This window comes from Ranitomeya imitator, chromosome 2, assembly GCF_032444005.1.
Source record: "Ranitomeya imitator isolate aRanImi1 chromosome 2, aRanImi1.pri, whole genome shotgun sequence".
In the NCBI taxonomy this organism is placed as follows: domain Eukaryota; kingdom Metazoa; phylum Chordata; class Amphibia; order Anura; family Dendrobatidae; genus Ranitomeya; species Ranitomeya imitator.
In genome coordinates, this window is record NC_091283.1 from 800885446 (window position 1) to 800957534 (window position 72089).

Sequence of the window (72089 nt, forward strand, 5' to 3'; positions counted from 1 at the left end):
GTGGAGGAAAGAGGAGACTCTTAAAGAAGAAGTTACAGGTCTGTGAGAGCCAGAAATCTTGATTGTTTGTTTCTGACCAAATACTTATTTTCCACCATAATATGCAAATAAATTGTTAAAAAAACAGACAATGTGATTTTCTGGATTTTTTTTTCTCAGTTTGTCTCCCATAGTTGAGGTCTACCTATGATGTAAATTACAGACGCCTCTCATCTTTTTAAGTGGTGGAACTTGCACTATTGCTGACTGACTAAATACTTTTTTGCCCCACTGTATATATATATATATATGTCAGTAGACACATATATGTATATATATTATTACTTCATACAGCGCTAGACAGCTTTAAAGCTGGTAATTCAATTGCCGGCTTTTGCTATCTCCTTCCTAAACCCGACATGATATGAGACCTGGTTTACATACAGTAAACCATCTCATATCCCCATTTTTTTGCATATTCCACACTAATAATGTTAGTAGTGTGTATATGCAAAATTTGGCCGTTCTAGCTATTAAAGTAAAGGGTTAAATGGCAAAAAAAATTGGCGTAGGCTCCTGCGCAATTTTCTCCGCCAGAGTAGTAAAGCCAGTGACTGAGGGCAGATATTAATAGCCTGGAGAGGGTCCACAGTTATTGGCCCCCCCTGGCTAAAAACATCTGCCCCCAGCCACCCCAGAAAAGGCACATCTGGAAGATGCGCCTATTCTGGTACTTGGCCACTCTCTTCCCATTCCCGTGTAGCGGTGGGATATGGGGTAATGAAGGGTTAATGCCACCTTGCTATTGTAAGGTGAAATTAAGCCAAATTAATAATGGAGAGGCGTCAATTATGACACCTATCCATTATTACTCCAATACTAGTAAAGGGTTAAAAAAAACACACACACATTATTATAAATTATTTTATTGAAATAAAAACAAAGGTTGTTGTAATAATTTATTCTACGTTCAATCCTTCTGAAGACCCTCGCTCTGTAACAAAGAAAAAATAATAAACCAACAATATACATACCTTCCGAAGATCTGCAAGGCCCCACGATGTAAATCCATCTGAAGGGGTTAAAACATTTTGCAGTCAGGAGCTCTGCTAATGCAGCGCTGCTCGTGGCTGCAAAACCCCGGAGAATGAAGGTAAAGTAGGTCAATGACCTATATTTACCTTCATTTGCGGTGAGGCGCCCTCTGCTGGTTGTTCCTGGAGCGTGTGAACTTTCCTACAAAGCTCCCAGGCTCGAGTTCATATGAGGACAACCAGCATATAATGGGAAGAGAGTGGCCAAGTGCCAGAATAGGCGCATCTTCCAGATGTGCCTTTTCTGGGGTGGCTGGGGGCAGATGTTTTTAGCCAGGGGGGGGCAATAACCATGGACCCTCTCCAGGCTATTAATATCTGCCCTCAGTCACTGGCTTTACTACTCTGGCGGAGAAAATTGCGTGGAGCCCACGCCAATTTTTTCCGCCATTTAACCATTTAATTTAATAGCTAGAACGGCCAAATTTTGCACATACACACTACTAACATTAGTAGTGTGGAATATGCAAAAAAATGGGGATATGAGATGGTTTACTGTATGTAAATCAGGTCTCATATCATGTCGGGTTTAGGAAGGAGATAGCAAAAGCCGGTAATTGAATTACCAGCTTTAAAGCTATCTAGCGCTGTATGAAATATTAATATATTATTATTATTATTATTATTTATTTATATAGCACTATTGATTCCATGGTGCTGTACATGAGAAGAGGTTACATACAAGTTACAAATATCACATACAGTAAACAAACTAACAATGACGGACTGATACAGAGGGGCGAGGACCCTGCCCTTGCGGGCTTACATTCTACAGGATTATGGGGAAGGAGACAGTAGGTTGAGGGTTGCAGGAGCTCCGGTGTTGGTGAGGCGGTAGCTCCGGTGTTGGTGAGGCGGTAGCTCCGGTGTTGGTGAGGCGGTAGCTTCGATAGTGATGAGGCAGCAGCAGTGTCAGTGCAGGCTGTAGGCTTTCCTGAAGAGATGAGTTTTCAGGTTCCGTCTGAAGGATCCGACTGTGGTTGATAGTCGGACGTGTTGGGGCAGAGAGTTCCAGAGGATGGAACAACAATTCATTGACTTGTTATTTTTCCGTAGGGTAAAAAGAATTGTGATGGAACCCCTCTCTCTCTCTATCCGAAACAATGGATGTGAGGCAGCGCAACCTGGTACTCGCTGGCTGGTGAAGCAGCATGGCAGCCATCTGGGATGGCATTTGTAGGCAGCAATGTGTATTTACAGGTTACTTATTCTATAACGGATGAGTCTGGTTTAGTAAACTAAAGTCTGGAGTAAACACTGGTTATAAAGAGGGTCTCTAACCTGGAAGAGCCAGCTAGTCCAAGAAGTATGTGAAGTCAGACATCTGCATTACGCGTGAGGATCGCATCGTAGTCCTTGGACTGGCTGGAGCCTCTCCCTACCCGAGTGTGACAGCATGCATTTCTACGCAGCTGTCACGCTCAAGTCAGGAGAGCAGATGGCCAGTCCGAGGACTGCGATACGATCCTTGCGCGAGCAATACAGCCGTCCTTACAGTTGAGCAAAATATTTAGCCAGACCAGAGATCTGCGAGCCTCCTCCTTCCTGCCAGTATCCCTGGGGCCTCTGCTGATTAGTAGACCCGATACGACATTATGCAAGTGTTGCGCCGCAACAAAGAAACTGCACCACCATGCCTACTAATCAGAGGACGCACACAAAAAATGGAGCACACTCAATGTCCCACCAATCATGACAAAAAGGTCATTCCATCGAAATAAATCAAATGTACAAACAAACCAATATACACATTACAATATATATACATATATGTGTCTCACTGACATATATATATATATATATATGTATATATATATATATATCTATTCTATGTGTACACATTTATTCTACCTATTCTATTGTAAGCTGTCAGTGTGATTTTACTGTACACCGCGCTGAATTGCCGGCTTTTCTCTCTAACACCGCTGCGTATTTCTCGCAAGTCACACTGCTGGTCCGTGTGTAATCCGTATTTTTGGGGCTTCCATAGACTTTCATTGGCGTTATTTTTGCGCAATACGGTGACAAACGCAGCATGCTGCAATTTTCTACGGCCGTAGCAAGCCGTACAATACAGATCAGTAAAATACGGCAGATAGGAGCAGGGGCATAGAGAAGCATTGGGCCGTGTGTAATGCGTGTTTTACGGATGTATTTTATGCGCTCATACGTCCGTAAAACTCGCTAGTGTGACGCCGGCCTAAGGCTGTTATTTAACCATGAAATGCCATGGCAAACATCAGGACTAGAGATGAGTGAACATTGTCGGCTCCCTCCTTATTTGGCAAGCTATAGAGCTTACCGAAGAAGCCGCATCGGGAGCCTGGATACTTGGAGCGCTCCGATAATCAGCTGTTCGGCACCTAAGCTGCTTGTGTCGCAGGTGTGTGACAGTCATAACACACAGGCTCTCCATGCCAAAAAGCTAATTATCAGAGCGCTCCATGCATCCGGGATCCCTGTGCGGCTTCTTCGGTAAGCGCTATAGCTTGCTGAATAAGGAGGGAACCGACAATGTTAACTCATCTCTAATCAGGACCACATGGTCAAGATCTGAGGGTGCAAATGGGGTAAAAGAGGAAGCCACCACACTCTGTTAACCATTTAGATACCATAGTCACTATTGACAGTAGCATTAAAGGGATTAAATGGCCGTAATCAGTTCCAAAATTGATCGTGGCTGATGCAGCAAGTTGTCAGTTATAGTGTACAGCTGACAGCTGATGGATTTTCACCCATTGGGGATGCTAGTTTTTTATATCACAGGTCAGTAAAAAGATGTAATGGTAGTCGCTAGGGGGTTAAGAAACTATACTAGAAGCCAAGAAATCTATGCAATTAAAAATATAAGACCCCTTACCTTTTCAAGTTATTTTCTTTTTTTTCTTTCCAATAAGAATTGTCAAGATAGGCTTCCTTGTATTCCAATAACCTCTAACTTGGAAATAAGGAACATATGCAGCCAGAGATAACAACAAGCAGACACAGAAGAGTAAGGTGTAAGTATAAGGGGTTCTTCAAACTTTATTGACTTACACAAGCTTTTCTAACAAAAAAGGTGCATAGCTAATTTTATGATGCACAAATGCAAAGGAAAAAAAACTTTATTATTGTATCTATCTGCCCATAAGTCGATGTTTCTGCATCTTTGTTTATAGCTTTGAATATTAGCTGTTCTCAAGAAGATAAGAGTGGGGATGTTAGGTGTCGAGTTCCCACCTCTGCACAGGGGGAATCTCAAACCATCTCCACTGTGGTCTCCCATTCTTCTCCAGCCGCAGTGAAGTATGCTCAGCAGAGACGTCAGTCCCAGAGTCTATCTCAGACTGATACTGGACAACTGGTTACTACTGCCCTTCCAGACTCTGTCATTGTAGCCAGCAATGTTCCGCAGTGAGCAGGTCTTTCTGGGACTAAGTCCTGCTTTTCCCATACTGAGCATATCCAAGGGATGACCTCCCATTGGCGGTCGGGGGTCACATGCTCAGGTCCTGTTGCGGCTCCTATTGGTCCATCTGGAAGGTCTTGTAGCACTGCCGCTATAAAAGGTTCACATGGCCACTCGGCCACGCGCTAGGGTACATTTGAAAACGTGTGTGTGTGTTGATGAGTGCAAGTCGTTCTTTAATCATTCCCTCCCTTGTGTATGACTGCTCATGTAAGGTGGATGTCTGCTATCTAGCGCCCGGCTGAGCTATCAGCACAAAAACACACAAAGCAGCGTCTAATTGCTGTGACCGCCAGTGCGGCGCCGGGCACTATTAGAGCGCTTTCCTGACCCAAGTCTGGGTGGTTAGTGGGGTCTGCCAGAGTGACACAGCACGCACTCTCATGCATATAAAGTTACTTTTTGAGTTACTCTGATACCCCAATTGTGGTGTCAAGCGCAAAAGGTCTACACAAACTCTAATCTTGTGTCCTGGGATAGAGTTCTGTGATTCCTTGCTTGCGCTCTTTGCGTGGTACCGCGGCCCTGTGACGCAACAGGGTTCGCTTCCTTCATACAGGGTGAAGTTAACCCATGTGTGTATCCACATCGCACCACCAAATAGTCCGTCTTTACTCAGCAGCAGGTTCTATCTCTGCACAGTGGACCCCGGGCTGCGAACACACCTCATACCTTCTTTAATTATTTGGTGCGTTCCGGTAGCCCTAACATTACACTAGTGCAAGGGTCTGGCTAGTAATGACGGACAAACAGCAATCCTTGCAGTATATCCAGCAGCTGGAGTGCAGGTTGGCAGCTCTCGAGCGCACAACCTCAGCTGTGGATGTTACCGCAGTATCTGTTAATGCTGCTAGCGTGGCTGCAGCAACCTTGTCCACTGCCACCCCTGTTCCGACCCTATGTCGCCTCCCGCTGCCAGATACATTTTCTGGTGATAGCAAATCTTGTAGCTGTTTTGTGAGCCAGTGCTCTATACACCTCGAGCTCCTGGCTGCACGTTTGCCCACAGAGTGGGCAAAGGTGGGATTCATTTTGTCTCCCCTGTAAGACAGGGCGTTGGAATGGGCTACGCCGCTGTGGAGCATGGCGTTCATGTGGTGCAAAGTGCTCCGCTGTTCCTGAGCACTCTGAAACTCTGAACTGGAGTGGATCGGAAAAAGCTCTTATCCCTATATTTTGGAGGGGGCTGGCTGACCATGTGAAGGACGCTTTGGCCACTAGGGAGATTCCTGCCACACTGGAGGAGCTAATAGTTTTGTCCACTCGTATTGACCTACATTTTAATGAGCAGAAGTTAGAGGGAGCCCAGTGTAGGCAGAGGATTCGGCTGGCTTCCACCTTCGCCAAACCTTTGGAATCTCCAGTCCAGGCCCCTGAGACACATGAGGCCATGGAAGTGTCACGAGCGGGATCTAAGTCCCGGACTGCTCGTGCACTGAAGGTCTGTCATGTTTGCCAGCAGTCAGGACATCTTGCCAACAGATATTCCCAGTGGTCGGGGAACGTCAGCGTCTAGTGGTAGTAGGTGGAGGTACACTAGTCATGGCGATGTTTGCCTCCAAATTGTCCTTTAAGGGGACAATTACAACAGGCTCATCCACTCATTCGGTAGAGCTCTGCGTGGATTCTGGGGCGGAGGGCAATTTTATGTCATCTGCCTTCTCCCAATGTCATGCAATACCCCTGGTGATGCTTGCTCTACCAGTAACCGTACGAGTGATGAATGGGTCAACACTGCCCTCACAGATGGCACACCAGACCATCCCTTTTAGCTTGTCCATGTCGCCAACTCATCAGGAGATTATATCTCTGCTCGTCATTCCTGAGGGAATTGATGAGGTCCTGTTAGGGATACCTTGGCTGCGGTACCACTTTCCTTATATTGAGTGGTCCACAGGCAGAATTTTGGGATGGAGTGAATCTTGTGGGGGTAGATGTCAGAGGGAATGCATTCAGGTTGCTACTACTGAGGATCCCGCAGATCTATCCTCTCTCCCCAAGCAATATTGGCCCTATGTAGAAGTGTTCTTCAAAAGGGCTGCGGAGACCTTTCTGCCTCACCACCCCTATGACTGTCCTATTGACCTCTTGGTGCTCAGCCTCCCCGGGGTCGAGATTATCGTTATCTCTCCTGGAGACGGAGGCAATGTCATAGTACATCCAGGAAAATCTGGCAAGAGGATTCATTAGGAAGTCAGTGTCACCTGCAGGGGCTGGGTTCTTCTTCGCGCAGAAGAAGAACGGGGAACTACATCCATGCATAGACTACAGGGGTCTCAATGCCATCACCGTTAAGAATAAATATCCTCTGCCCCTGATATCTGAGCTCTTTGATAGGCTTAGGGGAGCAAGGGTATTTACTAAAGTAGATCTGCGGGGTGCTTACAACCTGATTCGCATCCATGAGGGGGACGAATGGAAGACGGCTTTTAACACCAGGGATGGGCACTATGAATACCTAGTGATGCCCTTTGGGCTCTGTAATGTCCCATCTGTTTTCCAAGACTTTGTAAATGATATCTTCCAGGATATGCTCTCCACCTCGGTTGTAGTCTATCTGGATGATATTCTCATCTACTCCCCAGATATTGACTCCCACTGGAGAGATGTCTTCGACCTCTTACTGGCAAATTCCCTCTACACCAAGCTGGAAAAATATGTGTTTGAGCAGGAGTCCTTACCTTTCCTGGGCTATATCATCTCTGCCCAGGGATTGGCCATGGATCCTGCCAAACTACAAGCTGTGATGGACTGGCAAGAACCCCATTCTCTTAAAGCGGTGCAGCACTTTATGGGGTTCATTAACTATTATTGCCAGTTCATCCCTCATTTCTCAACTTTGGTAGCTCCCTTGGTAGCCCTCACCAAGAAGGGAGCAAATCCTAAATTGTGGTCTGAGGAGGTCTCCAAGGCCTTCACTTCTATTAAGTCTCATTTTGCTAGCGCTCCAATCCTACATTGCCCCAATGTAGATAAGTTGTTTATAATGGAGGTGGATGCCTCATCCATTGGTGCTGGAGCAGTCCTCTTCCAAAAGGATGCTCAAGGATGGAAGCATCCTTGCTTCATCTTTTCCAAGACCATCACACCAGTGGAGAGGAATTATTCCATCGGGGACAGGGAGTTGATAGCTATGAAGTTGGCTTTCTCAAAATGGAGACTTCTTTTAGAGGAGGCTCGCTTTCCTTTCCAAGTATTCACAGACCACAAAAATTGGGTCTACTTACAGACAGCCCAGTGGCTAAATTCTTGCCGGGCCATATGGTCCCTGTTCTTCTCCCGGTTCCATTTCACCCTCCACTTTCTCTCTGTGGAAAAGAACATTTGTGTCAACGCTCTCTCTCGCTCCGTTGTATCATCTGAGGAGGAGGAAGAGAAGCCTTGGCTTATTGTCCCTTCTGAGAGCCTGAGAACCGTGGCTCTGGTTTCACTAGAGTCTGTGCCCCCGGGCAAGACCTTTGTACCATCACATCTGTGACCAGAGGTTCTCTCTTGGGCTCTCTCATCCAGGGTGGGTGGACACTTTTGGACCAAAAGGACATCTGAGCTTCTGGCGAGAACGTACTGGTGGCTGCATATGGCTTGTGACGTTGGAGACTATATTCAGGCGTGTGTCTCCTGCGCCAAGAATAAGTCCCCTTGACAATGGCCAGCTGGGTTGCTTTACCCCCTGCTAGTGGCAGACAGGCCCTGGGAGATGGTCGGGATGGATTTTGTCGTGGGCTTACCCAAGTCTCGTAGCCGCACCATTATTTGGGTGATCACCGACCATTTTTCCAAAATGGTGCACTTGGTGCGTCTTCCACAGCTACCTTCTGCACAGGCTCTGGCAGCGTTGTTTATTAAACATATCTTTTGCCTACACGGTATGCCAGAAAAAATTGTCAGTGACCAGTGTCCCTAGTTTGCGTCTCAGTTCTGGAGAAAGCTTTGTCATCTACTCAGCATTGAGTTGAATCTCTCTTCAGCATATCATCCCGAGACGAATGGCTTGGTAGAGAGGGCCAACCAGACCCTGGTCACATATCTGTGACATTTTGTTTCAGCCAGGCAGGATGACTTGGCATCCTTGCTACCATGCATGGAATTTGTGCTAAACAACACCGTAGCCAACTCCACTGGTCAGACCCCTTCGTCCTTAATTACGGCCAGCATCTGCGGGTTCCTGTGCCTATGCCAGCATCTTCTGCCAACTCCAGGGTAGCAGACTGGGCTGTGGAGGCACGGGACATTTGGGACCACACTCAGGATGCCATCCAGGCCTCCAAGGAGAGAATGAGGTCCTTCACCGAGGCACATCGGCGCCCCACCGATTCTATGTCCTCCGTAGTACACGCCTGCGCAAGGCGTGTACTACAGAGGACAGAGAATGAACTTCAATCCAATATTGCGGCCAGCATGCAGCCAGCGGGTAAGGAAAGGGTGAATCAAACACTCGAAAACTCCGCCCATATGACCGAAAACCGTTCCCGCCAAATTCAGGTGACAGGTTCCCTTTAACATTTTTGACAATGGAATCATTGGCCAATATTCTTCAACAAAATCCTTTTATTAAGGGTCTATGTGTTGATAAACACATTATATAGTTTAATAAGATAATTTATTCTAGATTCTAGACATAATTATGTAGTCAAGAAAATTATTTTTGCTTAACTAATTGAAGTTTTAATTGGATTTTATTGTAGTGGACATATGAAACCCATTTAAGGTCCATGTAGTTCCATATAGTCCAGTTTGTTACTGGTCCTAATGATAACTGGACATATACTTTACATACAGTGGGGCAAAAAAGTATTTAGTCAGTCAGCAATAGTGCAAATTCCACCACTTAAAAAGATGAGAGGCGTCTGTAATTTACATCATAGGTAGACCTCAACTATGGGAGACAAACTGAGAAAAAAAAATCCAGAAAATCACATTGTCTGTTTTTTTAACATTTTATTTGCATATTATGGTGGAAAATAAGTATTTGGTCAGAAACAAACAATCAAGATTTCTGGCTCTCACAGACCTGTAACTTCTTCTTTAAGAGTCTCCTCTTTCCTCCACTCATTACCTGTAGTAATGGCACCTGTTTAAACTTGTTATCAGTATAAAAAGACACCTGTGCACACCCTCAAACAGTCTGACTCCAAACTCCACTATGGTGAAGACCAAAGAGCTGTCAAAGGACACCAGAAACAAAATTGTAGCCCTGCACCAGGCTGGGAAGACTGAATCTGCAATAGCCAACCAGCTTGGAGTGAAGAAATCAACAGTGGGAGCAATAATTAGATAATGGAAGACATACAAGACCACTGATAATCTCCCTCGATCTGGGGCTCCACGCAAAATCCCACCCCGTGGGGTCAGAATGATCACAAGAACGGTGAGCAAAAATCCCAGAACCACGCGGGGGGACCTAGTGAATGAACTGCAGAGAGCTGGGACCACTGTAACAAGGCCTACCATAAGTAACACACTACGCCACCATGGACTCAGATCCTGCAGTGCCAGACGTGTCCCACTGCTTAAGCCAGTACATGTCCGGGCCCGTCTGAAGTTTGCTAGAGAGCATTTGGATGATCCAGAGGAGTTTTGGGAGAATGTCCTATGGTCTGATGAAACCAAACTGGAGCTGTTTGGTAGAAACACAACTTGTCGTGTTTGGAGGAAAAAGAATACTGAGTTGCATCCATCAAACACCATACTTACTGTAAAGCATGGTGGTGGAAACATCATGCTTTGGGGCTGTTTCTCTGCAAAGGGTCCAGGACGACTGATCCGGGTACATGAAAGAATGAATGGGGCCATGTATCGTGAGATTTTGAGTGCAAACCTCCTTCCATCAGCAAGGGCATTGAAGATGAAACGTGGCTGGGTCTTTCAACATGACAATGATCCAAAGCACACCGCCAGGGCAACGAAGGAGTGGCTTCGTAAGAAGCATTTCAAGGTCCTGGAGTGGCCTTGCCAGTCTCCAGATCTCAACCCAATAGAAAACCTTTGGAGGGAGTTGAAAGTCCGTGTTGCCAAGCGAAAAGCCAAAAACATCACTGCTCTAGAGGAGATCTGCATGGAGGAATGGGCCAACATACCAACAACAGTGTGTGGCTACCTTGTGAAGACTTACAGAAAACATTTGACCTCTGTCATTGCCAACAAAGGATATATTACAAAGTATTGAGATGAAATTTTGTTTCTGACCAAATACTTATTTTCCACCATAATATGCAAATAAAATGTTAAAAAAACAGACAATGTGATTTTCTGGATTTTTTTTCTCAGTTTGTCTCCCATAGCTGAGGTCTACCTATGATGTAAATTACAGACGCCTCTCATCTTTTTAAGTGGTGGAACTTGCACTATTGCTGACTGACTAAATACTTTTTTGCCCCACTGTAACTGCTAGCCAAACAGTTCTTTTGTCAAAACTATCTCATAAACATGCACACTTGGCCTCAGAAAAGAGAGACGAGTAACCTGCCTGATGCATGGACAGTGGTTTCTCTACCCTATGACCAAAAGGATTGGCATGTTCAAATCCAACAGTTTGATTCTCCTATCAACATAGAATAGTGTAGAAATCTTATACAACTTAGATGGTTGGTTGGTCCTGTTAAAACCTTTATTTTTGTCCACAAAGATATTCATAGCTTGACTGATGGCAATCGAGAAATATCACCTGAATAGTGATGATGAGAAATAAAATCTTCACTGCTTGGTCCTTTGCCCAGTCTGATGCACACCAGGCTTTGTGACACCATGTAGTCACGTGAAACCTATTGACTATGCTTTACATGATGACATGATATCACAGGTCTAATAAGTGCCAGGAGTGGTTAGGATGCTAGGCCAAAGATGCCAAAAGAAAAAGTTTGATTGTTGGAACACGGAAGCAAGAATTGATTTGCTGATCTAAACACTTGTAAAATCTTTGTTTCTTCTTTTCTTTAGACTAATCAATCTACCAGAGGAAATTTACATTGTAATTCAAAATTATCAACCCTTTTATATTGAAGGCATACTAAAATCTTGTTTTTAATAAAAAAAAAATATTCAAAATTCTTCAACAAAGAATTTGGGTGTAAAGTTGGACAAATGTTTTATATTTTTTTTTGGTCACAAATTGCTAATTAATAATTTATATACATTATACTTAAAATGTAAAGCAAAGCCTCGTTGCCTAAATTCTTCTGATAAAAACCCAAAAGTTTCTTGATTATCTACAATAAGTACAGTACAGTACCAAAAAATTGAAAAAAAATTCAGTAAGCAATGTGTAATAGTCATGTGATATTTCTGTTTAAAATCATGATGTACTTTGTTTTTGTCATGCTATCGCGAGATGGTGTTAGTTTTCATATCTGACCATTATGTCATCTTTTCCAGGTTTCAGATGATCTCCGCGAGCTTTAAAATAAGAACATACCCCCAACTTGCATTGAAAAAACTACTTCATTTCTAATTATAGGAAATGGGGTATCAACAAGACTGTAATGTTTAATGCCATGAATGGGTACTTTTTAGTAGACATTATCCCTCTTAAATGTTATTATGCATTGGTGACTATTGTCTTGGTGTCTGTATTATGCACAGTGTACTGTTAAGTATTACATTTTACTCTTCCCAGGATCTGGATTACAATACATGCAGTTTCATTATTTTGTGCATGTACTAAATTCAGAGACTTTGAATCTTTCACATTAAAGTCAGGCCTTGTATAAGATTATCATTGGACTATCAAAGAAGCCTAAGAAACAATGGAACTAAAAGCACATAAAGTCTCTCAACTTTTCCAGTTATTTTCTTTTTGTTTCCACTAACAATTGTCAGTATAGCCTTCCTTGTATTACAGCTGCAACGGGAGAGATCAACACTCACATATATAAATCAAGTGTAACAGCATAAGGGGTTCTCCAAGTTTGTTTACATTAGCAAAGCTTATATAACAAAAAAACACATAACTAATTTCATAATGTGCAAATACAAGAAACAACAAACTTTAATTGGTAAATCTACTCTTTTAACGAGAAAGAGGTATCTTAATGTTTGCATTTGGGTGTATAGGCATCAATTTTCAGGCTATGTGCACACGATCAGTAATTGTGCAGCGTCCACTCGCAGCGTCCAGATTTTACAGCATAGTGGAAGGGATTTCAAGAAATCCCATTCCCATTATGCTTCCAGAGATAATGTATTGGACGCGGTGAATCTGCACGGTTCAGTGAACACATCCGGATTCACCTGCGTTCAAAAGCCGGCAGCACTGACATGTGCTGTGTCCAAAGCGCTTCCAATTAATGAACGTGTGCACATACCCTAACCATTTTATAGAAGGTAACAGTATGGGCATTATACCAAGAAATAAAAGATTCTGGGGCATATAGAAGGATTAATATTTTCCTCTCTGTTCTACATTTTGTTTAGAGTCTACTAGCCTTATAGTCTTGTATTCAAGTTTTCATACTTGAACTAATACTTTCTTATCTCATGTGCAATGTTTTAAGGTTCTGCAAAAACTGTGTAAATAAATAAATTAAATTTATCATGACCTGTTTATAGAGGGGGCGGCAGGGTGGAGATTTCTAAATGAGAATTACATTGTCTGTATATGGTATAAAAAGATGCATTCACAGAATAATCAAGCAAAATTGTTTTGCTCACTACAACAGTGCATTTTTTCTAGGAGCACTCATGATTTTAGGGGGCCTAGTCTCTAAATTGCCACTTGATGAAGACAGTTTACTGTCGAAACGCGTTGTGGGCTTAAGAAATTACTACCTTGGCCTTGTGTTCTTTGCGCTCCTTTGACCAGTTTCTTCATTGTCCTAATCTCTTAATTCGGCCTCACTGATGATATGGGAATGTGACTTTGGGTCAGAGAAAAACAGCTATAAGAGTCTTGGCCTCAACCTGTCCCTGGAACTGGGGCCCTTACCGGCAGGGTCAAGAAGATCTGGCCAGTTTTTATAGGAAGAGGTAATGACCAGATCAGAAGCAGCTGAAATGGAGCTGCATTTTTTGACCAGCATAGAGAGGGTCATTAACCTCTTCTGCCTCAGAGGAAACTAAATCCATTTAATATGGGACACAAATCACATCACCTCTAAAGAAGACCTGCAATTCATTCCCCAATGTGATCATCTAACTCCATGTCTTACATGGGGACATGAAACCCTCGTTACAGAGGTGACGTGGTAACCAGCCTATTTGGAAGCCATATATGAGAGATTCCTGAGAGATAGAAAAATCAAATTCCAGCTGTGGCAATGTTAGAAGACTTTACTCTTACTCATAGTTTTTGTGTTTTTAATCTCTCAAATTCTCTTGATAACTCTAAGTAAGGCTTTAAAAATCACAATTCAGAAACTGACATCACCCGTGATTTTTGTGATTTTATGTTTGTATGAGAGTAGAATAATGGAGTAATAAGATAATAAGCATTAACTGTATTATCTGTATGTCTAGTACAGAGCCTATCTGCATAGTGCAGATTTGGGGCAGTCTCTGTACGATTGGATCAACTACTGTGGACATTTTGGATGGGCAGTACACTGTTCTAGGGCTGTGTTTGTGTTTGTGTTTATGTTAGTGGCTTTGAGCATTCACTGAGTGTCAATGAGCACTACAGCCCTCCGTAAGTTTTGCACTAATCCCGAAGTACAGTAGCTGATTTTTCTATGTCTCAGGAATCTCTCATATATGGCTTCCAAATAGGCTGAGAGTTTTTTGTATGTATGTCCATGAGAAGAGATGAGCAAACTTGTTTGAAAAACGTTCGCCAATCTCAAATTGCACGGTCTGATTTGTGTTCAGATTGCCAGGCATTTTTCCTAAAAATCGCAAAAATTTGTCCAAAGCTCGGTAAATGTTCAAGTTTCCACTAAGGACTCTTTCGGACATCAGTGTTTCCAGTAGCAACACAGGTCACAAAACATCACGCACACGTGCACACTAATGCCACACGCATGATTTGCCTGGGGATCAGCGTTACTTTTCGTGCTGTTCCCTGGCGCTGAATGCTGAGTACAGTTCATATTGGTGTCCCCTGCTTGCTCTGCGATCAGCCGTAGCTGGGGAGAATGTTGAGATTTGTATTCAACTGTTAACAGCAAGAGCAGGCGGCGGTCGATGGGAGTACTGCCAGTGCTATAAATAAGTATTTTTTGATAACCAGCCAAGAAAGAAAAAACCTCAGTGTTAGCAAGGCAGATTATCAACAATAGAGGGGTCACCACCCATAATTTTTTATTAAATAAATAATAAAAAAAAACCTTTTTTGACAACCAGTAAAGCTAAAACTAACAGCTGGGAGCTGGTTTTCTCAGACTGGTAAGGAGCCATGGATATTGGCTCCCTCTGCCTAAAAATAGCGGCCCACAGCTGCCCCAGAAAAGGCGCTTCTATTAAATGCTGTAATTCTGGTCCTTTGCTCTGCTCTTCCCACTTACCCTGGTGCGAAGGCAAGTGCGGTGATACTTGAGAGGTTTGATATAATCTTTGTATTGTTAGTTGACATAAAGCCCAGAGTATTGTAATGGAGAGGTGTTTATTTAAATAATTTAAAAAAAAGCATGGTACCCCTCTATTCTTGATAACAAACCTTGCTAAAGCTGACAGTTGAGGATTGCAGTCCGCAGCTGCCAGTTTTGCCTGGCTCGTTATTAAAAATACAGGGGAAACCACGTAAATTTTTAAAACACTATTAATTAATTTATATCACAGGCGGTGGCTGAAAAATATTCCCATCAGCCACTGCCTTCTCTCATTGTTAACAGTTGAATACAGCTCTCAACATTCTCCCCTGATAGCGCTGCTCATAGCGTGAGCTGGGGACAGTGATGTGACCTGTCTCAGCACCTGGCGCCGGGGAATTGCACGATAAGTACCACTGATTCCTAGGCACCAGTACATGTGATACTCATAGGGCACATGGCTGCCACACGTATGCCACAAGTATTAAACACTGAGACACTAATATCTCCGGTACTGTTTTTTCCAGTACTGGAAATATCATGACGTGCGAAAGAGTCCTAATGCTTTTGTTAGGACTTTGGCTAGGATAGTGGTGCTGGATGATGAGCGGAGAGAATGTGTTTGATAAGGGGAGGGGGCGAGGAAAGGTCAGAGTAGCAGCGGACTCTATTTTTAATTTTATTTAATTTACTTACTGTATGGAGATTCCGGCGCAGTGGTTAGCACAGCAGCCTTGCAGCGCTGGAGTCCTGGATTCAAACCCCACCAAGGACGACATCTGCAAAGAGTTTGTATGTTCTCTCCGTGTTTGCATGGGTTTCCTCCGGGTACTCCGGTTTCCTCCCACATTCCAAAGACATACTGATAAGGAATTTAGATTGTGAGCCCCAACGGGGACAGTGATGATAATGTGTGCAACCTGTAAAGTGCTGCGGAATATCTTAGCGCTATATAAAAATAAAGATTATTATTATTATTATTATCAGCCAATTAGAGCGCAGAAACCATCCACAAAATCCACACACAAGGGTTTCTGTAATTGGCTGCCAAAGTCACATGTCCCTCTCCATATAAAAAGTGGTCACGTTGTTTTTCAGCTCCATTTTGTCAATGTAAACGTGCAGAGAGGCTGCTCCTGCTGCTGCTACAAGTAGTCAATAGATAGATAGGATCCTGTGTGAAATCAACCTTCCAGCATCTAAATCGCTTGTGTTAATTGGGTGGGCCAGACATCAGGACATATTTCAGAATCTAAATTGTTTGTGCTTATACTGTCGGCCAGACACCAGGCAGCATTTTCAGAATCTAAATAGTTTGTGCTAACAGTGTGGGCCATACACCAGGTCACATTTCAGAATCTAAATTGTTTGTTATTATACTGATGGCCAGACACCAGGTTACATTTCAGAAGCTGAATCCTTTCTGATAATAATGTGGTTCAGACAGATTATCTCAACAAATAAATACTGATAATTTAATGACAGGTGATGGCAGGTCTTGGGCCTAGGTTTGTAAAACAGCTGGTTAAAAGAGGGGAAGGGTATATCCAACATGACTGGGAAAAAGTGAGGTTGTGTTGGAAGGGGGAATAGGCTTGGTGTTCAAGATGTACCGTGGGTTAGGTAGTAATGTAAAGGTACCGTCACACATAGCGATATCGTTAACGATATTGTTGCTTTTTGTGACGTAGCAACGATATCGTTAACTAAATCGTTATGTGTGACAGCGACCAACGATCAGGCCCCTGCTGGGAGATCGTTGGTCGCTGGTGAAAATCCAGCACTTTATTTTGTCGCTGGATCTCCCGCTGACATCGCTGAATCGACGTGTGTGACGCCGATTCAGCGATGTCGTCACTGGTAACCAGGGTAAACATCGGGTTACTAAGCGCAGGGCCGCGCTTAGTAACGCGATGTTTACCCTGGTTACCGTTGTAAATGTAAAAAAACAAACACTACATACTTACATTCCGGTGTCTGTCATGTCCCTCGCCTTCAGCTTCCCGCACTGACTGGTGAGCGCCGGCCAGCCGTAAAGCACAGCACAGCGGTGAAGTCACCGCTGTACTTTACGGCCGGCGCTCAGTCAGTGCTGAAAGCTGAAGGCGAGGGACCTGACCAGACACCGGGAATGTAAGTATGCAGTGTTTGTTTTTTTACATTTACAACGGTAACCAGGGTAAACATCGGGTTACTAAGCGCGGCCCTGCGCTTAGTAACCCAATGTTTACCATGGCTACCCAGGGACTTCGGGATCGTTGGTCGCTGGAGAGCTGTCTATGTAACAGCTCTACAGTGACCAAACAGCGACGCTGCAGCGATCGACATCGTTGTCGGTATCGCTGCAGCGTCGCTTAGCGTGACGGTACCTTTACTGAAAGCTCCACTGAGCAAACACCGACTCATCCCATCCAAAAACAGCTAACAACATCTGTTACTCGATGGGCTACTTTCTTTCTTTGGCAGCTACACAGTAGTATGACTTGTAGATGAGGGCCAGAAAGAACATGTGTTCCAGTAGATGGCAAGAGCTGCATCAAGTGGCCTCTCCTCCTCTTCCTCCACCTTAACATCGCACAGAGCAGAATCCTCAGAGGTGGCACCCCAATTGTCCTTAATTTTCACAACTTTCCAACCTCTGCAGCTCATCTGTCTTGCCTTGGAGATATTGCCTGCACGGCATACAGCGTTCTCTTAGAACACGTCATCAGTGCTGCTGGTGGTATCTTGATGGATAAGCGCATCAGGCTATCCCCTCAAAGTGTAGACAACCTAGCTTTCATCAAGATGAACATGTCATGGATCTACAATGACTTTTGCACACAAGTTGCAGACTGGGAAGACTAGTCAATGGTGTAGTTTTTACTGTCCTTTATTGTAGTCTGTGACACCTTTGTCATGTCCTGCTACAAGAATATTGAGCATGTTTGATAGCTCTATTTATGTGATATCAGTCTGATTAAAAGGCTGATGATAGGCAGTAAACAATCTGGGAGGCAGAGGATGAAGATGTGCTCAATTATGCCCAGTACACTTAAATAGATATTCCCATCTCCAGAATCCTATTGCAATATGTAGTAGGTATAACAATTTTAGCAAATGTCTCCAAGTAGAAATGTAGTATAGTTTTTCTGATTCGCTATGTCGCTTACCCTATTGCAGTAGCTTAGGTATCCATGTTATCTCATTTTCATCTGAATAAAATTCTAATTACTCAGGAATGCAGAAACACATAGAAGGTATAAAGGTGTAGATGGATTTACTTTTCAAATTTACCATTCAAAATGGATTGTATAGGTTACAAAAACATGACTTCTTTTTACCCAAACGATATCATACCTGTCCATAGTTTATGTTTATTTTTTTCAGCACTGCCTTTTTAATTCATTTCTCTATTGGGATTAATAAAAAATTATTCAACCTCATACAAATTTCATATAAAAAAATAAAACTTCATGGAAACTTTTTTTTTTATACATATATTTTTATTTTCTTGCCTTGCTAACAATTACTAATCCAGTTATGGAGACATTTTAAACCATCAGAAATGCTGAAGTGGTTCTTCTCAGCCTCCTGCAAAACATAATAACATACAGTAGAATTGTTAGAAAAGTCTGGACATATAAAATGTTACTAAAATTACTCATTAATAAGTTAGAAAATTTCTGACTTTGCAACAAGAATAATTATCCTGTGATAATTCTTATAATTCTGTCTTAATACAAATTTCCTCCATTAGATTTAATGTGATTGAATATTTTAGGATCTCTACTTTAGGATCACATAGATTTTTTTTTTCATTTCTGCATGCATAAATCTATATCAAGCATTTTTTTTTAACATTCTTTGTTGTGTCCTTATTATTAAATCATTTTTGAATGATTTTGTATTTTTACAGATATTTGTTTATTTGTTTCAGCCTTCTTTAACTATATGTTTTTTAACTATATATTTTATACTTACTGTCATATTAATGACTTTATTATAGTATGCCTATTTGAAAGCCAAACCAGGAGTGGGTGAAAAATACAGAAGTGGGGATATGTTTATATTATACTTTTCCTCTGATTGTTCCTCTCCTGGTTTTGGCTACAAATACTGATGTAAAATACTGAAAGTGTGAATGTGGCCTTAAGACATTTAGGGGCCCAGAATGCACAAAAAATGTGAAAAGGGAGGAATGATGGTAAGCTAACATAAGAACCAATGCAGTGCAATGACTGCATGCCATTTACCCACGTGACTACAGCAATCTACAATGGGCTGCAGAAGTCAAGTGGGCAGAGGGCACCTAATCGCTGCAAGGATCTACTGTATGCAGAAGCTGGTGGGGAGCAACAGAGCTTTTATCACGTGAGATCTGATCCCATTTAATTTTTGGACATTTTTTGCAATTTTAAGGTACTCCTTTCAATACCTACAACTTTATTCTCAAAACCTGCATTTATAGAGCAGTCCTAAATAGTGTTGAGCATTCCGATACCGCAAGTATCGGGTATCAGCCGATACTTGCGGTATCGGAATTCCGATACCGAGATCCGATACTTTTGTGGTATCGGGTATCGGTATCGGATACATAGAGATGTGTAAAATAAAGAATTAAAATAAAAAATATTGATATATTTACCTCTCCGGCGGCCCCTGGTGAGTCCGCGGGTAACCGGCAGGCTTCGTTGTTCAAAATCAGCGCTTTTAGGACCTGAGAATCACGTCCCGGCTTCTGATTGGTCGCGGGCCGCCCATGTGACCGCCACGCGACCAATCACAAGCCGCGACGTCACCGCAAGCTATTAGCGCGCTCATTTTTGAAAAATGAGCGCGTTAATGACTTTCAAAGACGTAGCGGCTTGTGATTGGTCGCGGCCACGCGACCAATCACAAGCCGCGACGTCACCGCAAGCTATTAACGCGCTCATTTTTAAAAATGAGCGCGTTAATGGCTTTCAAAGACGTAGCGGCTTGTGATTGGTCGCGTGGCCGCGACCAATCACAAGCCGCGACGTCACCGCAAGCTATTAACACGCTCATTTTTAAAAATGAGCGCGTTAATGGCTTTCAAAGACGTAGCGGGTTGTGATTGGTTGCGGCCACGCGACCAATCACAAGCCGCTACGTCTTTGAAAGTCATTAACGCGCTCATTTTTCAAAAATGAGCGCGCTAATAGCTTGCGGTGACGTCGCGGCTTGTGATTGGTCGCGTGGCGGTCACATGGGCGGCCCGCGACCAATCAGAAGCCGGGACGTGATTCTCAGGTCCTAAAAGCGCTGATTTTGAACAAAGAAGCCTGCCGGTTACCCGCGCTGAGTTCAGGGGCCGCCGGAGAGGTAAATATATCAATATTTTTTATTTTAATTCTTTATTTTACATATCCCTATGGATCCCAGGGCCTGAAGGAGAGTTTCCTCTCCTTCAGACCCTGGGAACCATGAGAATACCTTCCGATACTTGATGTCCCATTGACTTGTATTGGTATCGGATATCGGTATCGGCGATATCCGATATTTTTCGGGTATCGGCCGATACTATCCGATACCGATACTTTCAAGTATCGGACGGTATCGCTCAACACTAGTCCTAAACCACAAATTCAAGAGCCAACTGCAGATAAATTAGTAATTTTATTGTAAACTACTGTAGATGGTGGCCCGATTGTAACGCATCAGATATTCTAGAATATGCGTGTCCACGTAGTATATTGCACAGTCCACGTAGTATATTGCCCAGTCCACGTAGTATATTGCACAGTCCACATAGTATATTGCACAGTCCACGTAGTATATTGCACAGTCCACGTAGTATATTGCCCAGCGACGTAGTATATTGCCCAGCCATGTAGTATATTGCCCAACCACGTAGTATATTGCCCAGCCACGTAGTATATTGCCCAGTCACATAGTATATTGCCCAGCCACTTGGTATATTGCCCAGCCACGTAGTATATTGCCCAGCCACGTAGTATATTGCCCAACCACGTAGTATATTGCCCAGCCACGTAGTATATTGCCCAGCCACGTAGTATATTGCCCAACCATGTAGTATATTGCCCAGCCAGGTAGTATATTGCCCAGTCACGTAGTATATTGCCCAGCCACGTAGTATATTGCCCAGCCACGTAGTATATTGCCCAGTCACGTAGTATATTGCCCAACCATGTAGTATATTGCCCAGCCATGTAGTATATGGCCCAGTCACGTAGTCTATTGCCCAGCCATGTAGTATATTGCCCAGTCACATAATATATTGCCCAGCCACGTAGTATATTGCCCAACCATGTAGTATATTGCCCAGCCACGTAGTATATTGCCCAGTCACGTAGTATATTGCCCAGCCACGTAGTATATTGCCCAGCCACGTAGTATATTGCCCAGTCACGTAGTATATTGCCCAACCATGTAGTATATTGCCCAGCCATGTAGTATATGGCCCAGTCACGTAGTCTATTGCCCAGCCATGTAGTATATTGCCCAGTCACATAATATATTGCCCAGCCACGTAGTATATTGCCCAACCATGTAGTATATTGCCCAGCCACGTAGTATATTGCCCAGTCACGTAGTATATTGCCCAGCCACGTAGTATATTGCCCAGCCACGTAGTACATTGCCCAGTCACGTAGTATGTTGCCCAACCATGTAGTATATTGCCCAGCCATGTAGTATATAGCCCAGTCACATAATATATTGCCCAGCCACGTAGTATATTGCCCAGCCACGTAGTATATTGCCTAGTCACGTAGTATATTGCCCAGCCACGTAGTATATTGCCCAGCCATGTAGTATATTGCCTAGTCACGTAGTCTATTGCCCAGCCACATAGTATATTGCCCAGTTACGTAGTATATTGCCCAGTGACGTAGTATACAGCACAGAGCCACGTAGCATATTGCCCAGTGATGTAGTATACAGCATAGTGCCACGTAGTATATTGCACAGCGACGTAGTATACAGCACAGAGCCACGTAGTATATTGCCCAGCCACATAGTATATTGGCCAGTCATGTAGTATATTGCCCAGCTACGTATGTCACAGGTTAAAAAATAAACATATACTCACCTTCCGAAGGAGCCCTTGTAGTCATGTCGCCTGTGTGCGGTGCACTCGGCAGCTTCCGGTCCCAGGGTTGGTAGCGCAGGACCCGTCATGACGTTGCGGTCACATGACCGTGACGTCATGGCAGGTCCTTCTCGCGCAGGCATGCAGGACCTGTAATGAGGTCGCGGTCACATACCATCCTTGCCACTGGAAACTGCCACTTGCATGGAGCGGTTACCGGAGTGTCAAGAGGAGCGGGAAAGGCGGCGGACGGTGAGTATATAATGATTTTTTATTTTTTTAATATTTTTAACATTAGATCCTTTTACTATTGACGCTGCATAGGCAGCATCAAGAGTAATAACTTGGTTATACAGGGTTAATAGCGGCAGTAACGGAGTGTGTTACCCACGGCATAACGCGGTCCATTACCGCTGGCATTAACCCTGTGTGAGCGGTAACTGCGGGGAGTATGGAGCGGGCGCCGGGCACTGACTGCAGGGGAGTAGGGAGGGACTAATCAGACTGTGGCCGTCGCTGATTGGTCGCAGCAGCCATGACAGGCAGCTGGCGAGACCAATCAGCGACTTGGATTCCATGACAGACAGAGGCTGCGACCAATGAATATCTGTGACAGAAAGTCAGACAGACAGACAGACAGAAAGACGGAAGTGACCCTTAGACAATTATAAATTAGATTCATTAAACACATATACAATTTGCAAGAAATAAATAAAAGGGGAGACCTCTGTGAAACATTTGCTTTTCGAATGCCAAACATTCTTAATCCTGGTAGTTATTTTATTATATGCAATGTGTATATTTTTTAATAGATTAACAATAAAATAACGATTTTTTGCAATTGGATCTGGAAGCTGGACCATTTTTTTCCTGAAGTTGGATCTACTAACTCTGGGCAGAGGATTGGCTTTTGTACTTCCTTGCTATTTGGAGCAGAAAGGGTGAGCTATTTTTTTTCTTCACACTTTTAGCCATGAACAACACATTTCAAAAATTAATTGTGTAAGCACAGTGTCTGCACAATAACTTGGATTCGATACTAAGAAAAATGTAGCAAATATCTTACAACATTGATACACTATTAAAAAAAATAAGAAGAAAGATTTCAAATTTGGCAGGTCCCAGATTAAGAATAATCAAAATTTACTTTGGCCTTCAAGTCCTCCCGGCTTGCCTCCACCAACGATAGCTGGGAGCGTTGCTCTGATTGCACCACTTTCAGGTGTGCGATCTCCAGGTGGAGCTCCTGTAGGATGAGTCTCAGCACCATTCACATGTTGTTTGGGTGTAGGTTTAGGAGCCTGAAATAGATGTTAGCAGAGATAAATACATATCACACACAAATTAGGTATAGAACATTCCCTTTGGCATTCATGTTCTTTGAAAAGCTAAGAAACACCCAATTTGACTGAAATTTCTGCTCCTACATGAGCTGTGATCCCCCATTTTAAGACTTCTAAATGGAAAATCTGTTTTGCTATGTAGTAATTACAACATAAGCACACATGAATGTTGGTCTTCTTGAAAGCTGTAATGAAGGCATCTTTGTTTACCTCTAACTTTTTCCAGAAAACGGTGCAATTAACAAAAAGATGTATGTCCATCATAAACCTCATTGATCAATTATTACTCAACTTACCTGTCCAGGTTTGTCATGTGACTCAGGCTTAGCTGGTGGCTTGCCAGTGGGTGCTGGGCCTCCTGCAGGTTTAGGATGACTTGGATGGTCATTGTCATCTAAATCTTCTGAATGGTTAGGTTTGGAAGAGTTACCAAATCCTGTTACATTGTGATGGTCAAATGTATGTTCATCTGAATTTTCCGAATCTTTTGGATGTGGTGGGCTGGAAGGGTTAACATGTGGGGGTTGTCCTGTTACATTAAGATGGTCAAATGGATAGATAGTGCCATTGGGAGGTGGATTTGCAGGTTTAGGACCTCCAGGGAGTTTTTCTGTTAAAAAAAATGTTATGTAAATATTTTTCTGTGATAGGTGAAACGGTACAATGATAATGTAGAAAAGACACTTATAATTTACATTTAAATATATAAAACATACAATTGCTTAATCATTTGTTCTGATTAACCTCTGAAGAAAATAATGTAAGATAAAGGTAATTGCATCACAAATGTTTTGGCGCCATGTGGAATTGCAACAACTCTGTAGTTTTGCATGACAACTCGTTCTATGCTGGCAATATTTTAGCTCTGTATGTGTTAGGGCTAGCGGAACGCACCAAATATTAAGACAGATAGAGTATGGTGCGTTCGCAGCCCGGGGTCCACCGTGCAGAGATGGAACCTGCTGCCAAGTAACGACGGACTATATGGCGGTACTCATAAGTATACACATGTGGGTTAAACTTCACCCAACGTGAAGGAAGCGATCCTGTTGAGTCACAGGACCGCGGTACCGCACATAGAGCGCGAGCAAGTAGTCAGCGAACTCAACCCCAACTAGGATTGAAGTCCGATTAGACCCTTGCTGGCATAACACCGCAACAGGGTGTGTAAAGAAACTAAATAACGATATTAAGGCACAAGAGTGCATGCGGTGCCGCACTGACGAACGCCACTAACCACCCAGGCTTGGGTAAGGAAAGCACAGAGGAAGTGCACGGCGCCGTACTGGCGGTCACAGCAACTGGACGCTGTAATGTGTGATTCGTGCTGTAGGCTAAGTCGGGCGCTAGATAGCAACCATACACCTTCCGCGAACAGACATTCAATAGGGTAGGGGTATCCAAGGACGACTTGCACTCACAACATACACACATTAACAATTGTACACTAGCGCATGGCCGTGCGGTCATGCGCAGTTTATATAGTTGCAGCACAGGAAGTGGCCACAGAAACTTTGCCCTTCCAAGACCTGCCAAGAGGACCAATGGAATGTGCTGCAGAGCCTGAGCACATGACCCTCGATCTCCAACGGGAGATCTTGCCCTGGGCATGCTCAGTGTGTGCAGACAAGGACTTAGTCCCAGAGAAGTCCGCTCGCTGCTGACCAGCACTGACTTTAATGGCAGAAGCTGAAGAAGCAGCAGTAACTCTCTGTACAGAGTGAGACTGAGCAAGACGCTGGGACCGACGTCCCTGCTGAGCAGACTCCACTGCGGCTGGATAAGAATGGGAGACCGCAGCGGAGATGGCTCGAGATTCCCCCTGTGCAGAAGCGGGAACTCGAGACCTAACATTACCCCCCCTCCTAGGGCCCCCCCTCCTTGGGCCTCGCTACGCTCGAAGGCAGCAATGAGCTGTGGGGCCCGAATGTTTTCAGCAGGCTCCCATGACCTGTCCTCTGGGCCATAACCTTTCCAATCCACCAGATAGAACTTTTTGCCGCGTACCACCTTGCACCCCAAAATAGCGTTCACCTCGTAATCGTCCGTAGACGAACCCGATGTCCCGGCAGATGACTCGGAAAACCGGGACATGTATACGGGTTTCAAGAGGGACATATGAAAGGTGTCGGTGATACCCAAGCGTGGAGGAAGAGCCAAACGGTAGACCACATGATTAACCTGTTCGAGAACCTTGAAGGGACCCAAGTAGCGAGGAGCAAACTTAGTGGACTCAACTCGCAGCCTGATGTTACGGGCGGAGAGCCACACCAAGTCGCCAGGAGCAAAGGTCGGAGCGGGGCGCTGATGAACATCGGCGGAGGACCTCATTCTCTCCTTGGAGGCCCGAATGGCATCCTGCATGCGGTCCCAAATGTCCCGTGCCTCCACAGCCCAGTCTGCCACCCTGGAGTCAGCAGAAGACACAGGCATGGGCAAAGGAACACGCGGATGCTGGCCGTAATTTAGGAGGAATGGAGTCTGACCGGTGGAGTCGGCTACGACATTGTTAAGTGCAAACTCTGCCCGCGGTAGCAAGGATGCCCAGTCATCCTGCCTGGCAAAAACAAAATGTCGTAAATATGTGACCAAGGTCTGGTTGGCCCTCTCTACCAACCCATTCGTCTCGGGATGATATGCCGAAGAGAGATTCAACTCAATACTGAGTAGACGACAAAGCTCTCTCCAGAATCGAGACGCAAACTGGGGACCCCAGTCACTAACAATTTTGTCTGGCATACCGTGTAGGCGAAAGATATGCTTGACGAACAAGACAGCCAACGCCCGTGCAGAAGGTCGCCGTGGAAGAGGCACCAAGTGCACCATTTTGGAAAAATGGTCGGTGATCACCCAGATAATGGTGCAGTTATGAGACTTGGGTAAGCCCACCACAAAGTCCATCCCGACCATCTCCCAGGGCCTGTCCGCCACCGGCAGAGGATAAAGCAAACCAGCTGGCCGTTGCCGAGGAGTCTTGTTCTTGGCGCAAGAGACACACGCCCGAACATACTCTGCGACATCACGAGCCATATGCGGCCACCAGTACGTCCTCGCCAGTAACTCAGATGTCCTTTTGGTACCAAAATGTCCACCCACCGTGGACGAGTGTGCCCAAGAGAGAACCTCCGGTCGCAATTTGGATGGAACAAAAGTCTTGCCCGGGGGCACAGACTCTAGCGAAACCGGGGCCACAGTTCTCAAGCTCTCGGTGGGGACAATAAGCCGAGGCTCCTCCTCCTCCTCCGCAGATGACACAACGGAGCGAGAGAGAGCGTCGGCCCGAATGTTCTTCTCCCCAGAAAGAAAATGGAGGGTGAAATGAAACCGGGAGAAGAATAAGGACCATCTGGCCTGGCAAGAATTCAACCGCTGGGCTGTCTGCAGGTACACCAAATTTTTATGGTCTGTGAAGACTTGGAAGGGAAAACGTGCACCCTCCAAGAGATGTCTCCACTCCGAGAAAGCCAACTTCATGGCTAGCAACTCCCTGTCCCCGATGGAATAATTCCTCTCTGCTGGTGAGAAGGTCTTGGAGAAAAAGAAGCAAGGATGCTTCCGACCTTGAGCATCCTTTTGGAAGAGGACTGCTCCAGCACCAACAGAAGAGGCATCCACCTCCATGATAAATGGCTTATCAACATCGGGGCGATGTAGGATGGGAGCGCTAGCGAAGTGTGACTTTATAGAGTTAAAGGCCTTGGAGACCTCCTCAGACCACAATTTGGGATTCGCCCCCTTCTTGGTGAGGGCAACCAAGGGAGCTACCAAAGTTGAGAAGTGCGGAATGAACTGGCGATAATAATTAATGAACCCCATAAAGCGCTGCACCGCTTTAAGAGAATGGGGTTCCTGCCAGTCCATCACAGCCTGTAGTTTGGCACGATCCATAGCCAATCCCTGGGCAGAGATGATGTAGCCTAGGAAAGGTAAGGACTCCTGCTCAAACATACACTTCTCCAACTTGGCATAGAGGGAGTTTGCCCGTAGGAGGTCGAAGACTTTGGAAACATCTCTCCGGTGGGAGTCAATATCTGGAGAGTAGATGAGAATATCATCCAGATAGACTACGACCGAGGTGGAAAGCATATCCCGGAAGATATCGTTCACAAAGTCTTGGAAAACGGCTGGGGCATTACAGAGCCCGAAGGGCATCACCAGATATTCATAGTGCCCATCCCTGGTGTTAAAAGCCGTCTTCCATTCGTCCCCCTCACGGATGCGAATCAGGTTGTAAGCACCCCGCAGATCTAGTTTAGTAAATACCCTTGCTTCCCGAAGCCTATCGAAGAGCTCAGATATCAAGGGCAAAGGATACTTGTTCTTAACGGTGATGGCGTTAAGACCCCTGTAGTCTATGCATGGACGCAATTCCCCATTCTTCTTCTGCACGAAGAAGAACCCTGCCCCAGCAGGTGACACTGACTTCCTAATGAATCCTCTTGCCAGATTTTCCTGGATGTACTGTGACATTGCCTCCGTCTCCGGGAGAGATAGCGGATAGACTCGACCCCGGGGAGGCTCAGCACCAGGCAAGAGATCAATAGGACAGTCATAGGGGCGATGGGGCGGAAGGATCTCCGCCGCCTTTTTGGAGAGCACGTCTACATAAGACCAATACTGCTTGGGGAGAGAGGAAAGATCTGCGGGTACCTCTGTAGTAGCAACCTGAACGCACTCCCTCTGACACCTACCCCCACAAGATTCGCCCCATCCCAGGATTCTGCCAGAGGACCACTCGATATGAGGAGAGTGGTACCGTAGCCAAGGTATTCCCAACAGGACCTCATCAATTCCCTCAGGAATGACGAGCAGAGATATAATCTCCTGATGAGATGGCGACATGGACAGAGTAAAAGGGATGGTCTGGTGTGTTATCTGTGAGGGCAGTGCCGACCCATTCACCACTCGTACCGTTACTGGTTGAGCTAGCATAACCAGGGGTATTGCGTGACGTTGGGCGAAGGCAGAAGACATAAAATTGCCCTCCGCCCCAGAATCCACGCAGAGCTCTACCGAGTGGGAGAATGAGCCTATAGTAATTGTCCCCTTAAAGGACAATTTAGAGGCAAACGTCGCCGTGTCTAGTGTACCTCCACCTACTACCACTAGTCGCTGACGTTTCCTCGACCGCTGGGGACATCTGGTGGCAAGATGTCCTGACTGCTGGCAAACATGACAGACCCTGAGTGCACAAGCGGTCCGGGACTTAGATCCCGCTTGTGACACTTCCCTGGCCTCATGTGACTCAGGAACCAGGACCGGAGATTCCAGAGGTTTGGCGAAGGTAGGAGCCAGCCGAAACCTCTGCCTACACTGGGCTCGCTCTAACCTCCGCTCGTTAAAACGGAGGTCAATTCGAGTGGAGACAGTTATTAACTCCTCCAGTGTGGCAGGAATCTCCCTAGTGGCCAGAGCGTCCTTAACGTGGTCAGCCAGGCCCCTCCAAAATATGGGGATAAGAGCTTTATCCGACCAATCCAGCTCAGAAGCTAAAGTGCGGAATTGGATGGCAAAATGACTGACCAAGGACTCACCCTGAGTTAATGCCAGCAGTTGGAGCGCAGTATCATGGGTGACTTGAGGTCCTAAAAAGACCTGTTTCAGAGTGCTCAGAAACAGCGGAGCACTCTGCACCACATGATCACCACGCTCCCACAGCGGCGTAGCCCATTCCAACGCCCTGTCCGACAAGAGAGACACAATAAATCCCACCTTAGCCCGCTCTGTGGGAAAACGTGCAGCCAGGAGCTCGAGGTGAATAGAGCACTGACTCACAAATCCCCTACAAAACTTGCTATCACCAGAAAATTTTTCTGGCAGCGGGAGGCGAGAAAATGTCGGAGCAGGGGTGGCAATGGACAGGGTTGCTGCAGCCACGCTAGCAGCCTGTACAGCTACTGCGGTAACATCCACAGCTGAGGTTGCGCTCTCAAGAGCCGCCAACCTACCCTCCAGCTGCTGGATATACCTCAAGGATTGCTGTTTGTCCGTCATTACTAGCCAGACCCTGGCGCTAGTGTAATGTTAGGGCTAGCGGAACACACCAAATATTAAGACAGATAGAGTATGGTGCGTTCGCAGCCCGGGGTCCACAGTGCAGAGATGGAACCTGCTGCCAAGTAACGACGGACTATATGGCGGTACTCATAAGTATACACACGTGGGTTAAACTTCACCCAACGTGAAGGAAGCGATCCTGTTGAGTCACAGGACCGCGGTACCGCACATAGAGCGCGAGCAAGTAGTCAGCGAACTCAACCCCAACTAGGATTGAAGTCCGATTAGACCCTTGCTGGCATAACACCGCAACTGGGTGTGTAAGGAAACTAAATAACGATATTAAGGCACAAGAGTGCATGCGGTGCCGCACTGACGAACGCCACTAACCACCCAGGCTTGGGTAAGGAAAGCACAGAGGAAGTGCACGGCGCCGTACTGGCGGTCACAGCAACTGGACGCTGTAATGTGTGATTCGTGCTGTAGGCTAAGTCGGGCGCTAGATAGCAACCATACACCTTCCGCGAACAGACATTCAATAGGGTAGGGGTATCCAAGGACGACTTGCACTCACAACATACACACATTAACAATTGTACACTAGCGCATGGCCGTGCGGTCATGTGCAGTTTATATAGTTGCAGCACAGGAAGTGGCCACAGAAACTTTGCCCTTCCAAGACCTGCCAAGAGGACCAATGGAATGTGCTGCAGAGCCTGAGCACATGACCCTCGATCTCCAACGGGAGATCTTGCCCTGGGCATGCTCAGTGTGTGCAGACAAGGACTTAGTCCCAGAGAAGTCCGCTCGCTGCTGACCAGCACTGGCTTTAATGGCAGAAGCTGAAGAAGCAGCAGTAACTCTCTGTACAGAGTGAGACTGAGCAAGACGCTGGGAACGACGTCCCTGATGAGCAGACTCCACTGCGGCTGGATAAGAATGGGAGACCGCAGCGGAGATGGCTCGAGTTTCCCCCTGTGCAGAAGCGGGAACTCGAGACCTAACAGTATGTCTCCCTTTTCAAAACTGGGCTTCAAACACATCAACCTTCATCTAAGACCTTTTTTTACTTTATTGTGTGTATTTGAGGCTATTTCATTGTTATGCAAGTACACACTGCACATTCAACTTTGATGTTTTCAGTGGTCACTAATCAGATGAGAGGAACTCAATAATAGCAGATAAAAGAGTCATAAGCGATACCATTGTACTGTCAGAATGAGCTCACAGATATATTCTCAGTTGACCCATCCTGTATCCAGCATTTGTAGGTGCAACACACAGGTGATAAGAAGTCAAAGAATGACAATTTTTGAATGGAAATTAATTAGAAACATGATTTTTAGCTAAACATACATTTAACTAATCAAATATATTTTCCACAAAGTTGAAAACGCCCCTTGAACTTCTACATAAGTAATACTATCAGAACATAATACATTTTAGTAAATTATGTCACAATTCAGTGCAAAACTAGGTATATCCTTGTTTCTAAAGATTAATTTAATTGGTTGTAACATTACTAGTTTAAGAGTAAACTTTAGGCCTTGTGAATATGGCTGTACTACTTCTCGGTTTTGCTGAGATCCTATAGAGCAGTGTTTCTCAACTCCAGTCCTCAAGACCCACCAACAGGTCATGCTTTCAGAATTTTTTTAGTATTGCTTAGGTGATGGAACTAATGCTTGAGCAGGTGATGAAATTATTACCTGAGCAAGGACTGGAGGTAAGGAACATGATGCTTCAATGATCCTTATAAAATTGTTCTACTACAATATGGCATCCAGCGAAGTCTGTTCAGAACTTCGTAGATGCAGTAGTATGGTTTCATACTACAGGAGACATAGGGGCCTCCACGCACTTCCTTAGAGGCACTATGGACATAACAGGGTCCTCATGATAACAATTTGATGGTAAATAGGTTAACCTATGAGAAAAACATCTATTCATACATTCTACAAGAGAAAATATTCTCACCAGGCTTTTTAGGTGGAGCAGAGAGTGCAAGAGCCACTAGGGCTAGGAAGATGAGGTACTTCATGGTTGCAGAAAGCTTCTCAGTGCTCTTCCCCAGGAGAGAAGACCCAGTCACTTGGGATGACAACACACTTGCTCTGTATTTATGGTCCTTCTGCTGCTCCTCCCCTTGTAAAGAGGGTTTTCTGATTTGCAGACAGTCATGACCAAGTAGGAGAGGAGATCATGAGGTTGCAACAATTATTTTGTTGAAAAGATCAAATGTCCTCAGGAGAAGGATGACGTGAGTGTATATATGATACTGTCTAGGAATGTACAAAGAAATCTGACTATAATTAGATATTTCTACACTGCTTTGGTGTTATAAGGTATTGAATTGTAAATTCATGGAAATCAGGATTATGTGGCAGTTTTATTTTCTTGTAATCTATAACCACACTCCATATGTGATCACCATATAACACTACTTTACTGTATCATTTTCAGATGGTTTCCTCTACATAATTTACACATTTTATCTTATATGTGTGTTAGTAATCAATATTTCATGTTTTTTTATTATTTTTGCATCCAAATATTGAATACTCCAACACCAAAAAATATTGTTTTTTTTTATCACAGTAAGTTAACCCGTTTATATTCTCTAGTAGTGCATAAGGACTTAAAAGAGAGATACGGTACCTCATTTACGTCCCCGTCCCTATAAGACAGACATGAGAGACTATTGATTTGAGTAACCAATGTGTAATAATTCAAATATCTGGCTGCCTGTGGTTTTTCTCAGCCACACATTTGTTGAGTGTACCAAAAAAATCTGCTATTTAAAAAAACTTGTTTTTGGTCTTTTAATACTATTAATCAAAGATGTTCTAGAGGCTGGATTCATGAAATGTGCATTTTGAAAAATGGAGAACATGCAACTGACTATTAACACATTTCTGATTGAGGCATAGTTCAGAGTTAGTTTTTTCAAAAAGGTTTACACATTAATAGAATCAAGTGTAAATTACTCAGAGAATGTTATGAGGTTACTAGACTTCAGCTTGCTGCTGTAGCTTTTATGCATGACCCATGACATAAGCTGGTCTTCTAATACCTGACTGATCTTCATTGCCATTTGTTTCCTATGCCTGGCTGATCTTCAATGCTGTATGTGTTCTGACCTCACAAATATCCCAATACTAGACACATAATGATACATCTTAGTTTTAGACAGATATCACTTTTATAATAAATTATGTTTTTAAACTATACAATTATTCTTTTCCCATCAAATTTAGTTTATTTTAATAGAATATTTGCGCTAAAAACATGGAGTGTATAAATGTCTAAAATAATAAACAAACAATAAAGATGAGTCTATAAACTTCGAACCAGAAGCATTAAAAGATCATGAAGATCTGAATGGAGTATAAACACTAAATATTCAATTATCTTTGCGTGATGAAATAACACCATGGAGATAGTGATCCACATAAAAAGGTCCTTGTGATAGGCAGATTAAACACAGTTCCATATTCCGAAAGATGTGGCTTATTCACCGAAGATATTCCAGAGTAGGGCAAAAACAAAATGATTTCTAGATAATGGGGTACCGTCCCGGCCGGTGACAGACACCCCTCTTAGAGTGTGCCAAGATGCCGCGTGCAGGCAGTAAAGGCACTATGTCCGGATTAGAACCAGCAAGGTGCAGAGCAGCCGGAGGACCTTGCGTGACATCTCGGTCACGTGATTACTCGCGTGACTGGCTATGGAGTGCACAGAGGACCAAAATCCTATGTTTTTCGGAATACAGTGATTCCTTCCTCAGGGATGGTCCAGTGTGTTCTGTAGGCGCTTATATATCATGCGACGAGTAATAGCCCTGCATCATCTATTGAAAGCGAACAATTCTATTTCACTATTTAAACCATTAGGTATTAAAATATTCATTTCAAAGATCCACCTGCTCTCTTCACCAGACATCTGATGAATGAAATTGCCCTTTCGCCAGCTTTTTTGTTACAATTTTGATTCCGGTGACTTTCATGCTCTTAAGAGAATCCCCATGATGACTTAAAAAATGTTGGGTTGGCGGATGGCCCATAAATTTATTGCTAATATTGCGCAAGTGTTCTCCAATCCTTGCGCTCATTGGGCGTCCACCCTATATATAATTTCCCGCAAGGGCATGTTATGCCATAAATTACCCTTTGGGTAGCACAGGTGATAAAATCTTTAATGCTGGCTTCTGTTGACTAATTGATAATAGAAGGCAGCATTAAAGATTTTATCACCTGTGCTACCCAAGGGGTAATCGTCGCACTTTTTATATACTATTTTATATTGGAAAAAAAGAGTGGTACTGTCCTATTATTTGCTGCAAAAATCAGGGATTGTGTGCAGCACACTTGTTGTTTATCTTATATATTTTAATGGAATAGTGTTGGATTGACCTGTAGGTGAGACCCAGACACTATGCAGGTCTATAGATAATCCTACAAACACAAGTAAACAGTAGAGCATAGTGGTAGACTCTAGCCAATATTATACAGTCAAGAACATACTTTTTGCTTTATGGGCCAAATATTCAAGCCTGTTACTGGTCTTAACTATAGCTGGCCATACACTTTACATAACTGCCAGCCAAACAGCTCTTTTTTTCCAAACCGTCTCATAGACACGCACACTTGGACATAGAAAAGAGAGATGAGTAACCTGCCTGATGCATGGACAGTGGTTTTTCTACCCTATGACCCAAAGGATTGGCATGTTCAAATCCAACAATTTGATCCTTCTATCAGCATAGAATAGAGTAGAAATCTTATACAATTTAGATGGTTGGTTGGTCCTGTTAAAACCTTTATTTTTATCCACAAAAGATATTCATATTTCTCTATTGCCATTAGTCAAACTATCACCTGAATTGTGATGAAATATGAAATTTTCACTGTTTGGTCCTTTGTCCAGTCTTATGCTTACTAGGCTCTGTGACGTATTGTAGTCATGTGAAACCTATTGACTACGCTTTACGTGATGGGCATGACATCGCAGGTCTAATAAGGACCAGGGGTGGTCAGGATGCTAGGCCATGCCAGAGGACCAGACTGATTGTTTGACCAGGGAAGCAAGAATTGATTTGCTGATCTAAACACTTGAAAGGTCTTTGTTTTTTCTTTTCTTTAAACTAATCAATCTACCACAAGAAATTTACATTGTAATTCAAAATTATCATCCCTTTTATAACAGGAAAGCATACTAATCTTGTTTTTTAGTTCAAAATAACATTTTCAAAATGCTTCAACAAACACTTTGGATATGAAGTTGGATAAAGTGTTTTATAATTTTTTTGGTCAGAAATTACAAATAAATAGTTTATATACAATATATTTAAAATGTAAAATTCTCCTTACCTAAAATCTTCTGAGCCCAGAAGTTTCTTAATTTTCAACAATAAGTACAGTACAGCACTAAAAGCTTGAGGACATTTTCGGGAAGCAATGCATAATAGTCATGTGATATTTCTGGGTAAAATTGTGAAGATGTACTTTGTTATTATCATGCTATTATTAGATGGTCTCAGTTTTCATACCTGACCATTATGTCATCTTTTCCAGGTCTCAGATGATCTCCTCACCCTTTAAAATAAGAACATACCCCCATCTTGCACTGAAAAAAACCTACCTGATTTCTAATTATAGGAAATGGGGTATCAACAAGACTGTAATGTTTAATGCCATGAATGGGTTATTTTTAGTAGACATTATCCCTCTTAAATGTTATTATGCATTGGTGACTATTGTCTTGGTGTCTACTTACAGCATTATGCACAATGTACTGTTAAGTATTACTACATTTTACTCTTCCCAGGATCTGGATTACAATACATGTAACCACATGTATTGTAATCTAGATCCTGGGAAGAATAAAATGTATGTATGTAAAATGTATTTTATGCATGTACTAAATTCTGAGACTTTGAATCTTTCACATTAAAGCCAGGCCTTGTATAAGATTATCAATGGACTATCGCAGAAGCCAAAGAAACAATGGAGCTAAAAGCACATAAAGCCTCTAGAGTTTTCAAGTTATTTTCTTCTTGTTTCCATTAACAATTGTCAGAATAGCCTTCCTTGTATTACAGAAGTCTATACTTGTATAAAGGGAACAGCTGCAATCGGAGAGATCAACACTCACGCATAGAAATCAAATGTAAGAGTATGAGTGGTTCTCCAACAATGTTTGAGTTATACAAACTTAACAAAAAAACACATTTCTAATTTCATAATGCGTAAATACAAGGGAAAACAAACTTTAATTGGTTGATCTACTATTTCAACTATCCAGAAAGAGATAACTTAATTTTTGCGTCAGTGTTTACAGTCTTGAATATTAATAGTTTCATAGAAGCTAAGAGTTTGGGCATTATACCAAGAAAAATAAGATTATAGGTGATATACAAGGGTTAATGTTTTCCTCTCTGTTCTACATTTTGTTTCTTATTTACTTACTAGCCTATTAGTCTCATATTCAAGATTTCATATTTGATCGAATACTTTCTTATCTCATATGCAATGTTTTGAGGTTCTACAAAAACTTTATTATGGTTAGATAATAAATAAAAGTTATCATGACCTGTTTATAGACGGAACGGCGGCTGGAGATTTCTAAATGAGAATTACATTGTCTGTAAATAGTATAAAAAGATGTATTTACAGAATAGTAAACAATATTGTTTTGCTCACAACATTCTTTTCTTGAAGCGCTTGTGATTTTGGTGGCCCTAGTCTCTTAATTCGGCCTCACTGGTGAAACTGCATTCTGACTTTGGCTCAGAACATAACAGCTTCAACAGTTTTTGCACCCAATGTGGGTTTTATGCTGGGATGGTTTTTGGAAAGGAAGGGGGCATCAAACTGAGACCCTAATTATCCTTGTCCTGGAGTTACTCTTGAAGGTAGAGAGGCCCAAGTCTCTGACCTTACTATGCTCCTGTTAAACCCTGATCTGTCCCCCCCACTCCATGAGGCATGGGACAGAAATTTAAGGTAGACAATACACAAAGACAAAACAGCGATAACAGAAAATCTCTATCAAACAAAAGCACTAACCAACAAAAGGGATAGGGAGGAATAAAGTAAATGGGAACAGTGATCAGGAGATAAACACACACGTAATAAAACAAACCTCACATTTTTACTACAAGAACTCCACTCCAACCACTTAGTTTTAGCATGCAGCACAGGTAGACAAATCTTTCATCAGCAAGAACAAGAAGGACTGACCAGTTTTTATTGGAAAAGGTAATGACCAGATCAGAAGCATTTGAAATGGAGCTGTATTTTTCTGACCAGCATAGAAAGTGTTGGTAACCTCTTCAGCCCCAGAGGAAACTAAATCCATTTAATATGGGACACAAATTACATCTCTAAAGAACACCTGCGATTCATTACACGATTTGACAGTGTAACTCCAGGTTTCCCAGGGGGACTTGAAACCTTCGAGACAGTGGGGCCATGGTAACCAGCCTATTTGAAAACCATATGTGGGAGATTCCTGAGAGATTCAAAATTCTAATTACAGCTAAGAAAGAAGACTTTACTCTTACAGGTTGTTTTTGTGTTTTTAACCCCTCAGACACAATTTTTTTATTTTCTTTAAGGTACCAGGAGAAAAAGGACCACAAAAATTGTTGTGCAATTTCTCCTGAGTTTGCTGATACCCCATGTGTGGAGGAAGACCACTGTTTAGGTGCACATCAGGGATCGGAAGGGAAGGAGCACCGTTTCATGTTTGGACGCAAAATTGGCTGGAATCGAGAACGGACGCCATGTCACGTTTGGAGAGCCCCTGATGTGCCTAACCATTGGAAACCCCCACAAGTGACACCATTGTGGAAACTAGACCCCTCAAGGAATTTACCTAGATGTTTGGTGAGTGCCTTGAACCCCCAGGTGCTTCACATCTATCTAAATATATGAAAACGAGTGTACGTAAATGAGTGTGTATCAACAATGATGTCATAATGGTTGCCATGGCGACGATGATGTCATAAATAGTGTTGAGCGATACCTTCCGATATCGGAAAGTATCGGTATCGGTTTGGATCGGCCGATATTCAAAAAATATCGGATATCGCCGATACCGATACCCGATCCCAATGCAAGTCAATGGGACCAAAATATCGGAATTAAAATAAACCCTTTCTTTCCTTGTAGGTTCATTCTACATGAAGGAAAACAACTAAGAATAATGTAGGATGTATGGGGGAGGTGGCGGAGACATTAAAGGCAATGAGGATTAGTCCAATCAAATAGAATAGCATGATTTTTTTTTTTTTTAAAGACGTTCGGATTGAAAAAGATATTGACTATGTAAATTTTTTTTATTTTGTCAGATATTGATGTTTCACTATTCCACGACCTTCCCCTTCTTTTTTTTCCTTTTCCCACACTTTCATCTTCATCATCATCAGCATCTTTGACATCAACTTCTTCACCTTATTCATCTTCTTCTTCATCTTCTACCTATATTTTTTTTTTTATTACATTCTTCATATTCATTTTCTTCAACTATTATTATTCTTCCTATTCTACATATTCTTTTTATTCCACTGTTATTATTCTTCCTATTCTACTTCTTCATCATATTCTCATTTGTGACAGGCATTCCCGTAGTTGTTATCTATAAAAGTTGGAAGATTACACCTTCCGTTCTGCCAGTCACAAAAGTTACATTTGTCCGCGTTCAGTTTGGCCTGCAGCATCAGGCTTTGTCCAGGGGCACCACGAGGAGGAACGGACTCACCCCCATACACTGCTTAGTCTTCTTCTGCATATAATTGAGATAATATCTTTTGCTCTGATATTAAGTCTTATGCTTAATGTTCTTCTGCTCTTTGTTCTGCAGCCTCTTGTTCTTCTGCTTCTCGGTCTTCTATGTTGTCGTCTCCAGGGTCGTCGTCTCCAGTGTCGTCATCTCCGCCGTCGTCGTCTCAGCCGTCGTCGTCTCCGCCGTCGTCGTCTCCGCCGTCGTCGTCGTCGTCATCGGGGTGGTCTTCCGGGTCGTCGTCATCGGGGTGGTCTTCCGGGTCGTCGACGTTAGGGTCTTCAACTTGGAAATGTAGCAGAAGGTACAAGAAGGCTGAGAAAATGCCAAGAACCAGCTGATGGAACTGGAACTCGGATGGCTACCCGAAGGTTCAAGAGCCTATGGAACTACCGAGGACCAGCTGACGTTACTGGAACCCGGTTACTAAGCAGGAGGTACCCGTGCTAAAAAGCACTACCAAGGACCGCCTGACGTTGGCAGAACTCGGATACCCAGAAGGAGGCACCTAAGCCAAAGGCTCTGCCCGGAACCAGCTGACGTTACTGGAACCAGGATGGGGAGCAGAAGGTACAAGAGCAAAAGACACTGCCGAGAACCAGCTGACGGTACTGGAACCCGGATGGGTAGCCGAAGGTCCAAGAGCCAATGGAACTACCAAGGACCAGCTGACGTTACTGGAACCCGGTTACTAAGCAGGAGGTACCCGTGCCTGAAAGCACTACCAAGGACCACCTGACGTTGGTGGAACTTGGATACCCAGAAGGAGGCACCTAAGCCAAAAGCTCTGCCCGGAACCAGCTGACGGTACTGGAACCAGGATGGGGAGCAGAAGGTACAAGAGCAAAAGACACTGCCGAGAACCAGCTGACGGTGCTGGAACCAGGTGGTGGACCCGAAGGCCCACAGGAGAGGAGAGAACAGCTAGGCCGCGAGGCAGCCGCAGTTACCGAACCCCAACAGTCCTACAGGGGGAGCTGGGCCTACTGGCACTACAGAACCAGCCTTGACTACCAGTTCACGCAGCCCACATAGGAAGCTCCTAAACTGGAGGCACCCTGGAGTTGGCTAACCCGACCGCACCACGACGAGGCAAGCATAGGTGTCTCAGTGAGCTTGACACAACCCGGAAACAGCTGACGGTGCTGAAACCAGGCTTGGCACGAGGGAGTACCTGTGACAAGAACACTGCCGAGAACCAGCTGGCGGTGCTGGAACCCGGATGCGTTGCCCCAGTGTGCAAGAGCCAATGGCACGACCGAGGACCAGCTGACGGTGCTGGAACCCGGTTACTAAGCTGTAGGTGCCCGCGCTTAAAAGCACTACCAAGGACCGCCTGGCGTTGGCGGAACTCGGATACCCAGGAGGAGGCACCTAAGCCAAAGGCTCGGCCCGGAACCAGCTGACGGTGCTGGAACCAGGTGGTGGACCCCAAGGCCCACAGGAGAGGAGAGAACAGCTAGGCCGCGAGGCAGCCGCAGTTACCGAACCCAAACAGTCCTACAGGGGGAGCTGGGCCTACTGGCACTACAGAACCAGCCTTGACTACCAGTTCACGCAGCCCACATAGGAAGCTCCTAAACTGGAGGCACCCTGGAGTTGGCTAACCCGACCGCACCACGACGAGGCAAGCATAGGTGTCTCAGTGAGCTTGACACAACCCGGAAACAGCTGACGGTGCTGAAACCAGGTTTGGCACGAGGGAGTACCTGTGACAAAAACACTGCCGAGAACCAGCTGGCGGTGCTGGAACCCGGATGCGTTGCCCCAGTGTGCAAGAGCCAATGGCACGACCGAGGACCAGCTGACGGTGCTGGAACCCGGTTACTAAGCTGTAGGTGCCCGCGCTTAAAAGCACTACCAAGGACCGCCTGGCGTTGGAGGAACTCGGATACCCAGGAGGAGGCACCTAAGCCAAAGGCTCGGCCCGGAACCAGCTGACGGTGCTGGAACCAGGTGGTGGACCCCAAGGCCCACAGGAGAGGAGAGAACAGCTAGGCCGCGAGGCAGCCGCAGTTACCGAACCCCAACAGTCCTACAGGGGGAGCTGGGCCTACTGGCACTACAGAACCAGCCTTGACTACCAGTTCACGCAGCCCACATAGGAAGCTCCTAAACTGGAGGCACCCTGGAGTTGGCTAACCCGACCGCACCACGACGAGGCAAGCATAGGTGTCTCAGTGAGCTTGACACAACCCGGAAACAGCTGACGGTGCTGAAACCAGGCTTGGCACGAGGGAGTACCTGTGACAAGAACACTGCCGAGAACCAGCTGGCGGTGCTGGAACCCGGATGCGTTGCCCCAGTGTGCAAGAGCCAATAGCACGACCGAGGACCAGCTGACGGTGCTGGAACCCGGTTACTAAGCTGTAGGTGCCCGCGCTTAAAAGCACTACCAAGGACCGCCTGGCGTTGGCGGAACTCGGATACCCAGGAGGAGGCACCTAAGCCAAAGGCTCGGCCCGGAACCAGCTGACGGTGCTGGAACCAGGTGGTGGACCCCAAGGCCCACAGGAGAGGAGAGAACAGCTAGGCCGCGAGGCAGCCGCAGTTACCGAACCCCAACAGTCCTACAGGGGGAGCTGGGCCTACTGGCACTACAGAACCAGCCTTGACTACCAGTTCACGCAGCCCACATAGGAAGCTCCTAAACTGGAGGCACCCTGGAGTTGGCTAACCCGACCGCACCACGACGAGGCATGCATAGGTGTCTCAGTGAGCTTGACACAACCCGGAAACAGCTGACGGTGCTGAAACCAGGTTTGGCACGAGGGAGTACCTGTGACAAAAACACTGCCGAGAACCAGCTGGCGGTGCTGGAACCCGGATGCGTTGCCCCAGTGTGCAAGAGCCAATGGCACGACCGAGGACTAGCTGACGGTGCTGTAACCCGGTTACTAAGCTGTAGGTGCCCGCGCTTAAAAGCACTACCAAGGACCGCCTGGCGTTGGCGGAACTCGGATACCCAGGAGGAGGCACCTAAGCCAAAGGCTCGGCCCGGAACCAGCTGACGGTGCTGGAACCAGGTGGTGGACCCCAAGGCCCACAGGAGAGGAGAGAACAGCTAGGCCGCGAGGCAGCCGCAGTTACCGAACCCCAACAGTCCTACAGGGGGAGCTGGGCCTACTGGCACTACAGAACCAGCCTTGACTACCAGTTCACGCAGCCCACATAGGAAGCTCCTAAACTGGAGGCACCCTGGAGTTGGCTAACCCGACCGCACCACGACGAGGCAAGCATAGGTGTCTCAGTGAGCTTGACACAACCCGGAAACAGCTGACGGTGCTGAAACCAGGCTTGGCACGAGGGAGTACCTGTGACAAGAACACTGCCGAGAACCAGCTGGCGGTGCTGGAACCCGGATGCGTTGCCCCAGTGTGCAAGAGCCAATGGCACGACCGAGGACCAGCTGACGGTGCTGGAACCCGGTTACTAAGCTGTAGGTGCCCGCGCTTAAAAGCACTACCAAGGACCGCCTGGCGTTGGCGGAACTCGGATACCCAGGAGGAGGCACCTAAGCCAAAGGCTCGGCCCGGAACCAGCTGACGGTGCTGGAACCAGGTGGTGGACCCCAAGGCCCACAGGAGAGGAGAGAACAGCTAGGCCGCGAGGCAGCCGCAGTTACCGAACCCCAACAGTCCTACAGGGGGAGCTGGGCCTACTGGCACTACAGAACCAGCCTTGACTACCAGTTCACGCAGCCCACATAGGAAGCTCCTAAACTGGAGGCACCCTGGAGTTGGCTAACTCGACCGCACCATAACGGGGCAAGCATAGGCGTCTCAGTGAAGTTGACACAACCCGGAAACAGCTGACGGTGCTGAAACCAGGCTTGGCACGAGGGAGTACCTGTGACAAGAACACTGCCGAGAACCAGCTGGCGGTGCTGGAACCCAGATGCGTTGCCTTGCCTATTAAAGATTGTCTTCCTAGAGCCCCAACTAGCGGTGTTGGAGCAAAGGGTAAGCAGGGGGAGATGAGTGTAGGCCGAAGCCTGCACTGGAGGCAGCTTTGTGTCTGCGTTGCGTTTGCAGGACACTTTGCCGGCTACACACTGGGGGAACAGCTGGCGTTGCTGAACCCCACTAACACAATGGCGTGTGTTTTTCTCTGTGCAGCTAGCACTTGCGGGCAAAAACTAGCGATGTTAGAGCCCGTGTTGAAGCAGGAGGAGGAGGAGAGGAGCAGAGTGTAGGCCGAAGCCTAGTTGAACCAATTTCAAAGGAAACCTTTAACCCCCCCCTCAGGTGTTACAAAGTACAAGAGACACACCTTGTGCAGTATTAATGCTGCACAAGTGAAAGGTTGCTCTATTAATTTGTCTACTTGCACACGCTGAATGAAAGACATACACAATTTACCCCATTCTACAGTCAAACTGTAGTGGATGCGTGACTTGGTTTTTTGATGAGACGCAGCACAGGTGTCCAAAATAACGCCTTGGTGCTTGGCGCAGCTTCCTGAGCGTTGTTATTTGCTGTACAGGAGTCTGCGCTCTTGTGTTATCCCTTGGCAATGCCCTGTTAGCGCTGCCCATCTTATGACATCATTTCATGTTGGCCGCTGCGGTTAACGATGGCCATAAATCCCAGACCCACAGTGTCTTTTCATAAAGCCACACTGCGGTGCTGGGATTCGTGGCCTTGAGCAGTAAATATTTTGGCCGCTCACACACGTCCTTACACCTGCTTCAGACTGGGCGGCCTCTGCTGATCCCTTCTCGCATGCCGCGGCCATGAGGCTGCACAGTCTGAAGAAGGCGGAAGGAGATGAGTTAAGACAGGCGAAGATATGCACTGCTCGTGCCCATCAATCACACCCTCGCAGTCAAAATAATTAAGACAACGAGGAGCATTTTATTCAGGCAGGGCGGACGAACAGGCGCAAGTAGCCAACCAATGATGTCAGAAGACGGGAAGCGCTACCAAGGGGGGTGCTGCGTATCATTAGAAAGGAAAGTCACACCTCAGGGACAGTGGAATGGTCTCAAAGAGACACATTTTGTACGTGTTGAGTTCCACGTGGGCAAGGAGAAAACATCAGCCACCTTGTACAAATGCAGCAGTACTGCTGTACAAGGTGGCTGTTATACATAGAAACACCTGGGGGTGGGGGCCAGGCTCCCTTCAATTTCAGTTCATGTGCCTGCGTGGCGTTTGCAGGTCACGTTGCAAGCTGCACAGCAGGGGAACAGCTGGCGGTGCTGAACCCCACTAACACATTGGCTGGTGTTTTTCTCTGTGCAGCTAGCATTTCCGGGCAAAAACTAGCGGTGTTTGAGCCCAAGGTCAGCAGGAGGAGGAGGAGAGGAGCAAAGTGTAGGCCGAAGCCTGCACTGGTGGCAGCTTTTGGTCGGTTGTGCCAGCGTGGCTTGTGCTGGACACGATGCCGGCTACACAGCGGGGGAACAGCTGGCGGTGCTGAACCCCACTAACACATTGGCTGGTGTTTTTCTCTGTGCAGCTAGCATTTCTGGGCAAAAACTAGCGTTGTTAGAGCCCAGGGTCAGCAGGAGGAGGAGAGGAGCAGAGTGTAGGCCGAAGCCTAGTTGAACCAATTTCAAAGGTTACCTTTAACCCCGCCTCAGGTGTTACAAAGTACAAGAGCCACTCCTTCTGCAGCATTAATGCTGCACAAGTAAAAGGTTGCTCTATTAATTTGTCTACTTGCACAAGCTGAATGCAACACGTACACTATTTAGCCCATTATACTGTTAAACAGTAGTGGAGGCGTGACTTGTCTTTTTAAAGAAAAGCAGCACAGGTGTCGAAAACAACACCTTTTTGCATGGGCAAAGCTTCCTGAGCGTTGTTAGTTGCTGTACAGGAGTCTGCGCTCTTGTGATCCTTTGGCCATGCGCTGTGAGCGCTTCCTGTCTTATGACCTCATTTCATGTTGGCCATTGCGGTTAGCGATGGACATGAATCCCAGACCCAAAGTGTGTTTTTAAAAAATCACACTGCGGTGCTGGGATTCGTGCCCTGGTGCACTAAATATGTTTGCCGCTTACACATGTCCTTACACCTGCTTCAGACTGGGCGGCCTCATCTGATCCCTTATCGCCTGCCGCGGCCATGAGGACACCCAGTCTGAAGAAGGCGGAAGGAGATGAGTGAACACAGGCAAACATATGCACTGCACATGCCCATCAATCACACCCTCGCTGTCCAAAAAAATAAGACACCGAGGGGCGTTGTTTCGAGCAGGGGAGATGCACAGGCGCAGCCAGCTAACCAATGATGTCAAAAGACGGGCAGCGCTAACAAGGGTGGTGCTGCGTGTCATTACAAAGAAAAGTCACACCTCAGGGACATTGTAATGGTCTCTAATGAGACACATTTTGTACGTGTTGAGTTCCACGTGGGCAAGGAGAAAAAGTCAGCCACCTTGTACAAATGCAGCAGTACTGCTGTACAAGGTGGCTGTTATACATAGAAACACCTGTGGGTGGGGGGCAGGCTCCCTTCAATTTCAGTTCATGTGCCTGCGTGGCGTTTGCAGGTCACATTGCAAGCTACACAGCAGGAGAACAGCTGGCGTTGCTGAACCCCACTGACACATTGACTGGTGTTTTTCTCTGTGCAGATTGCATGTCCGGGCAAAAACTAGCGGTGTTAGAGCCCAGGGTCAGCAGGAGGAGGAGGAGAGGAGCAAAGTGTAGGCCGAAGCCTGCACTGGTGGCAGCTTTTGGTCGGTTGTGCCAGCGTGGCTTGTGCTGGACACGATGCCGGCTACACAGCGGGGGAACAGCTGGCGGTGCTGAACCCCACTAACACATTGGCTGGTGTTTTTCTCTGTGCAGCTAGCAGTTCCGGGCAAAAACTAGCGGTGTTTGAGCCCAGGGTCAGCAGGAGGAGGAGGAGAGGAGCAAAGTGTAGGCCGAAGCCTGCACTGGTGGCAGCTTTTGGTCGGTTGTGCCAGCGTGGCTTGTGCTGGACACGATGCCGGCTACACAGCGGGGGAACAGCTGGCGGTGCTGAACCCCACTAACACATTGGCTGGTGTTTTTCTCTGTGCAGCTAGCATTTCCGGGCAAAAACTAGCGGTGTTTGAGCCCAGGGTCAGCAGGAGGAGTAGAGGAGCAGAGTGTAGGCCTAAGCCTAGTTGAACCAATTTCAAAGGTTACCTTTACCCCCCCCTCAGGTGTTGCAAGGTACAAGAGCCACACCTTGAACAGCATTAATGATGCACAAGTCAAAGGTTGCTCTATTTAATTTTGCTCCTTGCACACGCTGAATTAAACACGTACACTATTTAGCCCATTATACTGTCAAACAGTAGTGGAGGCGTGACTACTAGTCTTTTTAAGGTGACGCAGCACAGGTGTACAAATTTACACCTAGGTGCTGTGCGCAGATTCCTTACCGTTGTTATTTGCAGTACAGGAAACTGCGCTCTTGTGTTATCCCTTGGCAATACCCTGTTAGTGCAGGCCGTCTCATGACCTCATTTCATGTTGGCCGGTGCGGTTAACGATGGCCATAAATCCCAGACCCACAGTGGCTTTTCCTAAAGTCACACTGCGGTGCTGGGATTCGTGGCCTTGTGCAGTAAATATGTTCGCCGCTCACACATGTCCTTACACCTGCTTCAGACTGGGCGGCCTCAGCTGATCCCTTATCGCATGCCGCGGCCATGAGGCCGCACAGTCAGAAGAAGGCGGAAGGAGGGGAGTGAAAACAGGGGAACATATGCACTGCTCGTGCCCATCAATCACACCCTCGCAGTCAAAATATATGAGACAACGGGGGGCGTTGTGTCGGGCAGGGGGGACGCACAGGCACAGCCAGCCAACCAATGATGTCAGGAGACGGGCAGCGCTAACAATGGGGGTGCTGCGTGTCATTAAAAAGGAAAGTCACACCTCAGGGACATTGTAATGGTCTGTAATGAGACACATTTTGTACTTGTTGAGTTCCACGTGTGCAAGGAGAAAAAGTCAGCCACCTTGTACAAATGCAGCAGTACTGCTGTACAAGGTGGCTGTTATACATAGAAACACCTGGGGGGGTGGGGGGCAGGCTCCCTTCAATTTCAGTTCATGTGCCTACGTGGCGTTTGCAGGACACGTTGCCAGCTACACAGCAGGGGAACAGCTGGCGGTGCTGAACCCCACTAACACATTGGCTGTTTTTTTTATCTCTGTGCAGCTAGCATGTCCGGGCAGAAACTGGCGTTGTCTGAGCCCAGGGTCAGCAGGAGGAGGAGAGGAGCAAAGTGTAGGCCGAAGCCTGCACTGGTGGCAGCTTTTGGTCAGTTGTGCCAGCGTGGCTTGTGCTGGACACGATGCCGACTACACAGCAGAGGAACAGCTGGCGGTGCTGAACCCCACTAACACATTGGCTGGTGTTTTTCTCTGTGCAGCTAGCATGTCCGGGCAGAAACTGGCGTTGTTTGAGCCCAGGGTCAGCAGGAGGAGAGGAGCAAAGTGTAGGCCGAAGCCTGCACTGGTGGCAGCTTTTGTTCTGTTGTGCCAGCCTGGCTTGTGCTGGACACGTTGCCGACTACACAGCAGGGGAACAGCTGGCGTTGCTGAACCCCACTAACACATTGGCTGGTGTTTTTCTCTGTGCAGCTAGCATTTCCGGGCAAAAACTAGCGGTGTTTGAGCCCAGGGTCAGCAGGAGGAGTAGAGGAGCAGAGTGTAGGCCGAAGCCTAGTTGAACCAATTTCAAAGGTTACCTTTACCCCCCCCTCAGGTGTTGCAAGGTACAAGAGCCACACCTTGAACAGCATTAATGATGCACAAGTCAAAGGTTGCTCTATTTAATTTTGCTCCTTGCACACGCTGAATTAAACACGTACACTATTTAACCCATTATACTGTCAAACAGTAGTGGAGGCGTGACTACTAGTCTTTTTAAGGAGACGCAGCACAGGTGTACAAATTTACACCTAGGTGCTGTGCGCAGATTCCTTACCGTTGTTATTTGCAGTACAGGAAACTGCGCTCTTGTGTTATCCCTTGGCAATACCCTGTTAGTGCAGGCCGTCTCATGACCTCATTTCATGTTGGCCGGTGCGGTTAACGATGGCCATAAATCCCAGACCCACAGTGGCTTTTCCTAAAGTCACACTGCGGTGCTGGGATTCGTGGCCTTGTGCAGTAAATATGTTCGCCGCTCACACATGTCCTTACACCTGCTTCAGACTGGGCGGCCTCAGCTGATCCCTTATCGCATGCCGCGGCCATGAGGCCGCACAGTCAGAAGAAGGCGGAAGGAGGGGAGTGAAAACAGGGGAACATATGCACTGCTCGTGCCCATCAATCACACCCTCGCAGTCAAAATATATGAGACAACGGGGGGCGTTGTGTCGGGCAGGGGGGACGCACAGGCACAGCCAGCCAACCAATGATGTCAGGAGACGGGCAGCGCTAATAATGGGGGTGCTGCGTGTCATTAAAAAGGAAAGTCACACCTCAGGGACATTGTAATGGTCTGTAATGAGACACATTTTGTACTTGTTAAGTTCCACGTGTGCAAGGAGAAAAAGTCAGCCACCTTGTACAAATGCAGCAGTACTGCTGTACAAGGTGGCTGTTATACATAGAAACACCTGGGGGGGTGGGGGGCAGGCTCCCTTCAATTTCAGTTCATGTTCCTGCATGGCGTTTGCAGGAAACGTTGCCAGCTACACAGCAGGGGAACAGCTGGCGGTGCTGAACCCCACTAACACATTGGCTGGTGTTTTTCTCTGTGCAGCTAGCATGTCCGGGCAGAAACTGGCGTTGTTTGAGCCCAGGGTCAGCAGGAGGAGGAGAGGAGCAGAGTGTAGGCCGAAGCCTAGTTGAACCAATTTCAAAGGTTACCTTTAACCCCCCTCAGGTGTTGCAAGGTACAAGAGCCACACCTTGTGCAGCATTAATGCTGCACAAGTAAAAGGTTGCTCTATTTGTTTTGCTCCTTGCACACGCTGACTAAAACACGTACACTATTTAGCCCATTATACTGTCAAACAGTTGTGGAGGCGTGACTTGTCTTTTTAACGAGACGCAGCACAGGTGTCAAAATTTGCACCTAGGTACTGGGCGCAGATTCCTGAGCGTTGTTATTTGCTGTACAGGAGTCTGCGCTATTGTGATCCCTTGGCCATGCGCTGTGAGCGCTTCCTGTCTTCTGACCTCATTTCATGTCGGCCGTTGCGGTTAGCGATGGACATGAATCCCAGACCCACAGTGTGTTTTCAAAAAATCACACTGCGTGGCTGGGATTCGTGGCCTTGTGCAGTAAATAGGTTTGCCGCTTACACATGTCCTTACACCTGCTCCAGACTGGGCGGCCTCAGCTGATCCCTTATCGCCTACCACGGCCAGGAGGCCGCACAGTCTGAAGAAGGCGGAAGGAGATGAGTTAAGACAGGCGAACATATGCACTGCTCGTGCCCATAAACCACACCCTCGCTGACAAAATAAATATGACAACGAGGGGCGTTGTTTCTAGCAGGGCGGATGCACAGGCGCAGCCAGCTAACCATGATGACAAAAGACGGGAAACGCTACCAAGGGGGGTGCTGCGTATCATTACAAAGGAAAGTCACACCTCAGGGACAGTGGAATGGTCTCAATGAGACACATTTTGTACGTGTTGAGTTCCACGTGGGCAAGGAGAAAAAGTCAGCCACCTTGTACAAATGCAGCAGTACTGCTGTACTAGGTGGCTGTTATACATAGAAACACCTGGGGGGGTGGGGCCAGGTTCCCTTTTAATTTCAGTTACTGTGCCTGCATGGCGTTTGCAGGTCACGTTGCCGGCTACACAGCAGGGGAACAGCTGGCGTTGCTGAACCGCACTAACACATTGGCTGGTGTTTTTCTCTGTGCAGCTAGCACTTCCGGGCAAAAACTAGCGGTGTTTGAGCCCAGAGTCAGCAGGAGGAGGAGAGGAGCAGAGTGTAGGCCGAAGCCTGCACTGGTGGCAGCTTTTGTTCTGTTGTGCCAGCGTGGCTTGTGCTGGACACGTTGCCGACTACACAGCAGGGGAACAGCTGGCGGTGCTGAACCCCACTGACACATCACCTAGTGTTTTTTCTGTGTAGACAACACTTCCAGGTGGCAACTGACAGTGTTGAAACCCAGGCAATCAAAGAGGAGCAGAGTGTAGGCCGAAGCCTGCAGTGGAGCAAGTTGAAAGGGAACCTTTAACCCCCCCCCCAGGCATTTGTTGCTGAAAGAGCCATCTTGTACAGCAGTAATACTGCACATGGAAAATGGTTGTTCCGAAAATTATGCTCCTTGCAAACGCTGAAGTACACACTCATATAATGTGTCCCCTCACACCGTCAAACCATCCCGGAAGTGGGACTTTCCTTTGTAATGTGACACAGCACAGCCGTCATTCCAACCCCCTTGGTGCCGGGCGCCACCTCCTCAATGTTGTTTGGTTCTGTCACGGAGCCCGCGCTGTAATGTTATCCCTTGGCCATGCACAGTTAGCGGTGCCCGTCTTCTGACATCATGTAGGTGTCAGGCTGGCAGTGCCTGTGCGTCCAAGCTGCCCGAGATCCAACCTTGCAGTGTCATCTAATGTAGTCCCACTGCGGGCCAGGGATCCATGGGCATGCGCAGTGCATATCATCGCCTCTCACTCACCTCCTTCCTGCTTCTTCAGACTGTGCGGCGTCACGGCCGTGGCATGCTATTAGGGATCAGCTGACGCCGCCTAGTCTGAAGAAGCGTGAAGAAGGGGAGTGAGAGGCTAGTATATGCACTGCGCATGGCCATGGATACCAGGCCCACTGTGGGATCACATTAGACGACACTGTGATTTCGGGCAGCGTGGACGCACAGGCGCAGCCAGGACGACAACAAATGATGTCAGAGGACGGGCAGCGCAAACTGTGCATGGCCAAGGGATAACATAACAGCGCAGGGTCCATGACGGAATCAAACAACGCTAAGGAGGCAGCGCACGGTGCCAAGGGGGTAGCAATGACGGCTGTGCTGCGTCACATTACAAAGGAAAGTCCCACCTCCGGGACGGTTGGACGGTGTGAGGGGACACATTACATGAGTGTGTAGTTCAGCGTTTGCAAGGAGCATAATTTCAAGAGCGACCTTTCCCTTGTGCAGTATTAGTGCTGCACATGGTGGCTCTTTCAGTAACAAACGCTTAGGGGGGGGGGGGGGACAGGTCCCCTTACATTTTAGTTGTGCCAGCGTGGCGGTCGCATGACTCGTTGCCGGATACACAGCTGGGGATCAGCTGACGTTACTGAACCCCAATAACAGAGGAGCGACTGTTGACTGTGCACACAGCACTTCCAGGCACCAACTGGCGGTGTTAGAGCCCAGGGACAGCAGGAGGAGCAGATTGGAGGTATTGCCGCACACACAGCTGGGGATCAGCTGACGTTACTGAACCCCAATAACAGAGGAGCGACTGTTGACTGTGCACACAGCACTTCCAGGCACCAACTGGCGGTGTTAGAGCCCAGGGACAGCAGGAGGAGCAGATTGGAGGTATTGCCGCACACACAGCTGGGGATCAGCTGACGTTACTGAACCCCAATAACAGAGGAGCGACTGTTGACTGTGCACACAGCACTTCCAGGCACCAACTGGCGGTGTTAGAGCCCAGGGACAGCAGGAGGAGCAGAGGAACAGAGTGTAGGCCGAAGCCTGATTGGAGCAAGTTGAAAGGAAACCTTTAACCCCCCCCCCAAGACGTTTGTAGCTGAAAGAGCCATGTTGTGCAGCACTAAGGATGCAAAAGGAAAAGGTTGCTCTTTTAATTATGCTCCTTGCAAACACCGAAGTAAACACTAAAAATGTGTCCCTTTATACCGTTAAACCGTTCCGGAGGTGCGAATTTCCTTCGTAATGGGACACAGCACAGCTGTCATTCCTATCCCCTTGATGCCGTGCGCTGCCTCCTCAGCGTTGTTTTAAGCTGTCACGGAGCCTGCGCTGTTCTGTTAGCCCTTGGCCATGCCCAATTAGCGCTGCCTGTCTTCTGACATAATTTGGTGTCAGGCTGTCAGTGCCTGTGCGTCCACGCTGCTCCAGATCCCACCTCGCAGTCTCATCTAACGTAATCCCACTGCGGGCCTTGGAACCATGGGCATGCACAGTGCATAACCTCGACTCTCACTCCCCTCCTTCCCTCTTCTTCAGACTGTGCGGTGTCACGGCCGTGGCATGCTAGGGATCAGCTGACGGCGCACAGTCTAAAGAAGGCGGAGGGAAATGAGCGAGAGCCCGAGGGGAAGATATGCACTGCGCATGCCCATGGATCCCAGGCCCGCAGTGTGACTCAATCAGAAGACACTGCGAGGCGGGATCTCGGGCACCGCGGCCGCACAGGCGCAGCCAGCCTGACACCAAATTATGTCAGAAGACAGGCAGCGCAAATAGGGCATGCCCAAGGGATAACAGAACAGCGCAGGCTCCGTGACAGCTTAAAACAACGCTGAGGAGGCAGCGCATGGCACCAAGGGGGTAGGAATGACGGCTGTGCTGCGTCACATTACGAAGGAAAGTCCCAGCTCCGGGACGGTATAACGGTATCAGTGAACACATTTTATAAGTGTTAAGTTCTGCGTGTGCAAAGAGCTAAAAAAAAAAAGCTACCTTTTCCTTGTGCAGCATTACTGCTACACAAGATGGCTCTTTCAGTAACAAACGACGAGGGGGGGGGACAGGTTCCCTTACATTTAGGTTGTTGTGCCAGCGTGGCGGTCGCAGGACACATTGCCGGCTACACAGCTGGGGATCAGCTGACGTTACTGAAACCCAATAACACTGGGTCGTATGTTTTTACTGTGCAGCCTGCACTTCTGAGCCGCAACTGGCGGTGTTGGAGCCCAGGAATAGCAGTTCAGGTGGTAGAAAGATGAACACAGCAGGAGACCTGGATGACACCCAATTACTTAATCAGGCAGAGGAGTGGCAAATTCCTGCGAGATCCAGGCCTGGTTCATTTTCAGGAAAGTAAGCCGGTCAACGTTATCGGAGGATAGTCGCATGCGACGGTCTGTTAGTACACCACCTGCGGCACTAAAGACACGTTCCGATAAGACACTAGCCGCAGGGCAAGCCAGCACCTCCAATGCATACTGGCTTAGCTCTGGCCATGTATCCAGCTTAGAGACCCAAAACTTGAACGGGGAAGAGCCGTCTGGGAGTACAGTAAGAGGGCAAGCCATGTAGTCTGTCACCATCTGACGGAACCGTTGCCTCCTGCTGACTGGAGCTGCCGGTGATGGTGTAGACATTTGGGGCGGGCACACAAAAGTGTGCCAGAGTTGTGCCATACTGGGCTTGCCTTGGGCAGAGGCACTGCTTCTGCTCCCTCTTTGGGCAGAGCCTCCCCCACTGCCTCGACGCACTGAGCTGCTTTGTAAAGCACTAGCAGCACTCCTCTCAGTTGGACAGGAGAAGATGATGGAATTCACCAGTGTGTCGTGGTACTCCCGCAATTTACGCTCCCGGGTCAACGCAGGGATGAGGTTTTGGACGTTGTCCCGGTAGCGAGGATCGAGGAGGGTGAACACCCAATAATCAGGCATGTTGAGAATGTGGTCGATGCGGCGGTCGTTTCTCAGGCACTGCAGCATGAAATCCACCATGTGCTGCAGAGTGCCAACTGGCCCAGAAATGCTGTCCCCTGCTTGAGACATGATCTCTGCCCGCTCGTCATCACCCCACCCTCGCTGTACACACTGACCACTGGACAATTGTGTCGCTCCCTCCTCTGGACGGAGCTCTTCCTCCTCCATTGACTCCTCCTCATCCTCCTCACAAATTGGCCCCTGCGTACCCCTTTGTGAGGAACCACGTGGCGCTGACTCTCCAGAAGCTGATGGAAAAGGTGACTCCTCATCCTCCACCTCTTCCACCACATCATCCCTTAACCCTTGCAAAGTTTGCTGAAGCAGGCAGATAAGGGGGACAGTCATGCTGACTAGTGCATCATCTGCACTTGCCATCCGCGTGGAATAATCAAAAGGACGCAAAACCTGGCAGACGTCCTTCATAGTGGCCCACTCTGTGGTTGTGAAGTCTGATCGGCGCTGACTGCGACTTCTTTGCGCCTGATGCAGCTGGTACTCCATAACTGCTTGCTGCTGCTCACACAACCGCTCCAACATATGTAACGTGGAATTCCACCGGGTAGGTAGGTCACATATGATGCGGTGTTCCGGAAGGCGGAATCGGCGCTGCAGAGCAGCAATGCGGGATCTGGCCAAGCTGGAACGCCGCAAGTGAGCACACTCTAGGCGGACCTTGTGCAGCAGGGCATCAAGATCTGGATAGTCCCTCAGAAAACTCTGCACAACCAAATTGAGCACATGTGCCAGACATGGGATGTGAGTGAGGTTGCCAAGGGCCAAAGCTGCCACCAGATTTCGGCCATTGTCACACACTACCATGCCTGGCTGGAGATTCGCTGGCAGTAACCACACATCGCTCTCCTGCTTTATGGCATTCCAGAGCTCCTGCGCTGTGTGGCTTCGTTGCCCCAATGAAACTAGTTTCAAGACGGCCTGCTGACGTTTGGCCACGGCTGTGCTCATGTCGGTCATAGGTAAACGTTCACGGGTCCATGTGGGGGTGGACTGTGACGGATCCTGCAGAGAGGAATCAGAGGAACTGGTGTAAGAGGAGGAGTCGATGCGTACAGACTGGATTCCTGCAATCCTTGGAGTGGGCAGGACACGTCCTGCGCCACTCGCACGATCTGTACCTGGCTCAACAACATTAACCCAATGGGCAGTGAGGGAAACATATCGCCCCTGTCCATGCTGACTGGTCCACGCATCGGTGGTGAGGTGGACCTTGCTACTGACGGCGTTCAGTAGCGCATGTTTTATGTTTGCCTCAACATGCCTGTGCAGGGCAGGGACAGCCTGCCTGCTGAAGTAAAAGCGGCTGGGCACCTTGTACTGTGGGACTGCCAATGCCATCAAGTCACGGAAGCTGTCAGTCTCCACCAGCCTGAACGAGAGCATTTCCAGGGACAACAGTTTGGCAATGCCTGCATTCAGAGCCTGTGCTCGGGGGTGGTTGGCCGAGAATGCCCGCCTTTTCTCCCATGCCTGTACTACCGATGGCTGTAGAGTAGACTGGGAGTGTGAGGATGACTGGGAAGGTGGTGCTGTGGGTGGAATTACACAAGGTCTCTGGGAGGAAGCCAAACCAGCTGTGCGTGAGCTGGAGGAAGAGGCAACACGAGCTGAAGAGGTGGTAGCTGCCGCTGTTGGTTGGCCTACATCTTCAGTGTGTTTCTGTAACTCCACCGCGTGCCTGGTCCGCACATGTTTCCACATATTTGTGGTATTGAGGTTGCTGACATTTTTCCCTCTTTTTACTTTATGATGACACAGCTTGCATTTGACAAAACAAATGTCATCTGCAACTGTGTCAAAAAAGGACCAGGCACTGCAAGTCTTGGGAGCGCCCTTTTTGGCTTTGGAAAGAGACAGGCTCCTAACGGGTGCCAAAGTGGAGGCTACAGGCTCCGCAGTCTTCCCCCTCCCTCTCCCTCTTTGGCCCGTAAGAGGAAGCTCTTCCTCTGAGCTGCTCCCACCACCTTCCTGTTCCTCACGCCACGATGGGTCAAGGACCTCATCATCTCCACTACCCTCTGCCACCAACTGCTCCTCCTGGGTAGTCTCAGCAGCACAGTACGCACGAGAAAGCGGCACCTGAGTTTCATCATCAGATGCGTACTGCGCTGTGGTCACCGGAGGCACTGGCCCACCTGCCTCTTCAGAGTCAGAGAGAAAAAGGTGTTGGGCATCACTGCACACTGCCTCTTCTTCCATTTCTCCAATGCTGCTTGGCTGGCCCCCTGTTTCCAAGCCAAGAGATTCAGAGAACAGAAGTAGAGACGGCTCCTGTCCTGGGCTCTCTGACTGCCTGGCCAATTTGGCAGGTGGTGAAGAGACAGATGGCTGCTCTCCAGTGCTCTGTGCCTGAGAGGATGTGGCACTAACTGAAGTCGATGCCGAGGCGTTAGCTGCCATCCACCCGACAACGGCTTCAATTTGGTCTTCACGCAGCAGCGGTGCACGGCGCTCTCCGACAAAGCTGCGCATGAAGGACTGTTCCCTGCTGAAACTGAGTGACGACGAGTCACCGGCGCCCGCAGCAGGCACAGAATCACCACGTCCTCTCCCTGCTCCTCTCCCTGCTCCGCGCCCACGCCCACGTGCCTTACTCCCTGCCCTCTTCATCTTGGTTGACAGATAAAGATAAGCAGAAAAGTACTAAGGCCTTAGTGTGCTTATTCCTGTAATGCTCCTCCTAACAGGTGTAAGAAACACTAATGTTGTAAATTGTGGACTAAACTTTATTATTTTTCAAATGTGGCCTACACAAGTGTTAAGTTGTGTTTGGTGAACTTAACTTTTTTTTTGGTGCAGATCGGGCTACAGAGCTAGTTTAAATCACACGGAGACCGTGCAGACAGCCGTAAACGGCGCTGCAAGGCCAAAAAACCCTCCTCTAGGTTATCCTATATAGTGTTTTTCCACTATTTAGCTGGATACAAGTGGAAAGACACTAATAGGAATTTTTTTTCTTCAAATTTTAAACTGGCTGCACTATTTGAAAAAAAGGAAATTGTTTTTCAAGGTATGAGGCAGTAACGCACCCTGAGCTGAATCCAACCGACTATGGCTGCACACAGACTACAGGGCGAGCTGCGCTCACACAGAGACCGTGCAGACAGCCGTAAACGGCGCTGCAAGGCCCCAAAAAAACCCTCTAGGTTATCCTATGTAGTGTTTTTCCACAATTGAGCTGGAGACTGGTGGAAAGACACTAATAGGAATTTTTTTTTTTTCAAATTTTAAACAGGCTGCACTATTTCAAAAAAAGGAAAATTTTTCTCAAGGTATGAGCCAGTAACGAACCCTGAGCTGAATCCAACCGGCTATGGCTGCACACAGACTACAGGGCGAGCTGGGCTCACACGGAGACCATGCAGACAGCCGTAAACGGCGCTGCAAGGCCAAAAAACCCTCCTCTAGGTTATCCTATATAGTGTTTTTCCACTATTTAGCTGGATACGAGTGGAAAGACACTTATAGGATTTTTTTTTGTCAAATTTTAAACAGGCTGCACTATTTGAAAAAAAAGGAAAATTTTTCGCAAGGTATGAGCCAGTAACGAACCCTGAGCTGAATCCAACCGGCTATAGCTGCACACAGACTACAGGGCGAGCTGGGCTCACACGGAGACCGTGCAGACAGCCGTAAACGGCGCTGCAAGGCCAAAAAACCCTCCTCTAGGTTATCCTATATAGTGTTTTTCCACTATTGAGCTGGATACGAGTGGAAAGACACTAATAGGAATTTTTTTTTTCAAATTTTAAACAGGCTGCACTATTTGAAAAAAAGGAAAATTTTTCTCAAGGTATGAGCCAGTAACGAACCCTGAGCTGAATCCAACCGGCTATGGCTGCACACAGACTACAGGGCGAGCTGGGCTCACACGGAGACCGTGCAGACAGCCGTAAACGGCGCTGCAAGGCCCAAAAACCCCCCTCTAGGTTATCCTATGTAGTGTTTTTCCACAATAGAGCTGGAGACTGGTGGAAAAACACTAATAGGAAATTTGAGAAAAAATGTGCAGCAGGCTGCACTAAGAGCAAAAAAGAACAAATGTGTGAGGCAGTGTGAACCCCCCCTGAGCTGAATACAACCGGGTATATGGCTGCACACAGACTACAGAGTGAGCTGCACACACACACACACACAGAGACCTTGCAGAACGCTGTTAAAACAGCGCTGCAAGGCAAGAGCAAGGTGAACAGTGAAGAACACACAGCGTTTTGCTAAATTAGCCTTTGGAAAGGAAAATAAAGCAATTAGCAAGCTCAACTGGCCCTCAGTTAGAACACAGCGTCCTGTCCCTAAGGCCGGCGTCACACACAGCGTAAAACAATACGGTCCGTATATTACGGCCGTAATACGCTGAAAAGTCCCCCAAAAAATGGTCCGTTGCTCCTCCGTAGGCAGGCTGTGTCAGCGTTTTTTGCGCATGGCATCCTCCGTATGTAATCCGTATGGCATCCGTACTGCGTGGTTTTCTCGCAGGCTTGCAAAACCAACATACCGCTATAGAAGTGATCCATGTGTCCCAAAAAGAAAAGAATATATATATATATATATATATATATATATGTCAGTAGACACATATATGTATATATATTAATACTTATTCCAGCACTATACAGCTTGAAAGCCGGTAATTCAATTACCGGCTTTTTCTTTCTCCTTCATAAAACCCGACATGATTTGAGACATGGTTTACATACAGTAAACCATGTCTTCTCTCCATTTTTTTTGCAGATTCCACACTACTAATGTCAGTAGTGTGTATCTGCAAAATTTGGCCGTTCTAGCTCTTAAAATAAAGGGTTAACTGGCGGAAAAAATTGGCGTGGGCTCCCGCGCAATTTTCTCCGCCAGAGTAGTAAAGCCAGTGACTGAGGGCAGATATTAATAGCCTGGAGAGGGTCCACGGTTATTGGCCCCCCCCTGGCTAAAAATATCTGCCCCCAGCCACCCCAGAACAGGCACATCTGGAAGATGCGCCTATTCTGGCACTTGGCCACTCTCTTCCCATTCCCGTGTAGCGGTGGGATATGGGGTAATGAAGGGTTAATGCCACCTTGCTATTGTAAGGTGACATTAAGCCTAATTAATAATGGAGAGGCGTCAATTATGACACCTATCCATTATTAATCCAATTGTAGTGAAGGGTTAAATAAAACACAAACACATTCTTTAAAATTATTTTAATGAAATAAAAACAATGGTTGTTGTAGTATTTTATTCAACGCCCAATCCAGTCACTGAAGACCCTCGTTCTGTGAGTAAAGAAACATAATAAACCAACAATATACTTACCCTCCGCAGATCTGTAACGTCCAACGATGTAAATCCTTCTGAAGGGGTTAAAACATTTTGCAGCAAGGAGCTGTGCTAATGCAGGCTGCTCCTCGCTGCAAAACCCCAGGGAATGAGGCTAAAAATAGATCAATGATCTATATTTAGCATCATTTGCGGTGAGGCGCCCTCTGCTGGCTGTTCATAGATCGTGGGAAATTACCTAGAAAGCTCCCTGGCTCCCTGGCTTTCTAGGTAATTTCCCACGATCTATGAACAGCCAGCAGAGGGCGCCTCACCGCAAATGATGCTAAATATAGATCATTGATCTATTTTTAGCCTCATTCCCTGGGGTTTTGCAGCGAGGAGCAGCCTGCATTAGCACAGCTCCTTGCTGCAAAATGTTTTAACCCCTTCAGAAGGATTTACATCGTTGGACGTTACAGATCTGCGGAGGGTAAGTATATTGTTGGTTTATTATGTTTCTTTACTCACAGAACGAGGGTCTTCAGTGACTGGATTGGGCGTTGAATAAAATACTACAACAACCATTGTTTTTATTTCATTAAAATAATTTTAAAGAATGTGTTTGTGTTTTATTTAACCCTTCACTACAATTGGATTAATAATGGATAGGTGTCATAATTGACGCCTCTCCATTATTAATTAGGCTTAATGTCACCTTACAATAGCAAGGTGGCATTAACCCTTCATTACCCCATATCCCACCGCTACACGGGAATGGGAAGAGAGTGGCCAAGTGCCAGAATAGGCGCATCTTCCAGATGTGCCTGTTCTGGGGTGGCTGGGGGCAGATATTTTTAGCCAGGGGGGGGCCAATAACCGTGGACCCTCTCCAGGCTATTAATATCTGCCCTCAGTCACTGGCTTTACTACTCTGGCGGAGAAAATTGCGCGGGAGCCCACGCCAATTTTTTCCGCCAGTTAACCCTTTATTTTAAGAGCTAGAACGGCCAAATTTTGCAGATACACACTACTGACATTAGTAGTGTGGAATCTGCAAAAAAAATGGAGAGAAGACATGGTTTACTGTATGTAAACCATGTCTCAAATCATGTCGGGTTTTATGAAGGAGAAGGAAAAAGCCGGTAATTGAATTACCGGCTTTCAAGCTGTATAGCGCTGGAATAAATATTAATATATATACATATATGTGTCTCACTGACATATATATATATATATACCTATTCTATGTGTACACATTTATTATATCTATTGGACTGTAAGCTGTCAGTGTGATTTTACTGTACACCGCACTGAATTACCGGCTTTTCTCTCTAACAGCGCTGCGTATTTCTCGCAAGTCACACTGCTTGTCCGTGTGTAATCCGTATTTTTCACGCTTCCATAGACTTTCATTGGCGTATTTCTTGCGCAGTACGGTGACAAACGCAGCATGCTGCGATTTTGTACGGCCGTAGAAAGCCGTATAATACTGATCAGTAAAATACGGCAAATAGGAGCAGGGGCATAGAGAATAATTGTGCCGTATTTTTTGCGAGTTTTACGGACGTAGATTCTGCGCTCTTACGTCCGTAAAACTCGCATGTGTGACGGCGGCCTAACTGAAATCACAGCAGAGTGAGCGCAAAATGGCGGCAGCGCTTTTTTATAGTGCAGAGTGACATCATTTCAGCAGCCAATCCCAGCCTTGCCAGTACTTACATGCCCACCATGCTAAACAGGATGTGCCCACACTTTCATTCATTCCTCATTGGCTGCTGCGTTCAATTTGAATTCTGGGAACTTCCGATTCCGGTATCCGATACGCGGGAAGTATCGGAATTCAGTATCGGAATTCCGATACCGCAAATATCGGCCGATACCCGATACTTGCGGTATCGGAATGCTCAACACTAGTCATAAAGGTTGCCATGGCGATGATGATGTCATAATAGGTTGCAATGGTGACGGTTGTGTCGTAATGGTTATCATGGTGACTATGTCATAATCTGTGTTAACGGTGCCGGTTATGTCATACTGGTTGCCATGGCGACGATGACGTCATAATAGGTTGCAATGGTGACGGTTGTATCATAATGGTTGCCATGGTGACGATGATGTCATAATATGTTGTAAAGGTGACGGCTATGTCATAATGGTTGCCATAGCGACGAAGATGTCATAATAAGTTGCCATGGTGACGATGATGTCATAATTGGTATATGGGCACGGAACTATAGGATGGAGGATGTGTGATGGGTATATGGGCACGGGACTAAGGGCTGAAGGATATGTATGAAGGGAATATGGGCACGGGACTAGGGGATGGAGGATATGCATGATGGGTATATGGGCAAGGGACTATGGGATGGAAGATGTGTGATGGGTATATGAGCACGGGTCTATGGGATGGAGGATATTTATGATGGGTATATGGACAGGGGACTATGGGATGGAGGATATGTTTGACAGGTACATGGCACGGGACTGTGGGATGGAGGATGTGTGATGGGTATATGGGCACGGGTCTATGGGATGGAGGATGTGTGATGGGTATATGGGCATGGGACAATGGGATGGGGGATATGTATGAAGGGTATATGGGCATGGGATGGAGGATATGTATGATAGGTATATGGGCATGGGACTATGGGATGGAGGATATGTATGATGGGTACATGGCACGGGACTATGGGACGGAGGATGTGTGATGGGTATATGGGCATGGGACAATGGGATGGGGGATATGTATGAAGGGTATATGGGCATGGGATGGAGGATATGTATGATAGGTATATGGGCATGGGACTATGGGATGGAGGATGTGTGATGGGTATATGGTCACGGATCTATGGGATGGAGAATATGTATGATGGGTACATGGCACGGGACTATGGGATGGAGGATGTGTGATGGTTATATGGGCACAGGAATATGGGCTGGAGGATATGTATGAAGGGAATATGGGCACGGGACTATGGGATGGAGGATATGTATGATGGGTACATGGGCACGGGACTATGGGATGGAGGATATGTATGATGGGTACATGGCACGGGACTATTGGAAGGAGGATGTGTGATGGGTATTTGGCATTGGACTATGGGATGGAGGATATGTATGATGGGTATATGGACATGGGACTATGGGATGGAGGATGTGTGATGGGTATATGGGCACAGGAATATGGGATGGAAGATGTGTGATGGGTATATGGGCACGGATCTATGGAATGGAGGATATTTATGATGGGTACATGGGCACGGGACTATGGGATGGAGGATATGTATGATGGGTACATGGCACGGGACTATGGGATGGAGGATGTGTGATGGGTATTTGGGCATTGGACTATGGGATGGAGGATATGTATGATGGGTATATGGACATGGGACTATGGGATGGAGGATATGTATGATGGGTATATGGGCATGGGGCTATGGGATGTAGGATGTGTGATGGGTATATGGTCACGGGTCTGTGGGATGGAGGATATGCACGATGGGTACATGGGCATGGAACTATCGGATGGAGGATATGTATGATAGGTACATGGCACGGGACTATGGGATAGAGGATGTGTGATGGGTATATGGGCATGGTACTATGGGATGGAGGATATGTATGATGGGTATATGGGCACGGGACTATGGGATGGAGGATAAGTATGATGAGTATATGGGCATGGGACTATGGGATGGAGGATGTGTAATGGGTATATGGGCACAGGACTATGGGATGGAGGATATGTATGATGGAAATATGGGCACAGTACTATGGGATGGAGGATATGTATAATGGGTATATGGACAAGGGACTATGGGATAGAGGATGTGTGATAGGTACATGGGCACGGGTCTATGGGATGGAGGATATGTATGAAGGGTACATGGGCATGGGACTATGCGATAGAGGATATGTATGATGGGTACATGGCACCGGACTATGGGATGGAGGATGTGTGATGGGTATATGGGCATGGCACTATGGGATGGAGGATATATATGATGGGTATATGGGCGTGGGATGGAGGATATGTATGATGGGTATATGGGCATGGGACTATGGGATGGAGGATGTGTGATGGGTAAATGGGCACAGGACTATGGGCTGGAGAATATGTATGATGGGAATATGGGCACGGGACTATGGGATGGAGGATGTGTGATGGGTATATGGGCACGGGTCTATGAAATGGGGGATATTTATGATGGGTACATGGGCATGGGACTATGGGATGGAGGATGTGTGATAGGTTTATGTGCACAGGTCTATGGGATGGAGGATATGTATGATGGGTATATGGGAATGGGACTATGGGATGGAGGATGCCATGGTTGCCATGGCGACAATTATGTCATAATAGGTTGCAATGGGGACGGTTATGTCCTAACTAGATTGTGGCCCGATTCTAACGCATCGGGTATTCTAGAATATGCATGTCCCCGTAGTATATGGACAATGATGATTCCAGAATTCGCGGCAGACTGTGCCAGTCGCTGATTGGTCGAGGCAACATTTATGACATCATCGTCGCCATGGCAACCATTGTGACATCTACGTCGATACTGTGCCCGTTGCTGATTGGTCGAGGCCTGGTGGCCTCGACCAATCAGACGCGGGATGTCTACTGTTGTGAATTCTGTGGCTGAATTCACTTCTGTGGTCACAAGTGGTATTGCAGTCTCTGGGCTTCCTCCCTCAGGTGTTTTGGTGAGCTCGTTGGCTGCCTTGCTATTTAGCTCCACCTGAATCTGTCTTCCTTGCTCCTTGTCAATGTTCCAGTGTTGGATCTGAGCTACTGCATCTTTCCTTGGGCCTGCTGCTCTGCTAGATAAGTGCTTCTAGTTTGTTTTCTGTTTTTTCTGTCCAGCTTGCTATTAACTTTTGCTGGAAGCTCTGAGAAGCAAAGGGGTGCACCGCCGTGCTGTTAGTTCGGCACGGTGGGTCTTTTTGCCCCTTTGCGTGGTTTTCGTTTTAGGGTTTTTTGTAGACTGCATAGTTCTCTTTGCTATCCTCGCTCTGTCTAGAATATCGGGCCTCACTTTGCTGAATCTATTTCATTCCTACGTTTGTCTTTTCATCTTGCTAACAGTCATTATATGTGGGGGGCTGCCTATTCCTTTGGGGTATTTCTCTGAGGTAAGTCAGGCTTGTATTTCTATCATCAGGCTAGTCAGCTCCTCAGGCAGTGCCGAGTTGCATAGGTAGTGATAGGCGCAATCCACTGCTGCTTATAGTTGTGTGAGGATAGATCAGGTACTGCAGTCTACAGAGATTCCACGTCTCAGAGCTCGTCCTATTGTTTTTGGTTATTGCCAGATCTCTGTATGTGCGCTGATTACTGCACGCTGTGTTGCCTGATTGCCAGCCATAACAGTACAAGGAGCCACACCAATGATTCCCAATAGAGGGAAAAAAGAAATCCTGACAGCATTTTTTTTTCTTAGCTCTGTCTTCAGTCTTTTTTTTCCCCTAGACATTAGAGTGCTTCAGGACACAGCTGTGGACATGGATATTCAGGCTCTGTGCTCCTCAATGGATAATCTCGTTGTAAATGTACAAAAGATTCAAGATACTATTGATCAGAAATCGATGCTAGAACCAAGAATTCCGATTCCTGATTTGTTTTTTGGTGACAAAACTAAGTTCCTGAGCTTCAGAAATAATTGTAAGCTATTTTTGGCCTTGAAACCTCATTCTTCTGGTAATCCTATTCAACAGGTTTTGATTATTATTTCTTTTTTGCGCGGCGACCCACAGGACTGGGCGTTTTCTCTTGCACCAGGAGATTTTGCATTGAGTAATGTTGATGCATTTTTCCAGGCGCTGGGATTGCTTTACGATGAGCCTAATTCAGTGGATCAGGCTGAGAAAAATCTGCTTGCTTTATGCCAGGGTCAGGATGATGTAGAAGTATATTGTCAGAAATTTAGGAAGTGGTCAGTACTCACTCTGTGGAATGAATCTGCACTAGCGGCTTTGTTCAGAAAGGGTCTCTCTGAAGCTCTTAAGGATGTAATGGTGGGATTTCCTATGCCTGCTGGTTTGAATGAGTCTATGTCCTTGGCCATTCAGATCGGTCGTCGCTTGCGCGAGCGTAAATCTGTGCACCATCTGGCGGTATTGTCTGAGAGTAAACCTGAGCCTATGCAGTGCGACAGGACTATGACTAAAGTAGAACGGCAAGAACACAGATGTCTGAACAGACTGTGTTTCTATTGTGGTGATTCTACTCATGCTATTTCTAATTGTCCTAAACGCACTAGGCGGTTCGATAGCTCTGCCGTTATTGGTACTGTACAGTCCAAATTCCTTTTGTCCATTACCTTAATGTGCTCTTTGTCATCGTATTCTGTCATGGCGTTTGTGGATTCAGGCGCTGCCCTGAATCTGATGGATTTGGATTATGCTAAACGTTGTGGATTTTTCTTGGAGCCTTTGCGGTGTCCTATTCCGTTGAGAGGAATTGATGCTACACCTTTGGCCAAGAATAAGCCTCAGTACTGGGCCCAGCTGACCATGTGCATTGCTCCTGCACATCAGGAAGTTATTCGCTTTCTGGTACTGCATAATTTGCATGATGTGGTCGTGTTGGGGTTGCCATGGCTACAAACCCATAATCCAGTATTGGATTGGAACTCTATGTCGGTAACCAGCTGGGGTTGTCAGGGAGTACATGGTGATGTTCCATTTTTGTCTATTTCGTCATCCATTCCTTCTGACATCCCAGAGTTCTTGTCGGACTTTCAGGATGTATTTGAAGAGTCCAAGTCTGATGCCCTACCTCCGCATAGGAATTGTGATTGTGCTATCGATTTGATTCCTGGTAGTAAATTCCCTAAGGGTCGTTTATTTAATTTGTCCGTACCTGAACACACCGCTATGCGCAGTTATGTGAAGGAGTCCCTGGAGAAGGGACATATTCGCCCATCGTCGTCACCATTGGGAGCAGGGTTCTTTTTTGTAGCCAAGAAGGATGGTTCGCTAAGACCGTGTATTGATTACCGCCTTCTTAATAAGATCACTGTTAAGTTTCAGTATCCCTTGCCATTGATTTCTGACTTGTTTGCTCGGATTAAGGGGGCTAGTTGGTTTACTAAGATTGATCTTCGTGGTGCGTATAATCTGGTGAGAATCAGGCAGGGAGATGAATGGAAAACGGCATTTAATACGCCCGAGGGTCATTTTGAGTATCTGGTGATGCCGTTCGGACTTGCCAATGCTCCATCTGTTTTTCAGTCTTTTATGCATGACATTTTCCGTGAGTATCTGGATAAATTCTTGATTGTTTACTTGGATGACATTTTGATCTTCTCAGATGATTGGGAGTCTCATGTGAAGCAAGTCAGAATGGTTTTCCAGGTACTGCGTGCTAATTCCTTGTTCGTGAAGGGATCAAAGTGTCTCTTCGGTGTGCAGAAAGTTTCATTTTTGGGGTTCATCTTTTCCCCTTCTACTATCGAGATGGATCCGGTTAAGGTTCAGGCCATCCAGGATTGGACTCAGCCGACATCTCTAAAAAGTCTGCAAAAATTCCTGGGCTTTGCTAATTTTTATCGTCGCTTCATCTGTAATTTTTCTAGCATTGCCAGACCATTGACCGATTTGACCAAGAAGGGTGCTGATTTGGTTAATTGGTCTTCTGCTGCCGTGGAAGCTTTTCAGGAGTTGAAGCGTCGTTTTTGCTGTGCCCCTGTGTTGTGTCAACCTGATGTTTCTCTTCCGTTCCAGGTCGAGGTTGATGCTTCTGAGATTGGTGCAGGGGCGGTTTTGTCACAGAGAGGTTCTGGTTGCTCAGTGTTCAAACCATGTGCTTTCTTTTCCAGGAAATTTTCTGCTGCTGAGCGTAATTATGATGTGGGCAACCGAGAGTTGCTGGCCATGAAGTGGGCATTCGAGGAGTGGCGTCATTGGCTTGAGGGTGCTAAGCATCGCGTGGTGGTTTTGACTGATCATAAGAACCTTACTTATCTTGAGTCTGCCAAGCGCTTGAATCCTAGACAGGCCCGTTGGTCGTTATTTTTTGCTCGTTTTGATTTTGTGATTTCATACCTTCCGGGCTCTAAAAATGTGAAGGCGGATGCTCTGTCTAGGAGTTTTGTGCCCGACTCTCCGGGGTTATCTGAGCCGGCGAGTATCCTCAAGGAAGGAGTCATTGTGTCTGCCATCTCCCCTGATTTGCGGAGAGTGTTGCAGAAATTTCAGGCTAATAAACCTGATCGTTGTCCGGCCGAGAAACTGTTCGTCCCTGATAGGTGGACTAGTAAAGTTATCTCTGAACTTCATTGTTCGGTGCTGGCCGGTCATCCAGGAATCTTTGGTACCAGGGAGTTGGTTGCTAGATCCTTCTGGTGGCCATCTCTGTCGCGGGATGTGCGTGCTTTTGTGCAGTCCTGTGGAATTTGTGCTAGGGCTAAGCCCTGCTGTTCACGTGCCAGTGGGTTGCTTTTGCCCTTGCCAGTCCCGAAGAGGCCTTGGACACATATTTCGATGGATTTCATTTCTGACCTTCCCGTTTCTCAAAAAATGTCGGTCATTTGGGTGGTCTGTGATCGTTTTTCTAAAATGGTCCATCTGGTGCCCTTGGTTAAATTGCCTTCCTCCTCTGATTTGGTGCCTTTGTTCTTCCAGCATGTGGTTCGTTTACATGGCATTCCTGAGAATATTGTTTCTGACAGAGGTTCCCAGTTTGTCTCGAGGTTCTGGCGAGCCTTTTGTGGTAGGATGGGCATTGACCTATCTTTCTCCTCGGCCTTCCATCCTCAGACTAATGGCCAGACCGAACGAACCAATCAGACCTTGGAAACATATCTGAGATGTTTTGTTTCCGCTGACCAGGATGATTGGGTGTCATTTTTGCCGTTGGCTGAGTTCGCCCTTAACAATCGGGCCAGCTCGGCTACCTTGGTCTCTCCATTTTTCTGCAATTCTGGGTTCCATCCTCGTTTCTCTTCAGGACAGGTTGAGTCTTCGGACTGTCCTGGTGTGGATTCTGTGGTGGACAGGTTGCAGCAGATCTGGACTCAGGTAGTGGACAATTTGACCTTGTCCCAGGAGAAGGCTCAGCTTTTCGCTAATCGCAGACGCCGTGTGGGACCCCGACTTCGTGTTGGGGATCTGGTTTGGTTATCTTCTCGTCATATTCCTATGAAGGTTTCCTCTCCTAAATTTAAACCTCGTTTTATTGGTCCGTATAGGATTTCTGAGATTCTCAATCCGGTGTCTTTTCGTCTGATCCTCCCAGACTCCTTTTCCATACATAATGTATTCCATAGGTCGTTGTTGAGGAGATACGTGGCACCTATGGTTCCATCTGTGGAGCCTCCTGCCCCTGTTTTGGTGGAGGGGGAATTGGAGTATATTGTGGAGAAGATTTTGGATTCTCGTGTCTCTAGACGGAAACTCCAGTATCTGGTCAAATGGAAGGGTTATGCTCAGGAAGATAATTCCTGGGTTTTTGCCTCTGATGTCCATGCCCCAGATCTTGTTCGTGCCTTTCATGTGGCTCATCCTGGTCGGCCTGGGGGTTCTGGTGAGGGTTCGGTGACCCCTCCTCAAGGGGGGGGTACTGTTGTGAATTCTGTGGCTGAATTCACTTCTGTGGTCACAAGTGGTATTGCAGTCTCTGGGCTTCCTCCCTCAGGTGTTTTGGTGAGCTCGTTGGCTGCCTTGCTATTTAGCTCCACCTGAGTCTGTCTTCCTTGCTCCTTGTCAATGTTCCAGTGTTGGATCTGAGCTACTGCATCTTTCCTTGGGCCTGCTGCTCTGCTAGATAAGTGCTTCTAGTTTGTTTTCTGTTTTTTCTGTCCAGCTTGCTATTAACTTTTGCTGGAAGCTCTGAGAAGCAAAGGGGTGCACCGCCGTGCTGTTAGTTCGGCACGGTGGGTCTTTTTGCCCCTTTGCGTGGTTTTCGTTTTAGGGTTTTTTGTAGACTGCATAGTTCTCTTTGCTATCCTCGCTCTGTCTAGAATATCGGGCCTCACTTTGCTGAATCTATTTCATTCCTACGTTTGTCTTTTCATCTTGCTAACAGTCATTATATGTGGGGGGCTGCCTATTCCTTTGGGGTATTTCTCTGAGGTAAGTCAGGCTTGTATTTCTATCTTCAGGCTAGTCAGCTCCTCAGGCAGTGCCGAGTTGCATAGGTAGTGATAGGCGCAATCCACTGCTGCTTATAGTTGTGTGAGGATAGATCAGGTACTGCAGTCTACAGAGATTCCACGTCTCAGAGCTCGTCCTATTGTTTTTGGTTATTGCCAGATCTCTGTATGTGCGCTGATTACTGCACGCTGTGTTGCCTGATTGCCAGCCATAACAGTCTACGTCCTTTATGACATCATCGTCGCTGTGCCCGTCACTGATTGGTCGAGGCCTGGCGGCCTCGACCAATAAGATGCGGGATTTCCAGGACAGACAGACAGACGGAGAAACCCTTAGACAATTATATATACAGTATAGATGGTTGCCATGGTGATGAAAAATGTCATAATAGGTTGCCATGGCAGGATGATGTCATAATGGGTATTTGGGCACGGAACTATGGGATGGATGATGTGTGATGGGTATATGGGCACAGGACTATGGGATGGAGGATATGTATGATGGGAATATAGGCACGGTACTATGGGATGGAGGATATGTATGATGGGTATATGGGCAAGGGACTATGGGATGGAGGATGTGTGATGGGTATATGGGCACGGGTCTATGGGATGGAGGATATGTATGATGGGTACATGAGCATGGGACTATGGGATGGAGGATATGTATGATGGGTACATGGCATGGGACTATGGGACGGAGGATGTGTGATGGGTATATGGGCATGGGACAATGGGATGGAGGATATGTATGAAGGGTATATGGGCATGGGATGGAGGATATGTATGATAGGTATATGGGCATGGGACTATGGGATGGAGGATGTGTGATGGGTATATGGTCAAGGGTCAATGGGATGGAGAATACGTATGATGGGTACATGGGCACGGGACTATGGGATGGAGGAAATGTATGATGGGTACATGGCACGGGACTATGGGATGGAGGATGTGTATGAATGGAATATGGGCACGGGACTATGGGATAGAGGATATGTATGATGGGTATATGGGCAAGGGACTATGGGATGGAAGATGTGTGATGGGTATATGGGCACGGGTCTATGGGATGGAGGATATTTATGATGGGTACATAGGCACGGGACTATGGGATGGAGGACATGTATGACGGGTACATGGCACGGGACTATGGGATGGAGGACATGTTATGACCTGGTGGTTAGGACAATAATGGACCTGGTGGTTAAGAGCCCACGGAATGACCTGATAGTTACTAATAATATAGGACGAGCTCTGAGACGTGGGAACTCTGCTGATCGCAATCCCTAATCCTATCACGCACACTAGAAATAGCCGTGGATTGCTCCTAACGCTCCCTATGCAACTCGTCACAGCCTAAGAAACTAGCTAGCCCTGAAGATAGAAAAATAAAGCCTACCTTGCCTCAGAGAAATTCCCCAAAGGAAAAGGCAGCCCCCCACATATAATGACTGTGAGTAAAGATGAAAAGACAAACGTAGAGATGAAATAGATTTAGCAAAGTGAGGCCCAACTTTCTGAACAGAGCGAGGATAGGAAAGGTAACTTTGCGGTCAACGCAAAACCCTACAAAAACCACGCAAAGGGGGCAAAAAGACCCTCCGTACCGAACTAACGGCACGGAGGTACACCCTCTGCGTCCCAGAGCTTCCAGCAAGCAGAAAAAAACAAATTGACAAGCTGGACAGAAAAAAACAGCAAACAAATAATAATAATAATAATAAAATTACAAACACAGAGATGAAATAGATTTAGCAAAGTGAGGCCCGACTTACTGAACAGACTGAGGATAGGAAAGGCAACTTTGCGGTCAGCACAAAAAACTACAAAAAGACCACGCAGAGGGCGCAAAAAGACCCTCCGCACCGATTCACGGTGCGGAGGCGCTCCCTCTGCGTCCCAGAGCTTCCAGCAAGCAAGACAAAAATCAAAATAGCAAGCTGGACAGAAAAACAGCAAAACAGAGAAAAACAAGCAGGAACTTAGCTTCTGCTGGGAAGACAGGTCACAAGAACGATCCAGGAGTGAACAAGACCAATACTGGAACATTGACAGGTGGCATGGAGCAATGATCTAAGTGGAGTTAAATAGAGAAGCCAGCTAACGAATTAACCTCGTCACCTGTGGGAGGAAACTCAGAAGCCGCAGCCCCACTCACAACCACCAGAGGAAGCCCATGGACAGAACCAGCCGAAGTACCATTCACGACCACAGGAGGGAGCTTGACAACAGAATTCACAACAGTACCCCCCCCTTGAGGAGGGGTCACTGAACCCTCACCAGAGCCCCCAGGCCGACCAGGACGAGCCAAATGAAAGGCACGAACCAGATCGGCAGCATGAACATCGGAGGCAAAGACCCAGGAATTATCTTCCTGACCATAACCCTTCCACTTGACCAGGTACTGGAGTTTCCGTCTCAAAATACGAGAATCCAAAATCTTCTCCACCACATACTCCAACTCCCCCTCAACCAACACCGAGGCAGGAGGATCAACGGATGGAACCACAGGCGCCACGTATCTCCGCAAGAACGACCTATGGAATACATTATGGATGGCAAAAGAAGCTGGAAGGGTCAAACGAAACGACACAGGATTGAGAACCTCAGAAATCTTATACGGACCAATGAAACGAGGCTTAAACTTAGGAGAGGAAACCTTCATAGGAACATAACGAGACGACAACCAAACCAAATCCCCAACACGAAGTCGGGGACCCACACAGCGCCGGCGGTTAGCGAAACGTTGAGCCTTCTCCTGGGACAATGTCAAATTGTCCACCACATGAGTCCAAATCTGCTGCAACCTATCCTCCACAGTATCTACACCAGGACAGTCCGAAGACTCAACCAGCCCTGAAGAGAAACGAGGATGGAAACCAGAATTGCAGAAAAACGGCGAAACCAAAGTAGCCGAGCTGGCCCGATTATTAAGGGCGAACTCAACCAAAGGCAAAAAGGACACCCAATCATCCTGATCAGCAGAAACAAAGCATCTCAGATATGTTTCCAAAGTCTGATTAGTTCGTTCAGTTTGGCCATTTGTCTGAGGATGGAAAGCCGAGGAAATAGACAAATCAATGCCCATCCTAGCACAAAAGGCTCGCCAAAACCTCGAAACAAACTGGGAACCTTTTATGGGTACAGGACTATGGGATGGAGGATGCCTTGGTTGCCATGGCGACATTATGTCTTAATAGGTTGCAATAGTGCCGGATATGTCTTAATGATGCCATGGTGATGATGATGTCATATTAGGTTGTAATGGTGACAATTATGTCATAATTTGTATATGGGCATGGAACTATGGGATAGAGGATATGTATGATGGGAATATGGGCTCGGGACTATGGGATGGAGGGTATGTATGATATGATGGGTATATGGACACGGGACTATGGGATGGAGGATGTGTGATGGTATATGGGCATGGGTCTATGGGATGGAAGATATGTACGATGGGTATATGGGCATGGGACTATGGGATGGAGAATGTGTATGATGGAAATTTGGGCACTGGACTATGGGATGGAGGATATGTATGATAGGTATATGGGCACGGGACTATGGGATGGAGGATAATCATTATAATTTGTTATAACTAGCCACAGTTAGTTACTATGTAATGTACTTATCTAGATGTTTGGTGAGTGCCTTGATCCCCCAGGTACTTCACATCTATCTATATATATAAAAATGAATGGATGTGTGTGTGTCGACGACGACGTCATAAAGGTTGCCATGGCAATGAGCTTACATGCCTTGATAGTTTAAATGCATGACAGACACCATCAGTCCTGGTGCAGGAAATGACACCCGGCCATAACTATTCAGTTAATTAAACATATTGCAGGAACGGATTGCAAAGAGACACCAACATGTTATACATTGGACTCCATTATTTAACTCAATAGCTTTGATAGGGGCACATCTGCATCACTGTTTTTAGTGGATTAAAATACAAGCTCCTGAAATAGTTACATAGTATGGTTGAAAAAAGTCACATGTTCATCAAGTTCAAGTTACA

At 46.6% G+C, this 72089-nt stretch overlaps 1 protein-coding gene across 1 annotated transcript; it reads right to left on the minus strand.

Annotated features, from left to right (window-relative positions):
* Nucleotides 1-18441: 18441 nt before the first annotated feature.
* LOC138667798 (basic salivary proline-rich protein 1-like) lies at nt 18442-31489 on the minus strand. Its single transcript, XM_069755890.1, has 4 exons — nt 31350-31489; nt 23672-23985; nt 23180-23333; nt 18442-18551 (listed from the first exon to the last, which is right to left on the minus strand). Exons 1-4 carry the CDS (start codon nt 31411-31413, stop codon nt 18544-18546), a joined length of 540 nt encoding a protein of 179 aa, XP_069611991.1. The 5' UTR covers nt 31414-31489; the 3' UTR covers nt 18442-18543.
* Between the last annotated feature and the right edge of the window lie 40600 nt (nt 31490-72089).

What these genes read in the sequence shown, in the direction of transcription:
- LOC138667798 (XM_069755890.1), bottom strand. Translation starts at nt 31,413, where the DNA reads ATGAAGTACCTCATCTTCCTAGCCCTAGTGGCTCTTGCACTCTCTGCT. An exon ending in TGCTCCACCTAAAAAGCCTG is followed by an intron (nt 23,986 to 31,349) that starts GTGAGAATATTT and finishes TTTTTTTAACAG; the next exon opens with AAAAACTCCCTGGAGGTCCT. An exon ending in CACATGACAAACCTGGACAG is followed by an intron (nt 23,334 to 23,671) that starts GTAAGTTGAGTA and finishes CATCTATTTCAG; the next exon opens with GCTCCTAAACCTACACCCAA.